This window comes from Nymphaea colorata, chromosome 9 (assembly GCF_008831285.2).
Source record: "Nymphaea colorata isolate Beijing-Zhang1983 chromosome 9, ASM883128v2, whole genome shotgun sequence".
Taxonomy (NCBI): domain Eukaryota; kingdom Viridiplantae; phylum Streptophyta; class Magnoliopsida; order Nymphaeales; family Nymphaeaceae; genus Nymphaea; species Nymphaea colorata.
Genome location: NC_045146.1, coordinates 10,310,917 through 10,383,005, shown reverse-complemented (window position 1 = coordinate 10,383,005; position 72,089 = coordinate 10,310,917). Strand labels below are relative to the sequence as shown.

General features: G+C 39.4%; 2 protein-coding genes across 5 annotated transcripts; one reads left to right on the top strand and one right to left on the bottom strand.

Moving 5' to 3' along the window:
* Positions 1–26,631: 26,631 nt before the first annotated feature.
* Positions 26,632–29,430, top strand: LOC116261386 (pentatricopeptide repeat-containing protein At5g48910-like). Its single transcript, XM_031640125.2, has one exon. The coding sequence runs from the start codon at positions 27,091–27,093 to the stop codon at positions 28,642–28,644; it is 1,554 nt and encodes a 517-aa protein (XP_031495985.1). The 5' UTR covers positions 26,632–27,090; the 3' UTR covers positions 28,645–29,430.
* A 9,703-nt stretch (positions 29,431–39,133) lies between these two features.
* On the bottom strand, positions 39,134–62,760 carry LOC116261484 (la-related protein 1A). 4 transcript variants are annotated; one of them, XM_031640259.2, is made up of 15 exons: positions 62,577–62,759; positions 61,955–62,478; positions 55,560–56,118; positions 55,154–55,352; positions 54,906–54,996; positions 54,670–54,741; positions 53,876–54,567; positions 45,322–45,391; positions 43,939–44,043; positions 43,458–43,798; positions 43,200–43,358; positions 43,018–43,081; positions 40,985–41,130; positions 40,697–40,801; positions 39,134–39,598 (listed from the first exon to the last, which is right to left on the bottom strand). In XM_031640259.2, exons 2-15 carry the CDS (start codon positions 62,318–62,320, stop codon positions 39,370–39,372), a joined length of 3,198 nt encoding a protein of 1,065 aa, XP_031496119.1. In that variant the 5' UTR covers positions 62,321–62,478; positions 62,577–62,759; the 3' UTR covers positions 39,134–39,369. The 4 variants fall into 4 exon arrangements, 3 of the variants coding, with proteins under 3 accessions (XP_031496119.1, XP_031496120.1, XP_031496121.1); XM_031640260.2 differs by having other exon boundaries at positions 62,681–62,758; XM_031640261.2 differs by having other exon boundaries at positions 55,656–56,118; positions 61,955–62,760.
* Between the last annotated feature and the right edge of the window lie 9,329 nt (positions 62,761–72,089).

Here is a 72,089-nt window from a genome sequence, read left to right as displayed (position 1 = left end):
TCACTTATTTATCATATGTTAGAAGGTGAAAAGAATATGGAGTAAGTTGCGTAAGGCATTTGGATGTAGCCATTTTCTGGCCAACAAAGTGCTACGGGGTCTAGTTTGGTGTTGTATAGGAGGTTTTAAGATAAAACTCTTGATAAATGTTGGACAAGCATTTTTCACATTGCTGTTTTATGCACTTGGAAGATGGGGAATATCCTAAAACAAACAACAAGCAATAGGCTCATTAGGGTGAGCAAATGGCATGAAATAGCTATGAAGAGCATATGCAAAACAACAAAAAATGTTGGAAATGAGTGGAAAGCATTAAGGTCTAGAACTGGCTTAAATCCGTTGTATGTTTACATGCAAATTTTTTCAATCTTACATAAAGACTATAACTCATAGAAAATTATAACTATACTTGCCTCTATTAGATTACACAAAAATCTACATAAGAGAGGACTCGACTTGCTGGTACAAGGTTTAACCGTTCCTAGCACCTCACCATCTTAGCATCATTTCGTTTAAGTTTTGGTTTTTTTTTTTTTTGTTGAAATTTTCTTGCACATGGTGACCCACAAAGACTGCATTTTCATTGTTACTCACATCATGTTCAACCTCATAAAGTGTGCTCCTAAACTTCTCCTTAGATTTCTCTGTCATGAGCAGAGAACAAAGAAACATAGGGAAGGGAGATCATGCAATGTCGATGTTTGACTATGTAATTGCTCATAGTCATTCCCTAAACCAGCCAAGATCTCTAAAATGCACCCTTTCTCTTTCTTTTTTCTTTTTTTTTGGCTTTCACAAAATCGATTGTCAAGGAAGCTTAGCTCTCCATTTCATCCCAAATGCCTTCAAAAGTACCGAGGTACTCACTAATGGGTAGGGATTCCTTTTTTAAGCTTCCCATTTTTTGAGATAATTGATGCATATGTGCAGTGTTATACTACTAGCTATAGAGATTCTTGGCAGCAAGCCGTATCTATTTGGCAGTGTCAAGGAACTAAAATCCAGTAGCAATCCTGGGTTCCATAGAGTTGATGAGCCAAGATGTCGTTATGTGATTAGTGAAACACCACTTCTTAAACCTAGAATCATCATTGCGGGCCATTTTTTAGAGCCATCTATATGTTCTAACTTTGATTTTCCACTTAGAAAAAGAGTCACTGCCTTGGGCCATGATAAATAGTTTAGACCATTGATAAAAATATTGGCAATCTTGAGGTTATGATTACCTTGTTCATGAATGACGATTTTGTGGGTAGACCCATCAGTGGTTTCAATGATGGTCTGATCTTTGTCTTCACTTGTCCCATCATTTTGCTCCATGGTGATCTACCAAGATGATGCCCATATCCATAATTCAGAAATCAAAATTGCTGCTCTGACACCATGAAGGAATATGGCGTAACAAGAGTAACAGAAAAGAAAAAAATTTAGATAGCCATTTACTTGGCCTGGCAACCACCTTCATCCATCCACAAGAAAGGAGATTATACTTTTCATTAGCATTTCAACATCACATGACAAGCTTTCAAACAAGAGCTGACACAGTGATGACTTCACATAGGATATATATTGACATGAACTTGAACGGCACACAACGACTACTGTCCTCAATGAACTAGCATTAAAGGAAAAATGAATTTAGGAAATAATCTCCTTCACTAAAAATATTGCCGCATTAATAACAAGTGTTCGTTGGAGCACAAAAATAGGAACCGTGATTCCTTGTTTGAAAACTGGTCTAGGTTTCAGAATTAAGCTTTTGTTCAAGCAGGTTTCGAAAGGATTAAAAGCTGTTTTTTTTTAGAAAAAATTACAAATAGCGGCTCATGTATTGCATCCATAACAAGGTAGTCCTCAAGTTTTGAAGTCAAACAATGAAGCCCTTATCTTTTCGCCAATACTCACAAATGACCACCCATACTTACGGAGTCAGATAAACGGTGGCTTTTTTTATTTATTTTAATGATGAGAATACCCTGATAAAAGGTATGAAAAGGAAAACAATATAAGCCAGACAAACAAAAGCAGTTTTTTTTTCCAACCAACAACTATATCATGCACAAAAAGTATCGATCACTGCAATTTATTATTCCTTGAACATTTGAAATTTTTGTCGGCATTGCTTCACAAACATACATCTTACATTACATGAATTGAGAACTCATACCCAATGTCCACTTGATAGTGTCTTTCTTGCATGGTATTCAATGCATTGTTCTAGTATATACGTGCATTGGAGGGCCTCTTTGCTTTGGTAATTCATTTTTTGCAATTCTATGTTTTTAGATAGTGAAGACTTTTTTGGAAGGATCCATAAAACCTGTCATATGTAATTTCTTCATTCACACTTTTTTACAAGAGAAAACCTTTCTCTTGGGATGAGATGTATATAGTTAATCCTATAGTCAGTATAAAGCTCTTTAATTGAAAACCACTTTAATTTTTTCCCAAGTGAGCATGGCAAGGCTCTAACTCACATGAGGTTGGTTCTTCTCATGACTTACTTGTTCATAGATTCTAATGGACGAGAAAGAGAACTAAAGTCCATCTCCATTCATACTACCATTCCATTTTTTTAGCTCCACATTTTGAAAAAACTAAAGAGAAAAAGAAAAATGGATCACATTAAGGACATTCCATATCACCATGATTGTGTAGTTGTGTTTGAGAAGTTGTAACTTGTTTAGACTTATCTAAAAAAAATCACATTTGTAAACTTCCAAAAAAATAATATAATGTATCATAATCCCACCCAAAAAATCACATTTACAATGCAAACTCACAAAAGAATAATAGATTCTATTAGCCAATCCAAATAATCAAAATTACAATGCAATCTCCTAAAAAAACATCTCATTATAGTTCAGCTCCAAAAACTCTTCACATTTATTGTTGTTTCTTGATCACAAAGCCTTGCTCCAAAAAACCATCACCACATTTCAACTCATAGTGTTAGGGTTGCAATGCTTGGGTGCCATAAGATCTACCTTGCCTTCTACTTGTTGATCGGACTGCCTTACCACCCCTTTGTATAGGTAATTTTGTGTGGCATGTCATTGTATTTGAGCTACTAGTCACAACTGGGAAAAAAAACTAGCATTAGCACAATTATGCATAGCAAAAGTGAAAGACACTATCTACTACCTTGAGATACTAATTCAAAACCATGATGTGAAATGATGTTTTCAACTGATAACATATGAATTGGTGATGTAGGGCCATGACCTAGCAATGATGATTGATTGTATGGTTCTTGTAAACTTGAACAGATTTGGCGCTTGTAAGACCACTAGATTGCAAATTTTGTTTTAGATGATCTGATCTTGATACACTGCCTTTTGCATATTGAAGAGTATTGTTTAAAGGCTCTTTGCATGTTCTTGAGTTATGTCCAAGATTATCACATCTTACACCTAACACTATCTAGGTGAACATGACCTTTCTTGAATTGTCTTCGCCTTTTGATTTTGTTCTTCTTTTCTTAGGTCACCCAACACTTTGTCATGTTTCAAGAGGTAAAACCAAGAAATTTTCTTGTGGTCAAACTAGTCTGTCAGGTAGAACATGTATTACCCCTGCATATGCCTTTTTCTATGTTGCAATTGAGAAACATTCGTCTACATATGCTTTAGGATCCCCACCAAAATCTCCAATAACACGTAGATCATGCTTGCAAGGTATTCCACTAAGTTGCCAAGTATAACATGTACACTCATGCTCCCTCCATTGCACCTGTATTCCTAAGATCATTTTCTACCACTTCATATTCATTATGATTTGCACATGTGCACATAATGTGTAACGCTTTTTGTTTTTGCAGGTTGGGCTGGAGCGGGTCCAGACCCGGACACGCAACTCACCTCGTAACAGCCCAACGAGGGCTGTTCTCCCTCATCTTCCTCTCGCTCTCCCCTTCGTTGCCTCTCTTGTCGCAAGGGAACTCTACGCAGAGAAGAAGTGGGCGGTCGAGGCTTACAGCGACGACGCTCGGGCCAGCAGAGGAAGGGCGGTGGCAGCGCTGCTCTGGTAAGCCCTTTTGACCCCTCTCTCTGCCTCTTCTCCTCTCTTCCATCTTCTTCTTCCCCCTTTCGCTGCTCCATGTTGTTTCCCCTTTTTGTCCCGACCGCTCTCTATCGAATCTCTCTCACTACAGTAGCTCTCTCTCGCCACTCTCCTTCCCCTTCCCACCAGCTCTCACCCGCACGGTCCCTCTCCTCTGCTGCCCTCTTGTCTCCCTCTCCCTCTCTTGTGTTTCCTATTTGTCTCTCCCCCTGCCTGCACTCTCCCCTCTATGTCGGTGCTCTCTCTCTGCTCGAGTTCTCTCCCCGACCCTCCTATCTCCTCCACTCTTTCTTCCGCATGACCTCATTCTTGCGCAACCTTCTCTCATTTCTCTGTCTGTTTCCTTCCCTTATCGCCAATCTTGCACTGTCACTGTTTTTCCCCCCTCTTCCTTAGTTGAATCTCATCCTCATGGCTGACTGCCTTTTTCTAGTGGTAGACCCTTATTTTGACCTCTCCTTTGCTAAATCTTACCCTATTTATCGTTGTTTGATCGGATTTCAGTTGGGGACCCTTTTTTTCCCCCATAACAGTGGCTAGTCAGCATTGGTGGTGGTGGCATTGAAAGATTTTAGCTGCTTGAGGATCAGTCAAACTCGCGAGGTGGCTGCCAGGAGGACTGCAACAGCTAAGTCTTTATAATTGGGTTGAGCAAGGCCTAATCGAGCCTAGATTGTTATATATTTTTTGTTAGAGCACGTATAATTATTGATTGAGCATGCTACAATTAAGAATTAATTATTTAGGATATATGTTAGCGACTTTGCTTTTTGGAGAAAGTCTAGGATTATTTTGGAGAGGCGATGACCCATGCTTATAATGACCTTTTTAGCATGCTAAGTTGATTCTTGAAGCTATTTGGAAACATGGTAGAGATTTGATGGGGTTAAAAAGATTTAGAATCATTTTAGTGAACACGTGGCACATGCGATTGTCGATTGGCATATTGCATTGTTAGGTGGGAGAGAGTAGGTAAGTTGGGTTTAATTATTGGGAAGACGCCTCAACTATGAAAGCAAGGGAGAAACATGTTAGTAATTGGTTCAATCGAAAGCGCAAAGCTTAAATCATTTGGTGACAACCTAAAGGAGTTGAGAAGAAGCCTATTGGAGGGCTTTGTGGGTCAACACCCTCTTGAGGCAATGACATGCCTCAATGATTGTATTTTAAGATTTGTATTAATTGTAAAGCAATACGAATAGAGAACTTATCGTTTGACTGTGTTTGCAGGTACACCGGACACGTCAAGTAGACCTTGAGCAATGCGGTTTGAAGCTCGAGGTGTTTTGAAGTGTTTTGTGGATGCGCAACAGGTATGGCGACATTCATGGTGAATCCCTGCCTAGGGTCAAATGGTGAATGTGTGCTTTCAGGATCATGGGATCCTATGATTGTGATGTGATTGGATTGATTGTATTGTGAGTAAATGTATATATGTATGTGAATGATTTGTTATGTGATAAGTTTGTTTTGGAAAGCCATTAGAAGTTTGTTTTAAAAATTACTACGCAATTGCATGTACATGCTAGAAGTGAACTGTTTAGGACAGATGAGGTGGGGTATCGAGTCGAGAATCTCCTCGACCCCGATTATGCATTAGTGAGCATCATAGAATAATAATTGTATAGGACAGCTATGAGTCAACAGATCGAGATTACTCTTTGAGATTTGACTAAGTTTTGAAAGATGTAATCGATGTACTTGATAAATGTGAATTTGGATAATGTGAACATTATGATGTGTTGCACATGCGTTGTTGTGGGCATGAATACAAATGAATGAAATTGAAGGGTAGTTATACCCGTATTGTTGTGACAGCTAGCTAAGAATGTTAATGATATGTGTAGCCCTCGTATAGGGGCAATTGGAGGTGTGGGTGCACTCGTGAAGTGAACTAACCTCATGAGCTAGTCAGTATTTTTTGAATGTGCAATTATAATGATAAGAAAGAAAGAATAAGAAATGAGAGGTCAGTGGGTTGTGGCAATATGTTTGGGAGTTGTCCTGTCTTGGCCACTGGTCTCACCTTTTTGGAGTGCAGGCGGTGCATGGCCTCAGGGTATTGTTGTGTGATGTGCTTGGAGCGTTTGCTCCCGCCTTCCCAAACTGGGTGTCCTAGGAAAGGCTGAGTATCTCTCCTTAGAATTCACACATCCATGGACGAGTGCTCTACCGCTGCAGTGGGAATGGATCCATACTGTTTCGGGCCAGCACATGGGTTGTCTCTCGGCTGTAGGCTGCCCGCGGTGTGCACGTGTCTGTGTTTGCACCCACAGGAACTGTCAATTCACTAAAGTTAGTGTGAATAAAAGGAATGAGAATGATATGTTTATGCATACCTTGCATGTGAAAATGAATTGTGTTATCGTGGCCATTGAGTGGCCTTTACATGTCGTGGTCTATGTGAGGGGCCTTCTTGTCAAGCCATGTGACTATGTCCTGTCACGACATGATAATGATTTGCTTTTATCATTGTGATTTTCTCAAATTTGAACCCTACCTAAGAGGGTTAGAGATTTTCTTGGCTTGTTGCCATACTGCGGTTTTGGCAGACCCGGGGCAACAGGTTAATCAGATGGTTGAACTCACATCTTACTGGGGAGGTTTTGGTTCTTTTGTAGTGTCAGTGCGTCACGATTTGGTCTCTTTGATGTCTTCTTTTTGTTAAGCATCAAAGTTGTGGTTTGAGGCATTTTTGTCATATGTGCTAACGTGATTTTTGTATGAATGAAATTGATTATATAATGGAAAGTTGCCCCATTATTTTGAATTGCATGGTTCTTTTTTTTTTTTGAATTGTCATGTCGTCGCTCTCAATGTTTTATGTTTAGAAAAAGTTTTTATTGGAGGGTCAAAAGGTTGGGGGGTGACATAATGATACAATATTATTTCAAAAGAAAATAGCTATTTAAGTCAATACTAGTTAAGAAATAATAAAATTTAATGGTTACCAACCAGTAGTATAACATATTATAGTTTCACAAATGATAATGTCACTCACTAATTTTGCTTTACTTCTAGCACAGCTCTACCTTCCCTTGTACTTGCTTTTGATCTCCTTCTCGCCACCATCATCATGTGGTATATCCTAATTTGGTCCTTCATTTCTACAATTGAAGTGATCTATATTTTCTCATCACATTATTGAAAGATTCACTGACCTTATTAGTATTAACGTTAGTGCAGTCACCCTTGCGAAAATAGCTCTTGGCCAAAAAATGTCTCTCTATATTGTCCAACCAAATGCATGCATGAACATTGATTCTTTTTATATTGTCCATTGCTTGATCATGTGCTACTTTTTTTTTTGAGGTATTTGCTGTAATTTTTAGAAGTTTATATAGTTGAACACCAGAGAATTCACTTTTAAAATTTCTAAACAAATGAAGGACACAAAAGCTATACATAGAGTTCCTTTGTTAGTTGTCAATACAAGCCATACATCTATGCAAATTAATAATAACTTTCAAATACTCAACACCTACTATAACAATTTGTTATCCAAATAAAAAACTAAAAAAATAATACCTTTGTTGTACAAGTGGAAGAACTTCATCTATAGTAGGCAACAAACCCTTTTGACAATCACTCATAATAATAGTGTCTTCATTATTTATTTGGCATGCTACATCTAAAAGTTAGAAAAACCATATCCATCATTCACGTGTTTTAGCCCCCACGGCACCATATGCCATTGGAAAACTACCTCCATTTCCATCTTGAGCAACAACCACCAACAGTTGACCCCTATATTTTCTAGATAAGAAGCATCCATCTACATAAATAAACTTTCATAGAGCATCTATGTATCCCTGAATGAATCCTCCATAACACACAAGCATATTCTTCCATTTGTTGTTGGTCTTAATTTTGTTCCACATGATGAAATGACACTATTTGGATTGATTTCATATAAATCTCTACAAAAAATTTGGCACCCACTTGAAAGATTCATCATAATCACCTAGAACCTGAGTCAATGCTTGAAGTCTTGCTCTCCATGCTTTCATACGTTGCACTTCAACACCATGTTTACATAGAAGCTCACTGCTAATACGATTGACCTTCACATCATTCTCTTTAACTTGATCTAAAAAAAGTTCAGCAATAAATTCTTCAGAAATCACGTGATTGCATGATACAGGATAACAAGAGTGGTGGCTCACCTATTTTTTTTTTTTACTTCAAATGTACGTCCATCTTTACAAACATGAGTATGAATTCGTTAGTTGCAAACATGATTTTTCCCAAGAATAGGCTTACACCTTACAGTAATTTGTGTTTTGTTGTCATCTAAAACATGAATAAATGACCAAATAAAAGGTGTTAATAAGTTTTTCATATATTACATTAGCACAAACTATTGAAAATAAACAACAAAAAAAGAACCATCCAAAATATAATATTTTCAAATTGGAGAAATTGAGTAAAACCATAATTGTCAGACTACCATACTAGTCAACCAACTGGTACTAAATGACTAGATCATTAAGAAAAAAAATAGTCTGTTGTGGGAAAGCCACTAAGACCTAAAGAAGAACTAGTCAGTCAACAACTAGTCAATTGAAAACGCCAATCATCTCTTTTTTTAAATTTATTCACTATTTTCCCTAATATATCATCCATTTTTTGGAAATTCATTCACTTCCAAGCCTTATTCATGGTTCTATGCTAGAATATTATTAGGAAGCTAGGAGGAGGAGACTTAACAGGAAGTTCTGTAACTAAAAGGAATCCTAATAGAGTTGTGAAGTCATTAGAAGTTCAACTAACTCTTGAACATAAATTCAAAATATTTATAATTTTGTAGCCAAGTATGAGAAATGTGAGCTACACTTGTGGCATATTAAATGAAGCAGCTTATTGATTGATTATTTATTTTGAGATTTTTAACTTGTCAATTTGGAAAATGTAATTTCATCTTTGTTGAATTTCTTGTCTCCAGCAACATCAAAATGTTGTCATTACAGGCCCCAACGAAGGACGAAAAAACCATTAGTTTTAAAACCATCGAAACTAGTTTGCTATATTGAATGTTCTTGAGGGAATTTGAACAAAACATGGGAGGCATTCAAAAGAAATAGTTATAAGACACCATACTTAAAAAATATTAACTCAATATTCACTTCAACATGAACGTGATATGATGGAATACATCAGTAAATGTTCAAAAATTATGAAAACAACTCCCTTCATAAGGAAAAATGGATGAAGAATAGCAAAAGAGAATATGGCTGGGGAGAGAGAGAGAGAGAGAGAGAGAGAAAGAGAGACAGAGAAAGAGAGAGAGAGAGAGAGAGAGAGAGAGAAGAGAGACAGAGAAAGAGAAAGAGAGAGAGAGAGAGAGAGAAGAGAGAGAGAGATGGTTACCTGAAAAGGTTTGGAAAACGCTGCTAGAAAATAAAGCGTTGAGAACTTGTGAACAGGAGAATGAGGGTGGTAAACCATTGTTGAGAAGATTGGTAACTCACAAACATGAGAATGAGGGAAACAAATTTGGTTTTCACTTATAGTTAGGTTAAGGGACTTTTAGGATGTCGTTTGGTTGTTGCCCATTGAGACAGGACAGACAAGACGTCCTGTTTATCACACTACTGCCCTGTCCTTATGGACAATGATGTTCTTTGTCCACTGTTTGATGATTTTAGGAACATAACACTATGTTTCTCTTGTCCAGCGTTTGTTTTGCATATGTCTGTTCTGTCTATTTTGTCCATCCTATTCGGTATTTGTTTCTATATTGTCTCATCTATCTGTTCTGTTCGATGTTTTCATGGTCAGTTTTGTCAGTTCTATCTGTCATGTCTGATGTTTGTTATATGTATACGTACATGCATCTTCATATATATATATATTTTACCTGATCACGTGAAAGATAATAAGTTTCACATAATTTAAAAAACTGCATGGTTGATTTCACATGTCAAGTTTGACATCATTTGTGTTTAATTATCAATCGGGTTGACCAAAGAGAACTCATTCCAAATTCTTAAAATCATTTGCCTCAATTTTTGAGTTTTATTTTTTTCGGCTGAAAACAACTTTATGGTGGTAGGATCACATCATCATAACTTGGCCTGTGTGTGTGTGTGTGTGTGTGTATGGTCAGTTTCAATCAGGCCAATGCGAATCATTAGCAAATGAGATAGTTCAAATTTTTATCAAGTATATAGTTCAAATTTTATTAAAGTATAGCATATTTAATGGGGTTCACTGAAACATGTGCATGCTTTTCAGTACATATGTATCTGAAACATATACCTGTTTTCACCTTGTCCATTGATCATTACACTCAATTTTGAAGTTGCAATATAAGAAAAGATCATGTCTACAAATTTTCAGCCTGAGATGTCATATTAAATTGTAGTCTTCACAAATTGCAGTAGAATAAGTGGAGAGATCCGAAGCATTTTAAATAATAACATTTTGAAACATTTCATGCATCGAAAGACACTTTCATTCCAGTTTGTATCAATGTATGAGACGAATGAAGACCTTGTTAGGCAACCATTTACTGATGCAGCTCAACCATCCTTAGAAAGATACTGAGAATATAAGAGACAACAAGAAGGACATTGAGAATAAACTTGGACATTTAGAATCTCATATTACAATTATGAAAGAGAAGGCTGAAGCAGATGCAAAAATATTGGTGAAAAAGTTGAAAGCATTCAGTGCAAGTTTAGAAAAAGTCCATGGAGAACTAGCTGAAATGACCAAGAAGTATATGCTTGCAACTGAAGCAGGAAAAAGCCTTTTGCAGGAGAAAACAAAGCTCTTGGAGTAGCTTTCAGGCCTAAAGGTGGAGATGCAATCTGTTTTCAAGGAAAAGAACATCCTTGCACAGAAAGTATCGAGTTCGGAAAGTGCTGCTGAGGAACTTAATCAGAGTAAGGTAATTCTTAATGATTGTATTTTAGAAAACAAGGTAGATGACACACCTATTTTGCAGTCTGGGGTCACTAATGACTTTGGTTGCAATACCATGTTTTTTGCTACAAGAAGACTCAATATTCTGACTTGGCTCACCAGAGGAATTATGAGAATGAGCTTCTGCACAAAGAAAGGCCGTTTCCTTTTTTGTTAATACTTGTCGAACATTTAAATCTTTCAGACTGACATGTTTGAGTAATTCCTGACTTCTGTGAACAGTTGCCTGAACCCAGAAAATCCCTAACCTGATCAGAACTCATTGTACAGGCAGATGATGAATTTCCCATAGTGGCAGGGCAACTAGAATCATCAGCATTGACGTTTTCATTGGCAGATACCTTTTCCTTATTAAGGTCCAGAAGATTGTCAACCTGAGGTATATGCATGACTGCAACAGCTTTGTCTTCATTTGAATGACAACCTAAACCCTAGCTGGAAGCAAGTTCATCAAAAGCAAAAGGCAATTCCAATCTCTTCACGTCATCACGATATCCAGCAGAATACCCTGATCCTTTAAACATTTGATTCAAAGACATTGAATGAACTTCTGTTTTCTCAAAAATTTCCTCAACCTCATAATTTTGTCATTTGATTGCTCGGTTTCGAATGTTCCACTGTTCCCCACCTCATTACTTATGTCAGATCTAACAGCTTATGACGGTAGAGGGTTCATCCCATGTTTCCATAGAAGTATTCAAATCCTAGTGGAACCTATTTCCCTCGATTGTGTGCAAGATAGGTCGTCACTACCTTCTATTTCAGCATCTTCTGCAAGAACGTGTTGACTTCTTTGACCTAGAATACAGTGGAAATCATCTTTAGCTTTGATGTTTTCTTCTCTACCATTAATAGCACTGCTAAAGTCCATGGATCCAGCAGAAACTATAGAAGAACCAGCAATGCTAAGGTAACTTGTATTTTCACGTATAAATGGATGTTATCAATATCTCCCACATGAAGATGTGGACAAAAATAAACCCATAGAACTGTATTGGACCATATATCATCATACTAAACTTCAAAGGACAAATGGATACATTAAAAAAGGTAGGGTTCATCCTATACCCAAAACATCACGCGTTCTCCCACAAAGAATTCCCTAGTATTCCTAGGTCCTCTACTGGAATTAAACATAGTAAACATAGTCAAATCAATAGAAGCAAACGTTAAAAGGCCAATCAGTTATAGTACCATGAGAATGACTCAGTTTAAACAACAATAAGAAGGAAACAAGAAGCATCACCAAGTACACTTTCTATTCTATACATACAACAGGCAAGAGAACCTTCAGAAGTGGCAAAAAAGGCAAGTAATAGTAAAGAATGACTTGAAGTGTTGACTACAGAACAGTAACCTAAAAGAAACAGATATAGAGAGATAAAAATAGAACAAAATATTACATGTATCACTAAAAAAAATGTAGCAGGGAAAGAAGTCAGTATTCATTTTTTTTAACTTAATTATATATATAAATTGGTCATTTGAACTATTAATTTAGTTTTTTTTTTTTAATAAAAAGAAGTTAACGGAGAAATGGTGAAAAAAGATGACTACCTGTTTGATGTTTATAAAAGGATGTGCTGATGAGATGCCAAGTTCTCCTTGACATTTTCTGATTATTAACATTTGCAGATTTCATATGAGATTACAAATTTGATATACTACGTATTAGTAAAGATTATCCATGACTGGAGCTAACAAGCTGGAACTCACCCTTGTTCCTATACCCATCACAAGCTTGCCACTTACTTAATTTGCAGCTACTATCTAACTTCATCAACAACATTAGGCAGTTTTATACAAGTGGCATTCTGACTGTAAACCATACACCAGTAATGGATTGCTCCATTTGCATTGTGTTAACAATAGCCACTAATGGCTATCATTTATGAGATAGAATGTGCAAGAGTAAAGAATACAAATGCACATATACCTATGTATGTCATTGACCAATCTTTTGATGGATTGATGATAATGTAATTTAGTGTATGTAATTGTTTTGTTTTGTTTTGTTCGTCAGTGTTGTTTACCAATAAAACTGATGCACAAATTCTGTTTACAACATTGAAAATGAAGGATATTCTTAACAACATACTAGAAGTTGTGGCTGATCTTTCTTAATAGACGATAGAGGCAGTTGAATCAAGCTTCCATTTCATGGTAAAAGGATTAGTTAATTTAGTCCAACGTAAAATATGGTAAATGTGTTTTCTCAGTTTTAGTGATGACCCCGTCAGATCTCATTAGCGATCTCGCATCTGCAGATCTTTTTAACTTACGTATCACTAAAAGAAGACAAAGGAGTACATTAATTATTAATAGCAACGAATGTACAAAATTTTCGATTCTTTATCATGCCTGTTTCAAGCGTCACAATAAACCAAAAACATAACACCAACAAGAAAAAAAAAATCCATAGAAAAAAATTTCGTTTGGTATGTCATCTTTGAAAACGTAAATTTACAAAAAAAATCTTCAACATATCGTGAGAAAAGAGCCTGTAAAATCACGTTATCTTTATTCTATCAGACATATGGAACTGTCTTGGACTTGTAGAGAGGGAAAGAAAAGTAACACAATTATCATACCGGGAAGGGAAGAGCAGAAAGTTCATGAAGAGAATGGGTGTTAGCTTACCACTGGTGAAGCCCATGAGGAAGCTGGGAAACCGTAAAGAAAACCGAGTACAACAAAATTGAACGGGTGCTTTTGCTGACATATGTGCAAAGAGATCAAAGCTGAACCAACCAAAAAGAAAGAACAAAATCAATTCAATCAGTAAATTTCTTAGAAATAAAAAACTAGCAGCAGATTCAAGCAATAATACATTTAGTGACGGCAAGATTATCCACGACCAAGAAGTTAAAAGTTAGAAAGGAAGGCACAAAAAACAACAAAAATCGTTAGGAATATGAGAAAAGTTGAAAAATAAGAAATGGGGGAAAGGTGTTCCAAATGATTGAGAGAGCCGCAATAGGAAGAGACGGAAAGTGAGAAATCCTTGCAAGAAACACAAGAAGGAAATGAGAGTAGTACTCACTGATGAAAGGCAAAACACAGTTGACAATGGCGATGGTGAGTCCAGGGGTTGTCGTGACTAAGAAGTCAGCAATTGGATGAACGACACTACGATAGCACAGACCGTGACGGTGAGCAGGATCTGCATGGTGAGAATGGAATAGATCTTTCGGATGAGAAAGACAAAGACAAAGACAAAGACAAAGGGGGAGGGCAGCTCGGATGGAGGACAATGAGAGAAAGAGAAAGGGCGAGGGCAGCTCGGAGGTGGAAATGGAGGAGAAGGAGAGAAAGAGAAAGGGCTAGGGCAACTCGGGGGTGAAGACAGAGGAGAAGGGGCAGCTTCGGGGTGGAGATAAAAGAGAAGGAGAGAGGGCAACTGATACGGGTCAGCCTAGGAGCCCGCCGAGAGATGAGGCCGACGATGCCAAGAGACGGCGAGCCACATCGGCCAAGCGCTGAGGGAGTGAAGTGACTCGCCCTTTGCTGCCCAAAGGCCGAGCGAGGCTAGCAGAGGAGACGGCCACCCCAGGCATATCGCACCCCGCAGCGCCAGATAGTGATGAGAGGGAACGTGGGTCATCGACTAGGGCTGGCAGTGCCAACGTCGAGGGACGCCGAAGGTGGCCTTTATTGGCCGAAGGCGGTGTCGAGAGACGTAGGCCAGTAGATGCCGAGGGGGCGTTGAGCGTGGAAGGCGCTGGGTTTACGCACTGCGCAAGGAAGGAGCCCATTGTCGAGGCTGGTATTATTTTAAGTGAGGCTAAACCTTCTTGCAGTCGGGCGAGTGAGGAGCCAAGGACGAGTGGTACCAAGGAGTTGAGCATCCAATCGGTCATGGGACAGAGACAAATGGAGGATGCCCAGCTCACCGAGACGCATGAGGCAAAGACCACACTGGCCGAGACGGGGTAAAGGGGTTTGCACCATAGCCGAGCTTCAGGGCGGACACTCAGCTCAAGCAATGAGCGTGGTTTTGACTTTGTTGACTGACCGACCCGGTGAGGTTTGTTATTTGTATATGTCATTCTTTTGTGTATTTTGTTGTTATATACTGTATCAGTACGGGTTGGAACCGTCCCGGGTCACTCAAGATTATAAGCTTGAGCTCCTGTGCATGAACACTATCTATCGAATGTTTTATGATATGAGAACACCTTTCTCATTCTATCTCTTCCACCTGTGAGGGTTTCTTCCTCTTCTTCTTCTTGTACTTCTACTACTTCTTCTTCTTCTTCTTCTTCTTCCTCTACTTCTTCTTCCTCCTGTTGTCCCTTCCCTTGACGCCATCCAAACCTCATCTGAACTGAGACAGCTTAGAGACTCGAGGGATGGCACCGATTGCCATCACCGGTTCCCAAGCTACGGTTCCCTCTCTCAAACCGTTAGAGACGAGGTCTGTGTGAGGCCTTCACCCACAGGAGGTCTGAGGGGCAGTCCCCACCCACCGGAGGTGCAGCTAAGGTAGTTCCCATGGACTGCAGTGAGGGGCTTCGCTGCTGCACAATGGAGACACCAGGAGGAGACTGCTCAGGGTGGTTTCGAGTGACTCCAGACCACCATTCACGTAGTTTTCTATCATCCAAGTCTTATAGAACTTCGACCAAGGTGTCCACGATGACTTCTCACCAGCTGGGTTGCTGCCGTCAAACCGATCGAGAGGATCACGTCGGCTTGCAGGATCTCACGCTATGGGTGCTGACGAGCGATGTGGGCAGAAGAACTGAGTACGATTCTACTTCCCCCTAAGCTTAGATCGATCAAACGCGCATAGGATCTTGAATCCCTCGTCGTGGAGAGCTCAAGCAATGAATTTCCCTAGTTCCACATGAGATTATGAGTCTTTTGGGGGCAAATTTAATCGTGAAGCTGCCGTGAAACCCCTCCCCCCCTGTCGCAAAACCCCCATTTACCGCCAATATGTCTCACCTTGCGCCAACTTGAGGAAGTGAATCAGCAATCGGACTCCACAGTCGTCCTCCCCACTTCCTGGCGATGCTCTGGACCAACTGGAGGAGGATCCAACGGCGGACGACTGAGAAAATCGCCCTTGTCGAAATCTGGCGCACAGTGGTGGCGATTTCCTGTTTAATCCGCCAAATCGGTGGCAGCGACCCCAATCTTCGTCTGAAAATTGGGGAAAACCCCACCAACAGTGATCTGACTTTCCTTAACCTTTCTTTGTGTTGATTTTGATCTCTCCTAGCTGTTTTGAACTGGATTTACCCTTGCTTCCGGCTGAGATTGTGAGAAGGAGCTCAAGATGGCCCTGCTCTGCGGGTGACAGTCCATCCCCTTCTCTCCACAACGACTGGCATTTAGGGAGCTCCAATTGATTCCATATTTTGGGCGTCCCTTCCTAATCATCCCAGCCAGCTTTAGTCCAAAATTCAGCTCAATTCGAGCTCTGGGTGAGCTTTGGCAGATTTTTGAAGATTCAGCCCGACTGCCTTGCCCTGTTTTGAGCTGCCTGTGACCGTTGGCAGTTCAGCCTCTTCCCTCTACAACGACTAGACCTTAAGGAGCTCTTTTGGATCCCATCTGTTGGGCGTTCTTTCATAATCATTCCAGCAAGCTTCAGTCCAAAATTCAGCTCAATCCGAGCTCTGTGTAATTTTTGGTGAATTTTTTAATGTTCAGCCTCCTCTGTCCTGCGGCAGAACCTGAATCTTGCCCAGCGCATGTATCAGTTAGGCACCTTCACTAGAGCTTCAACTTAGATAGAGGACTCCTTAGAAGCTCATATTTGGGGCGTCTATTCATAACCATATGGAGGAGCCATGGCCCAAATTTCAGCTCGTTTGGAGTCCTCCACGAATCTTAGTGATTTTTAGAGTGCGTAGTGCCCCTGTGAAATAGGGAGCTCCTCTGTGATGGAGAGAAGGAGAATCTTGGAGCATTAGCTGCTCTGTAGCGCACGTGCCTCGCCGTTAATCGGTGCTTGCCACACCCCACTGACGTCTGCTCCTAGGGTTAGCCTGTTTATCCGGTGACGCTTCTCCACCTGGGAGATTTATATACTTTTCTCTCTGCTTATTTGGTAACTGCCCTATTTATTGGTGTTGAGGAATCACCGAAGGCGCGTAACGCGACGAGGAGGAGAATTCTGGAGTATTAGCCTTAATCGGTGCTTGCCTCACCCCAAACACGTCTGCTCCTGGGGATATCCTGATTCTCTGGTGACGCTTCTCCACTTGGGCAATTTATACATTTTGCCCTTTGCTTTATCGGTGATTGCTATGTTTGTTTGTGTTGAGGGAGCATTGAAGGTGCGTGAGACGACGCAGAGAAGGTTGGCACATTCCCTTACACAACAGAAGTGCTGGATACCGAGGACCTGGGTTTTCTTTCCTCAATAGTGAGGGCTGGACTTGCTCCAACGAGGTTTGCCTCACTACCCCCTATAGAACGTGGGCGGGTTTTACTGCTTTAAGCCTTGCCAGACCAGTTTGCAGCTGACGGGATTCCCTCTCAGCATCTTGGCTGAGGACACAAACCCGAGCTGTGATCCATCCTATTGGTGTGGGGGTTGGTTTGCATGGCTCCTATGCATGAATGGCATGGTTTGTTGAGTGAGGCTTAAGGGTTGAAATTGTACGCTGCGTTTGTAAGGCATGTAACTATCCTGTTGTAGTAGGTCCAGACCTAGTGTAGCTTGGGGGAAAAACCCTTACTTGTACCGTTTCCCTTAGGGATTTTGCTGGGTCTGTTTCCAACAGGGTAGAGCTCTTACTCAGTACTACCAAAGCATCCTTGAAGAGATCTTGGGAGGTCGGGGCGGCAGTACAGGCAATGACTTCGGCAGCAGATTGCAACGCCTTAGGGACCATTCCCACCAGTAGGTATCAGAGCGACTTCAGGGATCAGATTCTCAGAGTATGACCACCTTGTTTGGGTCAGTGTTTTAGATATGGCCCCCCGTAAGGATAAACAGTCAGCTAAGGAGTCGGAGGCAGCTGAGGCAACAGAAGGTGTGACAGACATTTTTGTGGCTGAAACCGTTGAAGAAGGCACATCGGTTAGCTTGAGTGCCATCATGGCCATGCTAGCTAGGATAGAGGCAGAAATGAAAGAGACCAAAAGGGATATGAAGGAGATGAAAGGCAAGAACCGAAGGGTTGTTGAGCGCCTAAACAATCTTGGGAGGATGTCCATTAGTGCTTCTATCCAAGGGCCACACTTTGGTCAAACATCAGCGGGTTTTAATGTCCCTAGCACTTCATACCAGCAGCCGCGTAGGGTTACTGAGTCCTCTTTATAGCAGGTGCTTGACAAAATGCAACAGGTCATAGTGCAAGCTGGTATGAAGTGCCTTATAAGGGGGAATGACCGAATGCCGACATTGAGAGTTGAATGTCCCATGTTTAATGGCACACATACAAGGGATTGGATTTTCAAGGTTGAGAGGTACTTCCAATGCTTAGGAGTACCACCCGAGCACAAGGTTACATATGTCATGCTTCTTTTTGAGGGGTATGCACTCCAATGGTTCCGTTATGCTTCTTTTTGAGGGGCATGCACTCCAATGGTTCCGTTGGCTCAGCAATAGGAACCCCAATATTGGATGGGAAGAACTCCGAGCTGCCATGATGCGTAGGTTTGAGGATTTCAGATTTGCAAACTTTAACGTCTAGCTCAAAACCTTGACGCAAACCGAATCGGTAATTGACTACCAGCATTAGTTTGAGAGTCTCTCATGTTTAGTGACCGGTTGGGAGGATGAAGCCTTAGTAGGGGTTTTCATTGGTGGGCTTCAACCCGAGATTCAGCTAGCCGTCTTAGGCCAACCATCGCGAGAACTTCAAGAATGTATGCGGGTTGCTAGGCACAAGGAAGAAAAGATAATGAGAAAACAAGCCCTCTTAAGGTCTTACAAAGAAGTTCCTAAGGAAAAGAGGAACTTTGGGAAACCGCCCTCACCCAAGGCCATCAAACCGAGTTCGGGCAAGCCTTATGAAGGCAGGCCAGCCTTCCGTGATAGGGTTCCCGTGAGGTACATCACAAAGGACGAAAGGGAGGATATGATAAAGAGATGCCTATGCATCAAGTGCAAGGAGAAATGGGACCCAAGGCATATTTGTAGAACCTTCCAGCTTGTCGTCGTTGAGGAGGTAGGCAAGAGCCATATCAGGGTTACGTCAAGTGGCGAGGTTGAGGTGGACACCACCTCGGAGAAGCCAAAATCACCCAGTAGTGAGTACCATGCCATTGCTGACCCGCATCACCCGAAGGCTATGAAAGTGATCGGTAACATTCAGTCTAAAGAGGTGAACCATCCTTCTTCATTCCGGGGCCACACATAATTATATGAGGACGGAAGTTGCTCATACCTTGGGATGCACATTGACACCACACTGACCTCTTACTATTGTAGTCGGGAATGGATCTCGAATTAATTGCAAGCATATTTGCAAGGCAATGGAGTTAATGATGCAAGAAGAGTCTTTCACCGTCGACCTTTTGGTCTTGCCCATTGAAGGGGCCGATATAGTCCTAGGGGTTCAGTGGCTGGAAACCCTTGGGGTTATTACTTGGGATTTTGCGATGATGAAAGAGTTTTCAGAAAGAAAAATGGAGTAAGCGCATCACTCTTTAGGGCATTGAGTCCTCGGTTACACCCAAGGCAGCACTCAAGCGGATTGCTGCTCAACACTCAGCTTGTTGGGTGATTTCAGTAGCCACCGATATACCTCCTGCAGCGAAAAATGATGATGAACAAGTGCCATCTGAGATCTAGCGAATCCTGAGTCAGTATGATGATGTCTTTGAGGAGGCCGTCCTACTAGTTGATCGCCTGATGAAATGCAGCCACTTCGCACTTTTGGCCAGACAATATCATGGACCTCTTGTGGTGGATGTCCACCCAGATTTTCATGTAACCCGCTTCATGCCACACGTCGGGCAGCTTCCAGCACAGATTGAGCACATTCCCGAGCAGCAGCCTCGACCCTATTGGATTTTACAACATCGCTATGTACAGCGCCAATGGCGCACTAGGGATGAGGTCTTGGTCGAGTGGGAAGGACCCGACCAAGGTACATCGTGGAAGGAGTTTGAGCAGATCGCCCACCGATTTTCGTATGCACGTACTTGGGAACAAGCTCAAAGTAAGGGGGGTGGATCTGATACGGAACAGCCTAGGATCCCGCCGAGAGACGAGACCGACGATGCCCAAAGACGGTGAGCCACACCGGCCAAGTGCCGAGGGAGTGAAGTGACTCGCCCTTTGTTGCCCAAAGGCCGAGCTAGGCTAGCAGAGGAGACGACCACCCTAGGCATATCGCACCCCACAGCGCCAGATAGTGATGAGAGGGGCCATGGGTCGTCGACCAGGGCAGGCAATGCCAGCATCGAGGGACGCCGAAGGTGGCCTTTATTGGCCGAAGGCGGTGTTGAGAGACGTAGGCCAATAGACGCCGAGGGGGCATAAAGCGTGGAAGGCGCCGGCCGGGTTTATGCGCCGCACAGGGAAGGAGCCCATTATCGAGGCTAGTATTATTTTTTGTGAGGCTAACCCTTCTTGCAGCCGGGCGAGTGAAGAGCCAGAGATGAGTGGTACCAAGGAGTTGAGCATCCAATCGGTCATGGGACAGAGACAAATGAAGGATGCCCAGCTCACCGAGACGCATGAGGCAAAGACCACACTGGCCGAGACAGGGTAAAGGGGTTTGCACCATAGACGAGCTTCAGGGCGGACACTCAGCCCAAGCAGTGAGCGTGGTTTTGACTTTGTTGACTGACCGACCCGGTCAGGTTTGTTATTTGTATATGTCATTCTTTTGTGTATTTTGTTGTTATATATTGTATCAGTACGGGTTGGAACCATCCCGAGTCACTCAAGATTATAAGCTTGAGCTCCGGCGCATGAACACTATCTATCAAATGTTTTACGATATGAGAACACCTTTCTCATTCTCTCTCTTCCACCTGTGAGGGTTTCTTCCTCTTCTTCTCCTTCTACTTCTTCTACTTCTTCCAGTTGTCCCTTCCCTTGATGCCATCCAAACCTCATCTGAACTGAGACAACTTAGAGACTCGAGGGATGGCACCGACGGCCATCACCGGTTCCCAAGCTACGGTTCCCTCCCTCAAACCGATATAGACGAGGTTTGTGCGAGGCCTTCACCCATAGGAGGTCTGAGAGGCAGTCCCTACCCACGGGAGGCGCAGCTAAGGTAGTTCCCACGGACTGCAGTGAGGGGCTTCACTGCTGCACAAAGGAGACAACTGGAGGAGACTGCCCGGGGTGGTGTCGAGTGACTCCAGACCACCATCCACGTATTTTTCTATCATCCAAGTCGTATAGGACTTCGACCAGGGTGTCCACGATGACTTCCCACCAGCTGGGTTGCTGCCGTGAAACCGATCGAGAGGATCCCGTCGGCTTGCTGGATCTCACGCTATGGGTGCTGACGAGCGATGTGGGCAGAAGAACTGAGTACGATTCTACTTCCCCTTAAGCTTAGATAGATCAGACGCGCATAGGATCTCGAATCCCTCGTCGTCGTGGAGAGCTCAAGCAATGAATTTCCCTAGTTCCACATGAGATGAAGAGTCTTTTGGGGGCAAATTCGATCGTGAAGCTGCTGTGAAACCCCCCTCCCCCCCTTGTCGCAAAACCCCCATTTACCGCCAATATGTCTCACCTTGCGCCAACTTGAAGAAGTGAATCAGCAATCGGACTCCACAGTCGTCCTCCCCACTTCCTGGCGACGCTCTGGACCAACCTGGAGGAGGATCCAACGGCGGATGACTGAGAAAATTGCCCTTGTCGGAATCTGGCGCACAGTGGCGGCGATTTCCTGTTTAATCCGCCAAATTGGCGATAGCGACCACAATCTTCGTCTGAAAATTGAGGAAAACCCTACCAACGGTTATCTGACTTTCCTTAACCTCTTCTTTGTGTTGATTTTGATCTCTCCTAGCTGTTTTGAACTGGATTTACCCTTGTTTCCGGCTGAGATCGTGAGGAGGAGCTCGAAATCGCCTTGCTCTGTTTTGGAGCTACCTACGGCGGGTGACAGTCCAGCCCCTTCTCTCCACAACGACTGGCACTTAGGGAGTTCCAATTAATTCAATCTTTTGGGCGTCTCTTCCTAAACATCCCAGCCAGCTTTAGCCCAAAATTTAGCTCAATTAGAGCTCTGGGTGAGTTTTGGCGGATTTTTGAAGATTCAGCCCGACTGCCCTGCCCTGTTTTGAGCTGCCTGTGACCGCTGGCAGTCCAGCCTCTTCCCTCTATAACGACTGGACCTTAAGGAGCTCTTTTGGATCCCATCTTTTGAACGTCCTTTCATAATCATTCCAGCAAGCTTCAGTCCAAAATTCAGCTCGATCCGAGCTCTGGGTAATTTTTGGTGAATTTTTTAATGTTCAGCCTCCCTTGTCCTACGACAGAACCTGAATCTCGCCCAACGCCTGTATCAGCCAAGCACTTTCACCAGAGCTTCGACTTTGATAGAAGACTCCTTAAAAGCTTAGATTTGGCTGTTCATAACCATTTAGATGAGCCCTGGCCCAAATTTCAGCTCGTTCAGAGTCCTCCACGAATCTTGGTGATTTTTAGAGTGCGGAGTGGCCCTGTGAATGCCTGTGAAACAGGGAGCTCCTCTGTGATGGAGAGAAGGAGAATCTTGGAGCATTAGCTGCTCTGTAGCGCACGTGCCTCGCCGTTAATCGGTGCTTGCCACACCCCACTGATGTCTGCTCCTAGGATTAGCCTGTTTATCCGGTGACGCTTCTCCACCTGAGAGATTTATATACTTTTCTCTCTGCTTATTTGGTAACTACCCTATTTATTGGTGTTGAGAAATCATCGAAGGTGCGTAAGGCGACGAGGAGGAGAAGCCTGGAGCATTTGCTGCCTAGCAACGCGCGTGCACCGGCGTTAATCGATGCTTGCCTCACCCCAAACATGTCTGCTCCTGGGGTTATCCTGATTCTCTTGTGACGCTTCTCCACTTGGGTGATTTATACCTTTTGCTCTTTGCTTTATCGGTGAATGTCCTGTTTGTTTGTGTTGAGGGTAAGGCTGGGCATCGGGCTAGGCCGACCTGTTAAAAATGAAAAAATCAAAGCCCAGCTTTCAAAACGGGCCGGGCCGGGCCCATGTAATATTGGGCCTCGGGCTTCGGCTTATGCCCAAGGCCCGGCCCGGCCCGGCCCGGCCCAATTATTAACGGGCTGGGCCTGGCTTTGAGGCAGGTTGCTACTTGCTAGCCTCTAGCTCACTCAAAAAATGAGCACAAACGTAAACCATGTGCACTTAATAGAATAACAAAAACAAGAACAACACCAACTAGTAGAAAGTAGTCCTCTGGAGGAGAAGCACTCGATGCAACCGACGATGAAGCAAGTAGAGCAGTTGTGCGATGGCGGCGACCGACGGGAGGACAGGAGGAGGCAGCCAAGGGGCGACGGCCGATGAGGAAGACTGGAGGAGGCAGTCTCGAGCTCGCGGCAATGAAATTTCTTAATGAAACGAAAAGAGGAAAAGAAAACCTAACCCATAACCCTAAGTTCCTAATTCTCTAAGTTTATTTTTTTTAAAGAAAAAAAAAACTCATGTCGGGCTTATCGGGCTGCCACCGATCACAGTGGCAGGCCCGGGCCGGGCCAAGCCCGATAAATTTGGCCCAAAAACCTTTTTGTCAAGGCCCGGACCCGTGGCGGGCCGGGTACCGGGTACCCGGCGGCGGCCCGGCCCGGTGCCCAGGCTTAGTTGAGGGACCATTTAAGGCGTGTGAGACGACGTGGAGAAGGTTGGTGCCTTCCCTTATACAACAGAAGTGCTGGATGCCAAGGACATGGGTTTTCTGTCATCGGTAGCAAGGGCTGGACTTGTTCCAGCCAGGTTTGCCTCACTACCCCCTGTAGAACGTGGGCCGGTTTTACTGCTTTAAGCCTTGCCAAACCGGTTTGTGGCCGACGGGGTTCCCTCCCAGCACCTTGGCTGAGGGCAGGAACCCGAGCTGTGATCCATCCTATTGGTGTGGGGGTTGGTTTGGATGGCTCCTAGGCATGAATGGCATGGTTTGTTGAGTGAGGCTTGTGGGTTGAAATTGTACGCTGCGTTTGTAATGCCTGTAACCATCCTGTTGTAGTAGGTTCAGACCTAGTGTAGCTTGGGGGAAAAGCCCTTACTGGTACCACTTCCCTTGAGGAATTTGCTGGGTCTGTTTCCAGTAAGGTAGAGCTCTTACTCAGTACTACCAAAGCATCCTTGAAGAGATCTTGGGAGGTCGGGGCGGCAATACAGGCAGTGACTTCGGTGGCTGATTGCTGCAGCGCCTTAGGGACCGTCCCCACCAGCAACTCAGGGTCGGGGGAGAGATTGGGGGGAGAGTATTCTTCGAGACGTTGTTCTGTGGTAAACGATGGAACACATTGGAACACCTCGGCATTTTATACACATTGTTCTCTATATTGCGTGTCTCAATCGTTCTCTATCTCACGTTTGCGTCGACTTCGCCTAGGGGCCGTTTGATGGCCTGGAAAAATACTGTTCACCCGAAAAAAAATTCAAAATTTCAAAATTTTTCCTGCGTAACAAACACGGAAAAAAATAGACCGTTGAGGTCGATTCCGGATATTTTTTTCCGAAAAAAAATTTCCAGCTGGAGAGGCGGAAATATTTTTCAGGAAATTTTTTACTGCCCGTTGGGCACTCTCGCTCTCCCGAGCACCTCTTCCTTCCGTCTCGTGCGAGAGCTTCTTCCTCGCTTCCTGGTTTCGTCCGACGGTGGCTTCCACCGCTTCTTCAGCAACCCAAAAACTAGGGAGACCTCCGCTTCTCCAACGAGGTCGGACCGTTAGGGCACGGTCTTCGTCCTCACGCATGAAGACTCTGTAGCTTCGCGTCTCCTCGCACAACGCATCCTCCTCGTCCTCATGCGTGAAGGCCCTGTAGCTTCGCGGCTGGTGGTAAGCTCCTCCTTTTGCAGCCAAATAGCTTCTTCCCATCTCAGGTACGTTTCAAACATCGTCGGGCTGGGTGGTGTCTCTTTCTGTCCCTGTTCCGACCTTGATGTCATCGGATAGGGGGTTTCTTCCACCCATTTATGTCCTCAGGAATGGGGTTCTTTTCCTATCAACGCCAAATAGCTGTTGATGTAAGCCGCAAAGGGGTTCTCTTCAGTCTCTTTGATGTCATTCAGAAGGGGGTTTTCTTCTGGCCAACGGCAAGCAGCGGTCGATGTCGTCAAGAAGGGGGTTTGTGAACCTCCATGAACGGACGGCGGAAATCAGGAATTTCACACTCCCTACCTCCGCTCCGAAAGCCGAAGGTGCCCATGATGCCCCAGAGACTTCTCCGTCGAGCGACTCGGATGATGATGTATCTATTGTTCGTTCCTTCCATCTCTTGCTTTGCCATTTATTGTCTCTGCTTTCCTTGAAGTTCCATGAGCAATATTGCTGATGTTCTTGTTATCTGTCTATTGTTGAATTGTCTATGTTAAATGCCATGTTTCTTATGTAATATTAGACTGTTTGGTTTGTCAATTGCATTGGGTGAAGCACGATCAAATCACTAATGCTGGTTCCTGATGGCGATCAGATCATGAGCTTCCACGAAGCGATCATCAAATGGCTCGCCTCTCCCTTGTGAGAATGGCAAAATACCAAGCATAGGCATCATGGGAAGTCCTGAGAGAAATTCACTTCTTGATGAGGCACAATATGATGGTAAATATCATGCTATTCACACGGTTTAGCTTTTTTATTCATGATTCAGAGTCCCTCTCATGTATTTACAGATGCAGTCCTTTCAAATTCTACTGGTGTGGAATCTAAAAATTCTGGTGAGAGGTCCCAAGTTGTAAATTATACTATATCCTGGCCAATTGTTACCATTGTGCAACTGTTCATACATGTGCACAGTTAAATTACTATTTATTAATCCAAAGAGGTCAATAACAATCTTTTGCATTCTATTTTTCAATTACCTGAGAGAACACTTGAAGCTTGCGGCAATGATTTGGATTCAGCAATCAGGAGCTTGAATAAACTCTGTTTACGAGAGTGCAGTGCAGCTTCTGCTGGAACTTAGGCTGATGCGAAGGCAGGAGCAGTTGAGCGGGAGATGGATTCACAGCAGCCTGAACCAGTGAGCTACATCTGTGGAGGTAAACTCCGGCAAAATCCTCTTGAACTGAGAATTTTCTATATACTTGTTATTGGTATTTTTTTCATTCCATTTTGCCATACCATCAAACTCAGAAATATAGAATTGGAAATATATTTCTAAGTTATCACACACACACCAAAATTGGAATTGGAAATACTTTTCTCATTTCATTTTTCAATTTTCTATATTTCCAGAAATATATTTCCAGGCCATCAACGGCCCCCTAAAGAAAACACGTCCATTCTATTCCATTCCATGGTGTTCTAATGCATTGAAACGACCTCTTAGTGTTTTTAGGCGTCGAGGACTCTTTAGCACATTTTGTAGTTGAATAATTTTTTTCATCAACCAGCGTCACGTGGTGGTTTGTGACTAATGAGCAAAAGTTGAGGGCCATTTTCCCAAGCGTTAAAAGTTAGTGCCATTTTGCCAAGCGTTAAAAGTTGAGGATGAATTTGTTATATGCTCAAAACATGGGTTGCCTGTTTGTAGTTTTTTCTTTGTTTTACCTTTGATTCGATGAGTTCTGAATTCCGCCCCTTTGTTCCTGTGCTTTCATCTGTTTGAGCACGATTCTTTGGCAGATTTTTCTGTCAGGATCTACTGGATGGAAGGCTTGGATCAAGCCTTGCCTCCAGATCCGAGTCCATGCTCGTCGGTTGGCTGCGCAAATATCCGAGAAGGGTCCTTGTTGAGGATTTGTTTTGGGGTGTGTTTTCCGGCATCCCACAGTGGGGTGGAACCGTGGAAGGTTCTGATTTTGAGAATTTTCTTTTAGTTTTGTCTTGTGTTCACTCAGAATCACCTTCTTCCGATAGGGTTTAATCATCGGTTCCCCGCGCTTCCTGCTGTCGGTGAAGCTTCGTCTTCGCTGATGTCTTCCGCTGCTATTAGTGAGCGCCTCACCCACTGCCTCGGAAGCTGCTGGCGTCGATTCCAGTGCAGAGTCTATGAATTTAGAGGAGCGTCTCGTTGCCCTTCTCGGTGCATGCCCATCGATGAGGGTCGTCCTTCAAATCCATGCCCAAGTCATCACAAACGGCCTCTCCAAGCAGCCCAACTTCTTAACCAGCCGATTCATAGCCTTTTGCTCGTCGTCTCCTCTCGGCGACGTCAGATACGCGCGTGCTGTCTTCGACCGAGTCGTGCGCCCTAGCGTCTTCATGTGGAACTCGATGATCAGGGGTTGCTCGATCACGGGAAATCTGGCTGCCAACGATGGCTTTTCACTATACAAGAGGATGCATTCCGAGAATGAGGCGAAACCCAACAGCTTTACATTCAACTTTGTGCTAAAGTCGTGCGCGGCGGCTGTAGCGGTTGAGGAAGGGAAGGAGGTGCATGCCCATGTCGCGAAGAGCGGCTGTTTTTGGAGTCCTCACATCAGGACGACGATGGTGAGCATGTACGTGAAGTGCGGAGAAGTCTCAGATGCGCAGCAAGCGTTTGACGAAATGACCGAGAGGAGTCTGGTGGCTTGGAGCGCTCTGGTGAGTGGGTATGCCAGCGCTGGGATGACTACAAAGGCGCTTGACCTGTTTCGTGACATGCAATTGGCCGGGGTGACGCCGGACGAAGTGACGCTGGTCGGCGTGATTTCTGCGTGTGCACAGGCGGGGGCCTTGAAAATGGGAAGGTGGGTTCATGCCTACGTGGAGAAGCGCACGGTACAGTTGGACGTGGTGCTGGGGACTGCCCTCGTCGATATGTATTCTAAGTGTGGGTGCATCGAGACAGCTCGCCAGCTGTTTGTTGAAATGCCTCGGAGGGATACCATGTTGTGGACTTGCATGATAATGGGGTTGGCTGCTCATGGCCTTGCATGCGATGCGTTGGAAGTCTTTTCTCAGATGAAGTTGGAGAATGTGAGACAAGACGCCGTTACGTTCATCGCCGTGCTCTCAGCGTGTGCCCATGGAGGGCTTGTGGCCGAGGGCAAGTCCTGTTTTGACTTGATGATTAAGAATGGAATTTCACCGCAGGTGGAGCATTATGCATGCATGGTCGATCTTCTTTGCCGTGCTGGGCAAGTAGATGAGGCCTATGAATTTGTAAGAGACATGCCGCTGAAGCCTAATGCGGTTATGTGGAGGACATTGTTGGTCGCCTGCAGGAATAGTGGTAACGTTACTATGGGGGAGGCAATTGGTAAATGTCTTTTAGAGGCGGAACCATTCAGTGGAGAAAATTATGTCTTGTTTTCCAATCTTTATGCTGCTTGTTCGAGATGGGAGGAGGTTGGTATCGTGCGGAAAATGATGAAACAAAGAAGGGTCAAGGCAAACCCCGGATGCAGTTCAGTCGAGATTGACGGTGTGGTTCTTGAATTTCTCAAGTGGGATGAGTCGTATCCACGGGCGAAGGAGCTATATTCTGTATTGCACCATCTCATGTTAGCCGTCAGGAATGGGGGGTATGATGAGTTTAGGACATCCGCGGTTCTGCGTGATATTGGAGACGAGGGGGATTTTCTCTCAGAGCGGACAGCCAAACGTTGCTTCTGATATTTGGATTAATGGAGACAGTCGCTCGCAGTTATTGAGATTGCGAAGAACCTGTTGGCTACTGTCGTGGAGTTTTAAGATCATTGGCGAGGTTTGTGATCTAGAAAAAAACTATCGTTGGATTTTGAATTGGGTTCCATCACTTTGCTTGGTGGGATGTACTCATGTAACGGATGCTGGTGAAGTGCTCCTTCTCCCCTGGCTGGAAATAGATGACACTGTTGCGTCTAAGCCCCGCCCGACGCCGGAGATAGAAATTACGGGCTGAAGAGGCATTAAGAAAATTGGAAACCCTTGGGGCACCAAATGAGCAAATAGTTGAGAGCGTTTTGCAGCACCCTGTGGGTAAATGCCCCACATATGCCTACATGTGGCTCGGCCACTGGTCTAGCCTGCCTCTCTCCAACAAATGGAAGCTCCCTTCAACAAATGAAACTCTTGGATGCGCATTCCTTTTTGCCTTCGTCTGCGCATAGCCTATCTCTTTCTCTCCAACAAAGGTGTATGCTTTTCATCGTAGTCTCTGTATAGTTGCGAGCATTTTGCAGCACCCTGTGGGTAACTGCCGCACATCTGCCTACATGTGGCTCGGCCACTGGTATAGCCTGCCTCTCTCCAACAAATGGAAGTTCCGTCCAACAAATGAAACTCTTTGATGCGCATTCCTTTTTGCCGTCATCTGCGCATAGCCGAGCGCTTTCTCTCCAACAAAGTTGTATGTTTTTCATTCTAGTCTCTGTATTCTTCAATTGAAGAATGAATTATAAATATAAAGGCAAACGAGAAGTCTGTGTCTGGGTACTTGGATAGTGTGAAATCCTTGAATGACTTGTTAAAGGCTATTGGCGTTCAGATAACTGACGATGACGTAGTCCAATATACATTGAACGATCTGCCATCTACATATGAGAGCTTTGTCATTGCAGTAGCCACAATGAAATGAAATAGGTGTCATTGTTTATTGAACTATATGACATGTTGATAAAACAAGAAAAATGTCTTCAAATTATTTCATCGAAGAGTCGGAAACCAAATGCATGTACTGTTTTCTGTGGCCAACGATGAGGATGAGGTCGTGGTGTTTTTCATATAGAGGATTCGGTGGGTCCAATTGTGGTGGTCGTATAGCAGTGGAGGTCGAGGAAGTGGCACCAATCAAAACCTTGGAGATGAAAGACAATCAGTGACTGGAGGACATACTGCCCGACGGCTTTTGCAGCCATGGCTATTCAGTTGATGTTAGACAATAGTTGATGCAACATTGTAAAGGTTGTGCTGTAATGCGTATTAGTCAGGCTGACCTAATTTATTACATATTCTGTCCTAATTTATTTCTGTAATTCATAAAAAATAAAAAAATATGCAAAACAAAATATTGCAGAAAAAATCAAGAAAAATGTTTTCTATATAAAACAACTTGTCACAATGCAACAAACAAAATAAACATTCATAATTTGTCTTCCATACACATAATACGACACGAAGCATGTAAGTTTAAAGACTTGAAGTCTTTTACAGTAAAAAGTTTTATTGTTTTACAACATATCATCAAAGACTTAAAACATATAATCTATCTATTCATCTTTTTTATTTTTATCCTCATTTTTCTGTGCTTTCATCCCCTTCAAGTGGAATGATCTCACCAGCATATGCGGGCTGTCTTTTTTCATGACTCTCGTCATCATCAAGAAGGATGACTGGTCCTTCAAGCCAAGAATCTAACACATTTGTATACTCTAGGCTAATGGGATCAAATTGGGTATGATGCTTGCTAATTGCCTAAATTTTAAAAGCAACAGAGGAAAAGTTAACAAATTGTTAAAAGTATACATTGCAAAAGAAGTGTATTTACTATTTACTTTTGTTCTAACTTCATGTTGTATCGAACAAAGACAAAGTCATTCAACCTTTTGTGTTCCAACCTATTTCTTTCTTTGCTATAGATGTACGGAACAACCTATTTCTTTCTTTGCTATAGATGTACGGAATGATCTCACCAGCATATGCAGGCTGTCTTTTGTGCAACGACAAGTGAACAACATCTTGTTCTTCATGATATGTAAGTATTACATCAACACAGTCTAACAAACCATGCTAGACTTCTCTATCCAATTTAAATATAGGAAGAAACTTAATGGTAAGATTTAGTTAGTAAGCAACTGATGAAGTTGTCATGAACACCTCTTATCTATAATCCTCCATATAGGCATATATAAGCTCTTATTTCCATTGAGGTTGTCTCAAATGGTCTCATTTTCTCACTTCATAGCTTCATACAAATATTCTCTAGAAGACTTAGCTTCAATGTCAATCAGTACCAAAACTTTCTCCTGAGGTACGCAAATCTTCAATAGATTGATGCATGATTCTCAAAATTCAAAGCTGAATATAATATCCACAACTACCCTGGCATTTTTTTTATAGGCATGTGGATATATAGCTTCATCATTACTAAGCCCATTTGCCTAAGATGATTCCTTGCATGACTACATTTTGTATAGTCAAAACATTTGTGACAAACTCTGTATGTGAAGGTCAAACCAATTCAGCCCCTTTTGTGACCTTTTCATCAAATTCAAAACATAGGAATGACTATAAATGAACTTTGTGATTTGTTGTTTTCTTGCTATAGTTGTTTTCATATTTTATCTTTCACCAAGATCATGAAGCATCAGATTTACACAATAAGTAGCACATGGGCTCAATAGAATAACAAACACCTTACAATTTGTAGCATTATTGGTAATAAACTAGAGGATATTTTCAAACCCAACTTTACATACAACTTCGTCAAATTTTCCATATATAGCATCCACAATGTTAGGCCCATTTGATAAATCAATAGATTTTTAAAACATAGTACACATGGGCCCAGCCTACGAGAAATGTTACCAACATTTTGTTCTTTATATCTTTTTATCTATTTGCCATCATGTTGAGACGTGTCCTATTAGCGATCGCTTAAATGATCACAATATGCCTTCACATCTCTAGCTGCATTATCAAGAATTTTACCTCCCAACTTGTGATAAAATGGCATTTTATACCCACTTATAATAACAGAACATTTTATATTCACAACCTACAGAAGTGATTTAATCTACGATATGTTGAAAATAAAAGAATTAGTTGCATTAAAGAAAATGCATGCATCATAAAACCATCTTCCCACTAAATTATCTACCCACTCAATAATTTTATTTGAAATTTTAGCTGTACATATCTCAGATTGAGTACTTACAGTACCACAAGCATGGAAAAAATTCTTGATCAAGGAACTCAACCTTCCACTAGGTACTCTGCCACCACTACTACGGTCAAGGGACCTCCCATGACTACATCCCGTTGCAACTACACCTATTCTCTTTCTACTTGAAGAAGTGTCTTTTCCTTTACATTATGTGGTTCTCAAACTAACATTAGCATCCTCTTCTTCTTCTTCTTTTTTTCCAACTCATAGTTTTAGTTTACACTTTCAATCTCCTCATCATTCTCAAACTAACATTAGCATCCTCTTCTTCTTTTTCCAACTCATAGTTTTCGTTTCCACTTTCAATCTCCTCATCAACCCCGTAGGGCTCTACATATACTATCTCAACATCATGAAATTCTTTTTTCAGTCCTATTTTCTGCTAGTTAATCATTTCTAAGTACTAATATCTACATATGGTGGCAATGGTTCTCTTTGAAACAGTTGCACTATGACACATTATTGCTTGTTCCAACTAAATGATGCTTAAAATGAGATATTCCTCATGATATGATTTATTTACAAAAATTGTATGTAATCCTCAACCAGTCAGTCAGATCTCCCCTACTGTCCATTGCCATGTAAGATTGGTTACTCGTATCTTCAATAAATAAGTAAAAAATGACAAACCTACGGTAAATTTTTAAAAGGCAATAGAAGTGAAAACTTGAAAATAAAAGATGATATACCTTTTGTAGAAGATAAAACACAAAAACCTCTTTCCAAAGTGAATGAGTTTCCCACAAACAAGAAATGATTATTAAAAAGCATCATCTAGAGAAGGACATGTTTATTACTTTCTTATTGTTGATGATTTTAGTTGCTTTTGTTTGTTTTTCTCCCAAAAAAGAAAATTGAGACCCTCTTCTATTTCAAAATTTTTAAAAATGGGTTCAAAAACAATAGAAGAGACCATCAAAGTATTCCATAACAACAAACTTTTGTGTGAAAATGGAACACAACAATGGATTTCTTGTTTATGCACACATCAACAAAACATAATCATTGAAAGGCAACATTGACATCTATCTTAAAGTGGTCTCTGCGTGATGCCTTTGTGAGTGTCAGTTTTTGGGTTGATGCATTTAAGCTTGCAGCCTACATCATTAATCAACTTCCAAATGCCAATGCAAATCATGTCTCTCCTTTGAAGTTTCTTTTAAAAGAAACCTTTCCATGGAATTCATTAGAGATTTTGGAAGCATATGCAATCCTTATTTGGTTCCCTATAATAAAAACAAACTTGAATGGAAGTCCCAAGTGTGTGTCTATCTTGGAGTAGAAGCAAATTATAAAGGTGTTTTATGTTATCATTGCATGACTAATACATTTCCAAGCGTATTCATTACATGGAAGGGACCTTCCTTTATGCTTAATGTCACATCCCTATTATTAGCGAGCAAGTTGGACAATGGCTGAAAAAAGCGCATACTAATGACTTTCTATGTTGCCACTCAACTCTAGAAAGTTAGAGGGAGAAATATGGTAATGGTGATGGTCTTTTTTATTGCCCATGATCACCATCAAGCACAACAATGAAAATCAATGTGGAGGCCTTGTTTATACTCAACATGATATTGGTGACCTGACTTTGAATCAGATGATAAGTAAGATCAATAATGGTGGTGAATATGACTTGTGAGCAAGTAACCTCACCTCTAATGCTTTGTTTGCTGAGCTGTCTTTGGGAGGCCATGACCCTATACCTGTTGTTAGTCACATCCCATGATCACTAGATTGCAGGATGGTGCTAGGCAACCAAAAGTTTTTCTCTTGTTACCTTAGTATTTGAATATTGCTAGTTTGCTTAGTGACTAATGATGGAACCCCCCCGCTATCTCAACCAAAATGTCACTATGCCATGAAAGAAAATTTTGGTGCTTTGGCACAAAGCCCTTGTGGTTGCTAGGAGCTTTAGTTAACATGAGGGAGCAGATTATTTTGAGACCTTATTAAATTGTCACTATCGAAATGGTTTTACCTATTGCCGTTAGAAAAGGTTGGGCAATTTATCAACTAAATGTTAATAACATGTTCTTGCATGAAAATTTTCATGAAGAAGATTTTATGCAACAACCATTAGGCTTTGAAGATAAGATAAAATTATATTTGTAAGCTTAAAAGAGCATTATACAATTTAAGATGAGCTCGAAGGGCTTGGTTTGAGTGGTTCAAATAGTATCATGAGGAGCAACACTTTATAGAATCCAAGGGAGGCACATTATTATTTTATAAAGTAAAAACTCAAAATCAAAATTTTCATGCTTGTATATGCTGATGATATCGTGGTGACAGGTAGCTCAACAAAGGTTATCCACTATCTTGTTAAAGGCTTTGGGACAAGAAGCAATTAAAGATCTTGGACAACTAAGCTGCTTACTTGTTTTTTAGATCAACTTAGATTTTAAAACATGCACAAGTTCAAATTAGGGTGTTTGTTTTAGACAACATTTAGACTTTGGAATTAGTACATCTAGTCTAGTCGTTGGTCTAATTACCCATGGTAAAGGTGCCACAAATTACAAGTAACCAAGTTTCATTTGTATGGTTTGCATGTAATGAAAAAATTTACAACTTCTCCACCCACACAAGCAATAGGTAGTCTTCTCCCCTCCCTTTTTTTTTTCTGTTGTTGAACAGAGTGTACTCGGCTATCTCCCATCGGAGGGTTGGAGGCAGTCTGCTATGCCTATGTCCAAACCTCCTTCCTGTGCCATTTCACTATATTTCTCCCATTCTGTTGTGTTACAAAATTCAATAGACATCGGCTTAGAAGCAAACAAGAAGACCGACCATACCAGCACATAGAGTGCAGATGCGTCAGCAAAAAGGAAGAAAAAAATAGATTTGTCCTTTTTCTTCAAGCACACAACTGGCCAAGGGAAGTTTCCACTCCTAATCTTATTTTGTTCAGTCTAGATGTTGACTTTTTTCTATGTTTGTCCTTTGATGAGTGTCATCATCATATGATTTTCTCTTCCTCTTCTATTGAACGTCCTCAAAGTTCTTGTCCCTTTTTTATTGTTTTTGTAAGCATAATGGCCTTCTATCATGTGGAGGGACTGCAACAATTGCTCTAATCTCATATCATGATTTAAGCAGACCTTGCTATTGGATGGTAGAGGGGTTCCTTATGGTTTTCCTCACTTTATTTGTGTACTTTGTTTTATGGGCTATAAATGTAAGCAGTTCTATGATGAAAACTTTTGGCTCACAAAAAAAACTGATGGAGTCTATGCTCAGTTCAAAGACACTAAATATCACATAGTTGTGAAAAAATATGTGCACAACTTTCGGTATAGACATGCATGCTCAGACAAACTGTAGGAGATATCTATTTAATCTAACTTTGAGTAGACGAAAGAAAATACTGTTATTTTAACATCATTGTGTATAAAAAGGTTTATATACTATTGATCAATGAACAAGAAACCCTAATAGATGAGTATCATCATTGATTTCTTATCCATGTGACACTATAATAGGGTATGCATGCACATAGTATGACAGTTACCAAAAAAGCTGTGTCTAATAAACTTGCATGCAGTATGCAGCATTTATCCAAAATGGCAAGCATACATTCAAGCATCCAAAACCATCATATATGAGTATTCTAGCTGGCATTAGACATTCAAGTAAGCCCATCTTCCTTTCTTGTTTGCTTTGATCTCAAGCATGCAAATAGTATATCGATATTTAGAACTTCTATTCTAGCCTGGTATCAATAGGGTTTGGAATTAAGTCTGTAGTTTGCGGTGAGATAGAACCTACTAGCTCCCATACCATTGTTGGGTTTTCAGCACCCGATGATGCATGTGAGCCCTTCAACCTCCTTAGCAGGATAGTGGAGTCTCTAAGTTTGTTGTGCACCAAATGGCAGATGAACTCCAACGGCGTAGCAAAGAGAAATAATAACAAGAGAGAAAATATGGTGGGTGTTTTAGGGTTTGCTTCTATGAGGCCAATAATAGGGTAAGTGGATGATTAACCCTCAAATAAAAGGCGTTGAGCGATTTAAAGCCTACTTCATAGGATTCCCTATAAGCCCAACTTGCAGTTATGGCTAGTGAGAGAAATAAAGAAACATATTTATAAATCAAATATCTTTTGAGGAAAATTATTTATTTTGAAGTATAGTTCACAAAGGCTTATATTATAACTGCAAGTGGCCCCAGTCACAGTTACAAGTGGAAAAGTATAGGGCTCATGGTCACTATCCAAAAATGGCACCCCCCTTGTTGCTTTCAATTTCGGTTTTGACCATTACCATTGGTCAGAGCATATTTGTTTGGGAAATATCCTCTATAGTTTTGCTGTATTTGATCTATGGTTTTAAATTTAATTTATTGCTTTGTTATTTATTCTGGATGAGAGTTTTAGGCATCATCTTAGGCTACAGTCCATGGTTACAGAATATTGACTAGTGCTCCATTGAGCACTGCCTGTCCTCTCTATTTGGTCGGATTTGACGATGTTGGCCACCGGATTTTTGTGATTTGTAATTTATTACACGTCATGGTTATTTTTCTTTTGGTGATATGTCTTAAAATTTGAATCTAGTAATGCATTTTAGATGCCCTCTAGGAAATATGTTCAAATGCTTTTAAACAACAAATTAATGTTTCATGTACATATAGCATATGCCATTATTAGACTAGATCATAAATTTAAGTTTCATTTGTCAAGTGTGAGGTTTTGATATATTCAACATCTAGTTTAGGTAGAATGTTACTTTTAACTAGTAAGGTTGAGTTTTCTACATAAATGTGAGTTTTAGCTTGGTTCTTCAACTCAAGAAGCAACTCTCAATGATATCTCAATCAAGGTCCCAAATTCTAAGGTTAGATTTTCATTGAACATTATTTTCAAAAACTATGCTATGTTTGCTTTATTCTTGGATTGGGATCAGGATTACACTTACATGCTTAATAGTATAAGGGTAAAGTTTAGTCATTGGCTTGATTATCCCTAGTAAAGGCCCCAGAAATGGTCAAGCTTCGTACAAACAGGTCTGATATAATCTCCCTGGAGATTCTGCACAAGTCAAACAAATGCAAATTAAATGTTAAATGGTCGACACATGGAGCAAACCAAATTTGCATCTGAACAGTAGGTCATTTCATGTGTGTTCTTACATACTGCCTTGTGGCTTCTGAAAACTTAGTGTGCGATGATTAAATCTGGGAGTATGTAATTGAATTATGTAAGTTGATTCAACCATAGCTTAAATTTAATTTTGTGATTGTATTGTGCATCCGCTCTCGTCTTGATATAATTTGCTTAAATTATGCAAAACCAGAATTCAACACCATTTGGCGATTGAGAATTGGAAGGACAACTGACTTGATTTTTAAATGAAAATTCCATTTGTCGACAGCCTATTGACCAATCCTTGTAAAGTTTGAATCTTATTTAATATACTTTTTTATTACTGTTTGGCCCGCTGGTTTCCATAAAATGATGAAACCAAACTTTTAACTGTCGTTTGTATTAAAATGCTCATATGTTTTTAAATATAACAGATTTTTGGGTTCTATAATTGGGTTGGATTCTTTCAAGTGTTAGCTTTTGATTGATGTCTTCCACTTGAACTCTTGACACTTCTAACCCTCTATCTTAAGCACAATAAAGAAGTCTATCCTGAATTGCATAATAAGGGTGTTTTCATCATTTTCATTAGGTGCTTCATATTTCTGTCAGGTAGACCAGAGAGTTACTGCTCCGACGTGAGAGTCCTATGTTCAGTATATTTGTGTCAATTATAGATGTGTGTCTCTCTGGTAATGTTTCTTGTTATGCAGTTTAAGTGATTTTATGGTTTCACATGTTCTTAATTAGGGAGGCATGTTTGAGTAAGTATAGAGTCTATTTCTTTAATTTGAAGTACTAATGTTCGTTTTGCCTTGTCCTCCAGTTCTATTGTGGTTCAGTGCTCTGATTTTGCAAGTTGAAGCCTTGCCTGGGATTTGAGCTTGAAGAATAGTTAACAATACCTTAGGAATTCGGGTCTTTTTTTTTTCTTTTGTAGCTTTTAAGTGTTTGGACTTGTGTATTGAGAGGTAGCATTGATTTCATTCCGTACTCTACAAACATTCAATCTTGTTGATTAATAGTCATATTCTTGGTATTTTGGGAGTTCATTCAAATCTTGTACTCATTCCCTGTGGGTTCGATCATTGCCCAGGTATGCTGACAGTCAAGGAAATTGTTTGTTGGCGTGTGCTCTAATTAGATTTCCATCAATAAATCTATTATGAAAAGGTATTCATAGAAATGCACATCAACAGTTTCTTAAAATAGGGCAAAAAGAAAATGAAAGGGTGTGTTGACTTAACTTTATATAGTCAATAGTTGGTGTAGAAGCCATTAATGCCCAAATCCAAGAGAGGCTTTTCCAAAAGAATCCGATTGTTGCATGATCCAAACTCATTAGCTGGCTCCAATTTCAAGTATCCTCGGTCACTTCAAGGAAAAATGGCATTTTGGCTATTCAACTCAAAATCAAAGAAGGAACATAATGGAGCATGCTGGTTCTCAAGCGTTTACAGAGCTGATAAAAATGGCTGGGGTGAAATCTTATTTTCCAGAAAATTCATCCTTCAAGTACAATAGTTTTGGAGATTCTAAAACAGATATGGAAATCAAAGTCTGGAGGGCAGAGATTGGAGAAATATAATGCCTCAATGTTTTATAATGGTATGAGACATTGTAGTTATGCCTAGGAGCTGTAGTTTACCTTGATTATAATTAATGCAAGTTGCCAGCAATCTCAGCAGGCAGGTGCTGTCAAGATTGTCTGTCAAGATACTGTAAAATTCTTAAATATTTTGTAATCAATGCGCTAATGTAGTTTCCACGAAAAGAAAGAAGTTAAGTTCATTCTTTTGTTCTTTTAAATACTTTAATTCTATAGTGAACTGACATCACATGCTTCAATTCTAGTTTAATTTTAGCATTATTTATGCCTCCTCAATGCCGAAGCCCTATCAGACCCACCTTTTGCAATTAATGCATACAAGCCAGAAACGTTACCGGATACCCATAGATAAGCCTCATGTCTAATGTGCACAATGCTAACTACGAGTGGTGAGTCGATCCACGGATTATCGTCAGCCCCAACCCAATATGTCGACGCACAGCTGAATTTCAAGCTTTGAGAACTGTGAAAATACAGAAAATAGTAACATCAAGAAACAAACCAACGGTAACCAGCATACAAGCAAAACAAAAACACCTTCAAAAATGAAACAGATTTAATTTTAATCTGTTATTAATCAATTTTGATAATTCATTCCATGATTATTCTTATGTACAATGAAGCCGAGGTGAACCAAGAACTCCAAAGCAAAAAAAATTTCAGAGCCACCCATTCAACTCAAATCATCGTCATCATCAGAGGACTTATAGAAAAGAATTGGATAAAAACATCACAGCAGTCCAAAATTAAGCCCCCCCATCCTCCTCAACTTCCTTCACTATCCCAACTTCAACAAACTGGTAGCAGCAGCAGCTTCAGCTAAAGCTGGAGACTCACTGCTGTCTGTCTCATCCTTGGAAGCACCATTAGCACTATAATTACAATCTTTCGTTGCTTTTGACTTGGCTCTGAAATCGTCCAGGGAGCGAAACTCTTCTTTGAGCAACTTCTCCAGCTCGGGATGCAGCTTCAGAGGTCTTTTGTCCTTTCTATAGAAATGATATGCCCTGAAATTTCATTCAGAAATGTCTTGATCAAAATCTACAGCTTACAATGATAAAATGAAAAAAAAAACATTAAACTAATAGTTCACTCTTACAATCTCAATGTCATAATAAAGCATAACAAATTAACAACTTAAAATATCTATGGTTTTCAGCTGATATAAATGTGAAACCAGCGAAAGCAAGGTCGTGTCATTCCAAGAGTGAAAACAACATTGAAAAGCCAAAGCAGAAAAATCGTAAAGAGTTGTAAAAATCTGTTCTTCTTATCCAAATAATCATAAAGAGCTGATACTGTTTTCTGTAAGAGGAGACAGCCATACACACTCAAAGAGAACATCCCCAAATCGGCAAATCCAAAAAAAAAACCATCCATAGCATTGAAGAAGAGTTAAGGATCAAGATTGACGGATTAACTGTAAAATCTTCAAACAATAACATCCCCAAATCAGCAAATCCAAAAAAGAACAATCCCAAATCAAGAACATGAAACCCAAACTTTTAATAGCGAAAAGAACAAAAAAAACCACTTATGTCGCCAGCTGCCACCGGACACCACCGGACGTCGCCGTGGGTCGCCGGACGTCGTAGCCATCGCCCTCCATAGCTGCAGAACTTCTTTGCTGGGTAATCGTCGTCGGTGAAGTGAGAGCTCGTCGGTGAAGTAGGAGAGCACGACATAAAGTCGGGTGTTTTTTTGGGTTCGGATCGGGTCTAGCCCAGACCCAATCCAAAACGTATCCGGGGTGTATCCCGTATCCGTTTTCCCGTGTCGGCGTATAGACACAGGTACGTGAGCTAAACCCATGTATCCGTGTGTCGTAGCCTACCACCAAAGTTTAACTAGTCAACCAGTGTCAGATTGGACCTACAGCAGAACACAAGCAAATTGATGTCATGAGGCCCACAAACAGCTGGTTGGACAATAGTTTCTCACAGCAAAAACTAAGAACAAATTGCCTGGTGTCAACTGTCAAGTCATTGCTAATGATGTTCACTGGCCATCAAGGCTGCCTGCAGGAATGTTGCATTCAGGACGGTAGGAAAAACAAAGAAAAGCATTTGTCGTCTACATTATAAAGTTGAGTTAATGGCAATTACCAATACTTTTCAAGGCCATACAAATTTCCCTTGTGGTAGAACTCCAAAGTTAGTTTTTCAAAATCTTCATACAGGCATGCTCTAAACTTCTTTTCCAATCCATAACTGAAAATAAACAAAGAACTATGGTCAATTCCAGAATAAATAATCAACAAAATAGATTGAGGTATAAGTTCTTAAATGTCTCAGAGTCTGTGACTAATCAGAAGTGATGGCAAAGTTGAAGTGAAAAATTTAATAATGTTAACCAGAGAAATACGTAAATGAAGAGAGAAACCATCAAAATACCTATAAAACCTGAAAAGGCACTCTACTCCATAATTATAATTAGCAGCTGCATCTTCCAGTGCTAATTTCCGGAATTCATTATACATAGAGCGATTAAAATGATCACGGAGGAAATATGACCAGAATCGGTATAGGGTATTCATTTCCTGTATGCATCAATAACAGATCAAATTTATGACAATCCATTGACACTCCAGAAACATCCACAGTATGAAGAAATAAACTGCAGAGACGATCCATTGTGCAACAGAACAGCATAAATACCATATGCATGCCCACATTGTCCATGCTTTTATCAGTATCCTGACAGAAGCTTTAAGAACTTAAAACTAGTAACTCTAACAATATTATTCAGAAGCATGACGACCACAGTAAAGTAACATGATTAAAATTTTAAATTAGTTTGCTATGCACGCATTGAACATTTAGTTTCATCAAAAGTATCAGAAAAAAAAAACTTTAATAACTGGAGGTACAGAAAGACTCTTTTCCTGCAGTCTTTGCATCTCATGAATGATCTGCTTTGCCAATTCACCAACAAATGAGCAAAAAGACTATTAGGCAGACGTGCCAGCAAAAAGACTATCAAGCAGACAGTGTCAAGCACCTAATAGACAATTCCGCTAGTTTCTAGAGTATAAACAGATGCCACCTCTTGCTTAGTGAGCAAACCTTCTTTGTTGACAAGCAAAAGAAATCCATTATCTTCGCGAAAACAAGAAAGCCTTGAGGCAAACGAAATGCAATTTCTACATTCACCCTTACAAACATGTCCACAAGTTTTTCTGATAAGGTCACTTCCAAACATGACCACTTGTCCAGGACTGTTTTCACGGCTTATGAAGATCATAGCTCACCTTCACAGGTGTAAGTATACTCAATCTACCAACCAGATCCTAACCTTCCACATCATGCACTAAAATAACAGCAATTCGCAAAAAAATCCCATGTATCGTGAGGAATTCTTTCTCTTCTCAATCTCCATGATGGTCACTGCCGATAAATCCCACATAAATTCGAGACACACACCTTGCTTCCGTGAATCTGATTCCTCTCTCTTTAGTTAGAGAATACTATGCTTATGTTTACTAGTGTTATCCCGAGTCAACATATGCATATCCCACTGGTCATTCTTACCACACAAATAGACTTCATTTTGTTGTCACTTAGACAAGAAAATCACCTGTTTAAGATATGCTACTATAAAAAATGAGAAAAGTGTAACAAATGAGTTCATTTATTGGAAAAGGTAAGTCACAGCAAGTTACACAACCATGACATATAATATCTGATTTCCAGGGCCTCCGATCATGCGACAGTTCTAAGCTCCCTATTGAACAGAATATCTAGCTTGGCTAACAGAAGCACCTAAAAGAAGCATGTGTTTCTGAACCCTACATTCCAAGCATATCCACCACAAAAAATGTACTTAGATATAGTGCATTCATGGAAAAATGTCAAGAAACATACTGTGCATACAAAACAAAAATAAAGTTCCTTCTCTCAAGGATCTCAAATTGATAACTGAAACACTGAAGCTTAACAAGACCTAATTCCTAGTAATGCATCTATCTTCCTGTCTCCCTTGGCACCAAACCAACTGGCTGTCTAAGAAACTAATGCACCATAAGATGCACACTTAAAAGAATTCCAGAAGCTTCTTTAAAATCTCAGGCAGAAAAGGATGACAATGCCAATCTATGTCTTCATTCCTTTCAAAAAGCAAACTCCACTTGTACCAAGCGACCTGCGTATTTATTCAGTGTCACAGCCAGTATCCCCAGATAACACGTGATGAACATCTGTCTTTTTGGCATTATGCCTTCATTCCCCAGATAACACGTGAACATACTGCTCAAAAGAAAAAGTTGTGGGTTGCATAAACAAAAAACACTATGCCTTAGGTTAGAATTGCCACGAGGTGTGCGTTTCAGAGACATTACTTAAACACATCGCCAGATTTGAACTAGAGTCACTGGATAATATGAACAGAAACAGAACATCTTAGAAAAATAACAGAAAACATGACTAACCTCACTGCAACCAACCCCCATTCTCTTACGATCATTTAGAGAACCCTTGTAGTATTTCAAATACCTAAAAGAAACAGCCATCACAAACGAGTGGCATATGTAACCAAAGAATCAAGTATCAAGAAACCCTCTCATGCCACTTTTCTGATACCGATGCACACTTAATCCACAAAATAACTTACTTTTGCTGCTTGAAACCATTTGCTTCCAAAAGCTGGTGACTAGGATGCTGAAATGGAGGGAAAGACTTTGGTGCAGAACCAACAGGTGGGCTGCTTCCAGAAACTACACTGCTTACTGGAGAGCTACTGTAAGCATTATTTAACTTTGATGATGCCAGGCTGAGAACAGAATATGGTTGAAAGTGTTTTAGGATTATAAGTATGATAAACAAAAATGTATGTGTTGCTACATAATGAATGCAACAGAAGAGAACTCACCAAAAGTTTTCAGGTGGCGTGGATCCAAAGAAAAAGCCAACTGAGTTACTCGGTGGGCTTTCAGACACAACACCATACACGTTGCGACCCACATTGTGGACTTTAAAATTACCAGGAAACAAGCGCGGACTTTGTTGGGAATGAGACTTGTTATTGACTTTATTAGTCCTCCTTCGAGCATTAGAATGCCTGTCTTCATTGGTAGTGGTCCCACCAGAGGCAGCATTGGGCCTTGATGACAGAAATCCAGGAGTAAGACCACAAGACTTAGCATCCCCATGTTTCACATCAAAACCAGAGAGACACTTTTGTGCACTCTCAGACTGTTTGGCATGCAATTCCTGCATGCAAAAAAAAATCAAAGTTCTTCATTAAACTGTTCAATAACCTAAAATAGCATCAAATTCCACAGATACTAAGCAAGGACTACCCCAACCGAGAATTCAAAAAGGTTCATCCACTAGAAGATTCATGGGTCAACCTGCTCATAGAAATAAAGGCCATCATTGATCGTAGTCACAAGCTCACTTGCAATGGCCTTTGCTTCCCTTTCCTGAATTTTGTTGCCTTCCCCAGTTTTGAAGCTCTGAGGCAAACAGCAAAGCAACTTAGAAACATGATGCATGGTTATGCCTAGCTGGGATAGCACAACCCACACAAATACGCACTGACATGAAAAACTGCACTATATACATGACAAGCCACATTAAGAGTAAAAATTACATATAATGTGAACACCTTAAAGAATAGTAATTGCTTTTCTACCCATAAACTTCATACAACCCTTGCATTTAACTAATGGGGATGACACTTGAAAAAGCACCGGCTAACACAACATAAATTCGAACTTTGTGTTTGTTTGCAAAGATGCCGCATGTAATGGGGAAACTGATTGCAGAGAAGCAGCAAAAGTTCATGATATCATTCTGTTTATATATACATACATATAAACATACATGCATCCATGAATACATACATAGATATGTATGTATGTATGTATGTGTGTGTGTGTGTGTGTGTGTGTGTGTGGGGGGGGGGGGTGTGGTGTGGTTGGGTCTGTATGCTTATCTGTGTATGTTTTCTGTGTGTGGGAGGAAGGGAGGGAGAGAGACGGAACTCTTTGTCAAGTTCCCCTTCCCATGATTAACTAATCCTAGAGTTGAGAGACTGATTTTGGAGGGGAAACAAGAGGGGAAAGATAAATTATGTGAGAAAATGAGAGACAGAAAAGGAACCAAAGAAACCAGCCCCATAAACCACACTTCTGCCCAGAACTGCAAGCTGAGCTTCAATGTCAACCCGGAACTTTTATTCATACAGTGTTTCGGAAACAACTGGATAAGTATGCAACAGAAACCATAACCCAATTGCGATCCCCATTTGCATTTTAAGACTACAGGCCCCTATGGATTATGAAAAGTAAGCATTGACATGAAAAAAATTCACAAATGAAAGCAGCATTGGTTATTTTAGCACCTCCCACAACCTTTCCAGGAAACTAACTACAAAGAAGCTGCAACCAATTACTTCATGGGGGAAAATACGTATGCCACGAATTCATTAGGCCAATATAAACATATTCCCAGTTTCTAAACTTTAAACCAAACCAAGTAACCGAATAACACAAGAAATGAAACAGTTTAACCGCATTTGTTTTTAAAGGACAATATAGCAAAAATAAATTTCCAGCAATTTCTTTTTGCCATTATTTGTCTATGGCCTTTCCCTTACAATAGTTACAAGGCTGTCCAAGCAGTATATCACAAGAAAAAGCATTACAAGAAGATCTATGCAAAATTGAACTTCGAAGTCATTATTCATGTCCTATCCTCATAAGAATGGCAGGAAGTATGAACACCCAGACCTGAGTTACAATTACAAGTCGCTGCACATCATGGTCATTAACATCCATATCATCATCATCTTCCTCATTCCTATAAAAAGAGAAACAATGACTATTTGTTCAAAACTAGGAGCAGGGAAACATGACATACGCTGAACCAAATATAGTATTAATCATCATCATGGTGTCAGTCACTGGTATCTGCAATATTTCACACGGCTATTTTCAGGAGGCATAGGCATATAAACATGTACGGAAAAATCTGGAAATACAGGTTGTTAAATCAAGTACTTTTTGTTATTAATGCTTCAAGAAATCTTACAAACAAAAAATATTAAAGAAAATATTAATAAAAATTAAAATAGTTCACAGATGCTGAATTATTTCTCCAGAATCTCTTGTGTATCCCATTCTCTCCTTTTTTTTTGTGTCTTGTGTGTGTGCAATTAAAGGGAGAGAAATCTTCCAGAATCCCAGAGGCCTACAAAACATAGTTGCACATTTTTTTACTTAAATCCTATGTCACATGGGTGCGGGTACGGACTACTTTCAAAAAACTTGGGTACGGGGGTACGGCCGTACACACACACACACACACACACACACACACACACACATATATATATATATATATATATATATATATATATATCAAAAAATATATATTCGGACCGGTATAACATATTCACACACATATATATATATAAGATCCAACTCGTTTGGTGCTCTTATCTAAAAATATATCTGAGATCTGGTTTTTAGACAATGATACTCGAGTTTCAGGCCAAGATTGGATCTATTGTTAAAATCTGAAGTTGCCTTAATATGACTTCATTTAGATAGCATGCTCCGATCTGTTCTATGTTTGTGAGTCCGACTCTTATTAGATCCAGAACTCAATCCATTAAAATCTGAGTTCTAATTACTTATATTCAAAGGCCCATTTGGGCCCGGCGGGCAAAAGACCCAAATCTCTCTTGAAAACCCTAACTCTTCCCTCCCTTTCCCTCTTTCTTTTTCGAAGAGTAGCAGCAGCAGACCGGCGGCAGCTAGATGCCCTAGCTCTTCCCTTCCTTTCCCTCTTTCTTTCTTGGAGAGTAACAGCGGCAGACCGGCAGCGGCAAGATGCCCTAGCTCTTCCCTCCCTTTCCCTCTTTCTTTCTGGAATAGTAGCAGCGGCAGACCGGCGGCGGCAAGATGGGGCGAGTGATGGAAAACAGCGACGATGGAAGGCTCAGCCAAGAAAAGCACCGTTTGTCGGCCACGCACGACCACCGTGTTTCAGAAACTCGACAGAAATGGAGAAAACGATGAAAAAAAAGCTAATACCGTCGCCGGACACCACTTGCCTTCGCCGTCACTTGCCGTTCGTCGGGTGAAGATGGAAGTGGAACGACAAAAATGAAACGTAAAAGATAGGGTTCGAACAAATTAACGTTAAATTCGTTCTTTAAAAGTTAAAATGGAAAAAACGTTTTAATTAAAATCGGACAACTATAGACTCGGTCAACTTTGACCGTATCCAAAAACGGACAGATATGGCCTTCGGTACATTGACCGTACCGCACCCGTACCGGTACCAGACGGGTACTCCACCCTCAGAGCCGTACCCGTGTATCATAGCTTAAATCCAACAATCCAGATGTAATATTTACAATTTATATAGTGGACAGCATGCATCAGACTTGGCCTTGTTTATAATTTTATATGTTTTATGAGTGGTTCATGTAATACTAACAGGTCCAATACCTTGACCAAACAAATCATGATTTCTGTAGACATTTTTCCAAACCAAAAATGTGGTTTGTAACTTTGTAGTAAATAATGAATAAGCAATGCAACTTCATGTTCAAATTAACTAAGAAAAGATGCAGTCAAGAAATGCACCTAGGCTGCCAGGTATGAAACTAAAGGTGGCCTTAGTAGTTTCCTATGTAGGAAACACCCAATTTTTTCTTTAGATGGCTTCCATATGAAACTAAAAAGGGGTCATCAAATCCTTTTAGTTGCACAACTATTTTTGTCATTTTGTCCACTTTAAAAGTAACACTTGAAATGCTTAAGTTCGGTTTTGAACCTCTTTTTGGGTCCCAACTAGCCTTGATTTGTCCCACTTGGAAACCAAGTAGTCCATCAAGGGTGTTAGAGTATCACTCCTGAAACACCAGGAAGGGAACTCATGCCGCAGATTATTGCACTGTGTATTTGCATGGAGGGAACAGGCACAACCCCAGTTTACACTGGGTGTGTCAGCTCCGATACCATGATCCACTAGATTTGGAAGACAAGGAATGTGCATAGTCCATGCAGTTTGCTTCCATTGCATTGATGTGGGCCCCAACCTTAATGGGTCACTGCATTCTGTGGATGCAGCCTCCCGCCAAAGCAAGTGTCTAAATGGGTAAGTGACCAACTCAAGCAAAGAGTAAAAATAGGAAAGAGTTAAATGGTCGGGTCAGTAGATCAAGCAAGTAGGTCGGGGAAAAGCAGTCAAGTGAAAGATGAAAGAAAGCAAGCAGGCAAGAAGGGAAGGAAGAAGGCTAGGATACAAAATGGGGAGCAAATCAGGAAGGTAGCAAGCAAGTGGAGAAGAAAAAGGCCCCAAATGCTATTAAAAATTATAAATATTGCTGACATATATATATATGGTATAAATAATATAATACTATGGCACAAAGTAGGCTATACATGAACCTAAGGGTATATTTACAATCTTTTCATGTACTCTGGATCTTTTCCTCCAGTTAGATGTGAACAAACCAACAAAATGTGGACCTCTTTCAGACTTCACAGCAGATACAAAGCTATGTCACATGGATGCAGAGTGTGGGTGAGAGTGCAGGGTGTCGCAAATTTCAGAAAAACATGGGCGCGGGTGCGGGGTAGTTAGTCTGTGTGTGTGTAGCATAGTCACAAAAAATGTGATATTTTCGAGAGAAAAAAAATGTGAGATTCTGATTTCCCGAAAAAACACCAAAAATGCGTTTTTTTTTTTCAAAAAAATGGTAGAAACGAGAAAAAACACGAAAAAAACATTTAAGCGCATTGTTTTTGTGTTTTTTTTATGCTTTTTTTGGGGTGGATATGGCCTCATTTGTAATTAAAAAAAAATTAATGGTGGATGTGGAATAAACTTAATAAAACTTAGAAGTTAGAAAGTTAAAAAACCTTCATCGACACGAGGAAATCAGTCAGACGAAGAAATGGGGAAAACTCATCGTCATTTTAGGCTTTGTAAATTACTGACTTCCGACAAGCCTTTCCGACCAAAAAAAGAAAAAAACTCACAGGCATTTCTCCCTTGGGCGTTTTGCTGTGAGCGGCAGCCACAACAGTGGTACTTGCCGATGGAAGGGTGTGTTTTCCAGCAACCAGCAGGCCTCCGACTGGTGAGCAGCAGCCACTGCGGTAGGGTTTGATTACAAACGATGGATTTTTTTCAGTCTATTTGCATTGGATTTTTCAGTCTATTTGTGTTGGATTTTTCAGTTTATTGTGTGTTGGCTTTTTGTTGGTTGTTTTGGTTCTTTTAGCTGTGCATTATGTCCGTCAAAAACGCCGTCCGTTAGAAGCTGAGATATGCATTCTGTCCATCAGAAACTCTTTGGTTTTTGTTTTTGGACTATCTATGCCTTGGAATAATTAATGCATTATGTCTTTTTTTTTATTTCTATGGAACCATATTTTGTGCATAGCTCTTCGGCTGAATACTGATTTTTAGTTAGATGTTTTGATTCTATAGAAGGGATTAATATAGTATAACACTTTAACTTAATAATAGTTAATATTTCATACTTTATAAACGTGTGATTCAATGTTTGGAGAAGTGAGAATAAATATTATGCTGCTGTGCATAGCTATTCAGATAAGGCCTTACTTTCAGTTGTCTTTGTTTCTCTTATAATTTTATCAGTTATGAATTATGATTTTTTTTTAAAATGAAATGAGATTATGATGTTAAGTACTTTTTTAATGATATCTTATTAGCTTCTCATTTCTTTTGTTTTTTTCCTAATTCTCAGGATTTTTAAAAAAAAAATAAATTTTTTTAAAGTTTACCGTATTATTCCCTTTTTTCCCCGTTTCTTTCAAGTTGGCCGTATTACACCTGAGAAAAACCTCGCTATTTAAAACTCTGAAACATTATTTGTGACTACAATATAAAGTGACATCCTAGATTCCAAAATCTGCAACATTTTATTTCTTCCATATAATATACATACTCTGGAGTCTAATTTCAAATTTTACATTGTTACCCATAAAATAAGCAAGCATTAAAGTAATTACATATCTAGTATTATAAATTTATAACTATACAAATATAAAGAATATACATATATAAGACCGACTAACAAATAATACGTGTAGAACTTATCAACGCTATATATATCTATATATGAATATATGGCATATGCAATATATAAAGTTGAGAGCAGCACGCAATACCTAGTATTAAAACAGCAAAAGTATGAAGTAAAATACTAAAAACAATATAACAAATGCAGCAAAACAGAAACATCATTTCTAAAAAATTAAAAATGACAACAATGACCTCAACTTGGATGCTTTGCTGTTTTAGTAAGTCCATGTAACATAGACAGAAAATATCATAAATCTCATCCACGCAAACAGTTGCTGATATATAATATATATATATATATGTGTGTGTGTGTGTGTGTGTGTGTGTGTGTGTGTGTGTGTCAAAAATCAGACCCATTCAAATTAATTACTAAAATATTTTTTTATAATCTAACCTTATAGATGTGATCTTAAGAGCTATGTTACATAGGTACGGATATGGAGCATTTTCAAGAAACTTGGGTATAGAGGTACAGCCATATATGACTAGTTAATGTTTTTTTTCTAGTATCTTGATTTTTACTTGCTTAGTTGTTTATAGTTTATGAAAAAATTAGTTTTTTTTATGAAAGTTTTATTTAGAAGTTATATTGAAGTTATTTACAAATCAAAATACAGACATTTTCCATTAGATCCCCTCATTAATACAGTTTCTATATAGTAGGTTCATAAACTGGGCTGTCTCTCTCTCTCTCTCTCTCTCTCTCTCTCTCTCTCCTTTTTCACGTTTCTTTTTAGGTCTATCCCTCTCTCTCTCTCTCTCCCCCCCCCCCTCTTTATCACATCTCTTTTTATTTAATCTTCATTATTATAAAATTAACATTCATTATTATAGTATCTTCATTATTACAGCATTAAGTATAGAGTTAACCTTCATTGTTACTGTATTAAATAGTATTAAAAAACCCTAAATTCCAGACAAAAACAAACTCAGTCAACTTTGACCAAGACTTAAAATGGATACGGTGTTGGGTACATTGACCCTACCCAGTACTATTTTGACTGTACTCAGTACTGTACCAGTATGGGTACCTGTACCGTACCAAGTTGGTATGAATACTGCACCATTTGAGCAGTACCCGTCAGACATAGCTTAAAAGTTAAAGAGTGATTTCGTAGAGAAACATATATTAAGTTAGTTAGTTTTTAATCTACTAATGTTTTTTAATAATCGAGAAATGAATGGCTCTTATGACATCAAAATTTTTATAGTAAAAAAATCAATATTTTTTACAAAAATAACTGACACCAAAAATGTTTGTTTGAAACATTTTTTTAGCACAAATTCAAGAGGACAGGTTTTTATCCCTTACCCCTTTTCGTTCATATATATGGACAATATTTTCAAAACAAACCACACAGTATACTGCAGGCCAGGCCAACATTATCGACAAAATTTTTTCACATTTCCAAAATATTTCAGAAAGCATATATCGCAATATCATTGTCATAACAATTTTTTCCCCTTTTCAGAAAGTACTACATTTGGAATGTGTACTACTGTACTTTCTCTTTTTCCTTTTATAACTTAAAAAAAAATATGAATGTTATTCAATGTTTTTCTACTAAAAATAGTATAAATTTCATGTTTGTGTGCCTGTGTGTTGTTGTTGTTGTTGTTACGTGTCTGTGTGTATAACTGTCATCACAAATATACTTATCAGGCCTTACAATGCAAGGTTCTTTTTTGGTGAGGATTTTTCTTTAGGAAAATCTTAGGAATTTCCAAACAGAAAAGGAAAAAACTTGAAAATAGGGAATAATAAATTAAATGAAAAGCTCAATTAAGTGAAAAGCTAAAATGGAAAATAAAAAAAGTAAAGATAAAAAGACCAGATGAGTCAGAACTTGATAATTAAGTAACATGCTAGACGTATAACAAATAAACAGTTGACTAAGAAATAAAATTCAACACATAACAACAATGAAAATTAAACATAAGCAACATAAATTAGGCATACATATAAACACACACACACACACATATATATATATACAAATACTATGATATTTTTGAAAATATAGTGATACCAAGAAAAATGACAAGAATGAGAAAAGCTCAAAAAGGCGTATCCTTTTGAAAAGAACGTGAAAAATAGCTTTTTTCTTTTTTGCTTTCTCTTGTTTGAGATTAGTGGCATCATGAATTCACCTTTTACTCAAACTACATTATTTATATCATTCTAGTGGTATCATGGATTCACCTTTAAACCATAGCCACAAATATCATTCTCAGGTTTTTATTGCCAAGGTTTTTCTTGGGCATTTTCCTGCAAAGTTGTTTTCTCGGGAAAATTTCAGAGTTTTTACAAAAATAAAAAATCAAAATATTAAGTAAAAATACAAGAAATGAAAAAACTAATATATATTGTATTGCATTTAGTAGGTCATATTAAATGCCTAAAAGAAGAAGAAATAAAACAATCAAACAAAAGTCAATACAATAAAAACAGAAAATGAAATAAAAAATAAATGAAAAAATCGCAATAAAGTTGCGTTAAAAATGTGATAAATTGATTTTTAATGATTTTTTCAAAATATCGCGATATTTTTCCTTTTTCTGTTTTCTTCATTTTTTGTTAATTATTTTCGAAAATATCACGGTATTTGTAGCTATGCGTATTAAACTTAAACGAAATTGTTTATTATCGTTTTTATCACTATTATTATTTCAAACAGTTTTTTAGTTTCTTTTAGTGTCTTCTTATTAGTTTCTTATTAGCTTTATTTTACCTGATTTTTAAAATTCTTGTCATTTTTAAAAAATTTATGGAGATCTTAATATTTTACCGACTTTGCGAAGAAACACCCAAGAAAAACCTTACCATTAAAAACCCAAGGACGACATTTGTGGCTATGATATATGTATAAATAAATATATATATATATACATATATATTTATTGATTTATTTAATTATATTGCCACCTCATCCATAGCTTTTTTGAAAAATGTTACAGCTGCATTTGCACATTTTATCACAGATATCCTGCTCAGGTTTTAATGGTGAGGCTTTCTCCATATTAATCGGATAACATTTTTTGCTTGGGAAAACATCAAGAATTAAAGAATATATATATTAAAAATAAAAGATAAAACATTAGTTCCTATTTTTCTACAAAGAATATTCATAAAAATTCAAAATAGTTGGAAGAATCTCCGAAATTTTAAATATATTAAATGCATTTTTCCTTTCAAAAATGTGCAAAAGAAAGAGAAAAGAACGTGACATTCTCATTCGGGTGTTTATTTCAAAATATCATGAATTTTTCATTTTTTTTATTTTGTTTATTCTCCTGGATTTTCCTTTTTTTGGGAAAAAAAACGGCAATACTCGTGAAAATAATATAATAAAGACCATGTGACAACACGTTCAATTTACCTACCAAACTTGAGTAGCAAATTTTAGATTCATGCGTATGAACTTACAGCGTAAACAAATGCAGTAAAGTAGAAGAGAATAAGATTCCAAGAATCAATGCCTCATTTAATTAAATAGATACTAGCCTGTTTGGACGTGGGTTCTCCTATATTCAGCTCATTTTTTGCATCAATGTCTCAGTCAATAACAATGAGGATGCTTAGCAGAAAAAATTGCTGTCTTTAAGGGCATATCTTTGATGTCATCACGCCTTGGTCTTTTAGACACTGAAAACTTACAAATACATGCTCAACTTTTGGTATAACCAAGACACGCTTAAATTTGATCCTTGTTTTAACCTTTAATATGCAAAATTGCAAATCAAGCCGACAAACGTAACATATAAACCTTGCATGTTTTCATTAAATGTTCAAAAGTCAAACATGTGTGTGTAGTTTTATTTAAGCATATGAAAGTGATATATACAGAAAGGAAGAAAGGGTGGTGAACCACTGAAGGACCGGAAGAGAAGTTCTTAAACATAATATCCACCAAGGGTTATGGATAATTTGCAAGTAAACACTTCAATTTCTGCATAGGTAAAGTGAACGTGCATGTCCCATACAGAATTCCATATGAAGCTTTGAAAAAAATTTATGCACTAAGAAGAGTTTATCGTTGTCTTATTAACATGAAAACATAATTCAGAGCATGGAAAGCCTTTAGCGACACAGAAGTACTATGTTGAAAATTGGCAAGCCAAAAAGTAAGGTTCCACCACTTTGAGCCTCCTGCACTTCTACTTGCAGAATTAAACAAATATGAGGCATCCAGAAAATGAAGAAAATAGGATTACCTTCTACCAGACGATAGATGATCCCTTCTGCTCGTTGGCTCCAATTCAAGCTCTTCATCAAGAAGGAAGGTGCTCTGATCCCCTTTATACATAGACGGACCATCTACAAGAGAATCATTTACTACCACTTCCGACCTACCCAAGGAACTGGTAGATGAAGATACAGATGCTTCACAAAAACCTCTGCTACCAGGGTAATAACCTGGAATTTTACTACATTCACTGACATTAGACAGGACACTGCCATTACCTACTTCCACATTACTCTTGTTAGTCATTATCGCAGATGCCTTTTGTACATCAGTAGAGATGTCTTTCTCTTTTTTTTTCATGGAAGAGCTTGGAGATGCATTTTCAATTTCACAAGCATGTTGTGATAGCATACCTCTGCCCTCCTCTTCATTTTCTGAAGTTTCATGATGCAGTTCTTTTAACTGGTTATGAACATTGTTAGGCACTTCATGAAGAGTTTCTGCAACTACGTCAGCTTTAGCTGATGTCCCATTATCCACACTATCAGATGTTTCATGATGTTCAGCCAGCTCTTCAGCCTCTTGTGATTCATCTCCTACACCACTAGATTTTGTTATAGTAACATGGCTTTGTGCAGCATGTGAAGATGGTAACGGTGCATCATCGGGCAAGGGACCAAGAAACTTGTCCCAGTCTTTGCTTTTCCTCATCATATTCTCCTGTAACTTGCCAAACAATACAGACAAAGACATGATGAGAAAATGACACGTCAAAGTACATCAACAACTTCGACAGAAGTTAAGAACAGGTCAAAATGTTACCCGCAATTCTACTTCATTTGAGTCCTTTAATGCATCAATAACAAGCCCAATATCTTCCGTCATGGCTAGAACCTGAAAATCATGAGAAATTTTAAACCAGTAATGTGAAGAAAACATGGAAACATGTTCTACTGAGCAAAAAGAAATCAAACAAAAACTAAATTAAAGCTCCAAGTATGACTATGTGTTTGATATGAAAGAAAATCCATGCAACAATGCAAATTTGAGGGACCAACCCGTCTGAAGCCTGCAATTATGCTTATAGGAATCCAACCTTCTTGGTCAATCTTACTCCGCATAAACCTGTCCTTACACAAGTTCTCTGAGCTGAGCAACGAAATTGAATGTATGTTAGTTTGCAGGCCAATACAGAAAAGTCAGAAAGAGAAAGAGCATGCTATGTTCTGAAACAAAGCAATGTACTGATATCAATATATCAATTGGACAAGACATAAACACAAAACATGCACAGAAAAATAATTACCTGAAATAATATTCTATCTGCTTGACTATCCGACTCCTCAAATCATGTTGATCAGATGACTGGGTGCCAACATCTGAAGCTGGAGGAGGAGGAGGAGGAACTGCCAAAGAAGGGATAGGAAGAGGTGGTGGAGGAGGAGGAGGATAATATGGAACACTTGTGTGTTGATAAGGTGTTGGTGCAGCATGAAACATCGGAGCTGCATTGAGTGATTTGTGACCACCAATTAAAAATAAAAACAAATAAAATAAAAAGAGAAGAAAGGAAGCTAAATCAACAGATAATGCCATCAGCTGAACTATTCTTTGGGTTCAACTTAAGCAATGACATTAACCATAAATGCAAAAATAGCTCAGAGGGTACAAATAACAAGCAATTCAATTCATGAAATACATTTTCCTCATACCAGCTGGTGGTCCATTTATAAAAGGTTGAGGTGGACCATAAAAAGGAGGATGTTGGGCTGGAAAAGGGGGTGGGCCAGCATGAGGAGGAACATTACTAGGGATGAACGCCCTTTGTTGATGCCATGGATGATTGTAGCGACCAATAGACTCCTGGGATGTATTTCTTCTATTCTCAAAATGTCCAGCGTATGCATTTGGGTCGCCCCGCATTGGTGCTTGGAAGTTCCTATAGGTGTCAACACCCATTCCTGCTGGAGGTCGATTAAAAGGTCTGACAGCCATATCATATCCAGGCCTAACAAAATGAGCTTCTGAAGGGATCAACTGAGCAGGTTCAGCAGGAAAAGGATAGTCTTGAACAGGAGCATGTTGAGGATTCATAGGCATCGGATAAACAGCTTGCATGTGAGGAGGAGGGTAATGCATGGGAGGAACGAACGAAGCAACACCATTTGCAGCATAATTACGCTTTGAACTTTGTTTATAATGCATATGTGAGTGCCTATGAGGACGATTTCCACCACTATAACCATTTGACCTTGGTGTGCGCACTGGTCCCTGGAAAAGAAAAAACACAATATCACGCCATATGTGGCATTGGGATTAGCCTAGGCAAAAAAGCATCATTATCATTATTGTCATCATTAATGACCTATGTTGGATGGACGTGGACATGAGCATTGGTATTAGACACTTATTATAAGTGTCTGATACACAAAATTAAAAACTAAAAAGTTGAATACTTGCTTAGAAGTTGAAAGCACTAGGCAGGCCTAGGCAGTAGAAATTCAAAAAGGCCTAGGTGGCGCCTAGACAGGCCAAAAACAGTAAATGAGAAAAAAAAGAAAAGCAAGAAGAAGAGAAGAAGAAGAAAAAGAAGAACATCAAGAGAAAGGGAAGAAACCAGAAAAAAATGAGTAAGAAAGGTAAAAGTAGAAGAAAAAAGATTATAACTTTTTCACTTGGGGTGTCTATGTGCACAACCTAGTCGAAAAAGGTGGCAGGCTGGCAGCTAGGCCTAAACACATTCTTTAATACCAAGGACACTTCAATCGCAGCAAGTCCAAAAGGTAGGAAGGAGGGGCAGCACCTCATCCCCTACCTTTGTGCTTTTACATTTGATATAAAAGGCATCTCTGTTAGAAAAAGAAAAGGAGAAAAAAAGAAGAAGAAGAAGAAGAAGGCACATCCATTAGAAGGAGCATCCGTATCTAAAGTGTTGTTGGAAACTGACATAAAGTGACTGCATACATAGTTATTCACAAAACTAGTGCATTTCTCCTAGATGTAATATAGTATCCAGTACCCACAGGCCCTTATAGTAACCAGAGGAATATGCTGCAATGCCAAGGTTTTATCACCATTTTTTCACCTAAAACAGAAATCTTCCTACCTAAGAAGGTACTAATATAGAGGTCAATTTACCACGCCTACCAATTGCATTTTGCTTGACTGTTGACATAGACAAGCTACAAAAAATTGTATGCCCACATTAATGTTTTTGCTTCAATAATCTATGTTGCATAGACACTTCAAAGAACATGAAAAGTCAGACAGGAACATTTCTAGACACTGATGTGTCGACACACCGTTTTTTCCAATATGAATTGTCCAGAAAAGACATGCATCTCTTTGCAAAAAAGAAAAACTTATTTCTAAACACAAACGCACCTCACACCTGAGAACCTCATGTGACATCTCTCTTTGTTTCCAGCAAGCAACGACAAAAGCAATGGCACCTGCACTCTATTGTTTCCCCTCCATCTCTTTCCTTTCTCCCCTCTCTCTCTCTCTTTTTCCCTTTCTCTTTTCTTTCCTCTCCACCCTTCCCCTCCCACCCCCACCTCCCCAAAAAAACAAAACACACCCAAACATTCTCTTTTTTCCGGTCATCCCTAACAGCCCGCACACCCACCCACCCTTTTCCCCCCTCCCACCGTTTGTCTTGTGTCTTATTTTTAAAGGGTGACTAGGGTCCTTCTTTAAAACCAAACTTTTTTAACTTTATTTTTATGTAATGATATTTCAAATTAGACTCAAGTAATCTTACTATAAAAAACATTTACAAACATAGACAAATAAAGCAATTAAACAGTAAATTAATTAAGTATATAATAGGTTTAGAATTTGTTATGTCACTTTTCTCTATAAAATTACATATAAACACACACACACACGCACACAAAACATACATACCTACATCTATATATGTATGTGTGTGTGTGTGTGTGTGTGTGTCCAAGTGTTCAATTCTTTTAGGCTCGCCGTGTCTAACATCGACATTCGTGTCCATGTGCATGCAACATAGTTTATGACAACGCTTAAATGTGGAAATTAATACCACCATTGACCAGTAAAGGGTCACCAACAAAGTTGAAGGCATTAGATTCTTGATTTTATTCATGAATTTAAATTCATCAGTTATGCTTAGTGCAGTCATTCAGGTCAGCATGGTATTTTAAGCTATAGCACAGAGGTTTACTCACAATTTTTTATGCATGAATGCTGGTGGGATGCGGGTCCACCATTTTCTCAAGAAAAATTTGGGTACAAGTGTGACAAGACTATAATATATTCTGTATATACATAAGCATATATACAAATTTGAATTGGAGCAAAAAGTATGACAACCATGAATTTTTAACAGCTGGACCCATAGTGCACGTGGATACTCAACTCATGTGCAGCAGCCAATTTGCTGCACCCATCAAGGTTCAAACATATGAGCTAGACATGAGCAGGAGGAAAAAGATTCTTTACCATAATCAAATATATCCTCATGCAATATTCTAGATACAAGCTTGTGGCATCAAGTGCAAACTGCCAAGCAATAACTGATGGAATAAACCCAACAAAGTAAGCAACAGCTATAAGAGACTCAACAAAGTAGAGAAAAGAGGAGATGTATCACATTTGAATTGTGCTTAATGCACATGCCCATGCAGCTATATAGTGAAAAGCACTAAGCAGACCCAATGTTGTAAAAAGAGTATCGTAAGGCGTATCGGTTGGGCTTTAAGATACGCCGTATCGTAACGTATCGTAACCGTATCGTAAATTTTAAAAAAATGATAATAATAAATCAGAAAAAATTTAAAAAAATCAAAAAATTCATAAAAAATCAGAAAAAATTAAAAATAATAAATTCTTCATAGAAAACATGGTTTAGTCTTTTAGATAATGATAGACTTATTATTTTGCTAAATGCTATAAACTTATACGTTCACGGTTCATCATTCATACTTCATAGACATCAAAATTCATAACAATATCATTCTTTTTCATCTTTATCTTCATGGTTTAAAAAAAACCATTTCCTCTCAATGGGAATCAGCCACCCATGCACAAATCCATGGTTTAATAGATGATTTCACGGTGACAATCGATGATTTCACAATGGAAATCGATGATTTCACAATGGAAATCAATGATTTCCCTCTAAAACGGTACAATCTATAGATTAGAAATGAGGAAGGGGTGGGTTTTTATAAAAAAAAACTCGAAAAAATGGGGTTCAAGTCTCCTTTTTAGAAATCAGCCTGTATCGTACGATACGGGCCGTATCGTACGATACGGGGGCCCGTATCGCACGTATCATACGATACAGGTACGATACACCCCCATTTGCGATACAGGGGGTGTATCGTATCGTATTTTGCAAACGATACGATACGTATCGTACGATACAACCCCGTATCGTACGATACGTACAACACTGAGCAGACCTGTGTTCTATACCTTCAAAAATGGCTAAGCAGTGCCTAGACAAGCCAAATAATAGTAAAAGAATAAAAGAAGAAGAAAAACAGAAGGAAAATGTAGAAAAAGAAGGAAAACGTAGAAAAAGAACACAAAGCAAACTTTTAATTTTTAAGAGCTTTTACAAAATTGTGTGCCAGGCTACTACAACCTAATAAAAAAGGTGACAGACCAGGCCTAGGCAAGTGCATTGCAACAAGGGCAACGCCATCTATCCAGAAACCAGCCAATGGTTGCCCATGCCATGCTAAAAGACTAGCATTCAGACCATGGATTTGAATTATTTTATGTAAAAGAGACAGGTTAAATTTTTAAGCAGGTCCTGTGTATCCTTCAATAATAGTTGGCATCTGGGGTAACTAGCCAGTTGCATCAGCTATTGAGCAAACTATGTTTTAAACCAGCAACTAGTTGGTCAAATTAGTCCATTTGTCAGCCTAGACATTGTCAGCCAACTAATCTCTGACCTATAAGTATATGTGTGTTTGTGTGTCTGTGCACGCATGTGTGTACATTCCTTGTCTAGATCTATGTCACATAGGTACAAGGTGCAGGCTGCCAGGCGCCCTATTGCTTAAAAAGAAAACACGGTTACAGGTGCAGTGAGGATACATTTCTGATTGGACAGACCAGTCACTGCTAGTTTTTACTTTTTACGTATTTGATTTATTTGTTGTAAATCAACTGCATGGATGTGATTTTCGAAATCGAAACATGATAAAACAATATGAAAACGACATTTTTTAATCGTGTAACTGTAACTAAGATTTTGAAAAAGCTCAATAATCAATAATCAATAATCAACTTTATTTAACTTACAAAGTTCATCTTGTATGTCCAAAAGCTAAGATTTAAAGACCATACCTACATACTTAGCTTTTTGAAAGATGTGATTGAACAGAAAAGTTGACTAATCTTACTCATTGGGTGAAGCTGCTCTATTTTTCAAAACAAACATGGGTGCACGACTTGAGAGAGACAGAGGGAGAAGGAGAGAGGGCAAGAGTTTAAAGTTTAAAAGGTCAACCCTTTGACCCTTTTAAACACTTTTTTATATATTTGTAAACTTTCTTTACTTTACAGTTTACTCATATTTTGCCTATATTACGAAAATAGACTCAAACTTTAAATACTTACAAATCATACAAAAACAGCCTATATTTTTTTAATCATTTTCTAAAGGGGCAAAATGGGTTAAAAATTTGTCATTGATTAAACTTTAAACTTAAACTAAGTTATTTATCATCACTAAAAGCCTAAAACATCATTTTGTCATTTTATTTAGTTATTCTTTATGTCTTCATATTAGCTTCTAGCCTTCTATTTATTTTATATTTACCTAATTTTTAGAATTTTTTCATTTAAAAAAATTCCAAGCTTTAAAATACCTGGTAAAATATTTGTTGCTATGAGACAAACATACGTGTGTATATAAAGAATGCATACGCTTGTGTGTGTGTGTGTGTGTGTGTGTGTGTGTGTGTTGTATAGGTCACAAATTAGTCAATTTGACAACATAGGTCAAAAAATAGCAGGTTTGACAACATAGGTCAGTTGGCAACAGACTCATCGGACAGAATTTTGGATATTAAGATTAGAAACAACAACTTTCATAGCTAGCAGATAAAACAGCTAAAGAAATAATTAAAACTTCAAGATATAAATTCCCTAAGTAAACAACTAACATCATTGATCAAGCCATACTAGAATAAAACCGAAATGATTGATAATGTTTATGATAAATAGTAGATGTTCCTTGAAGACAAGTACCTTCCTATGTTCATTTTGCTTTAAAAGCATAAATGCCTGATGGACAAGTCACAAGAGATATACTTGAATTTGTATCTATGGACCTTACTTATCATGTCCTTGTACATACAAAGTTATTTCAATCTAAAAGAGAATAAAAATGTTCAGACCAACGGTCCTGAATCAATGTCCAAGTTGGGGTCCCGTCTGGGTCGACTGGGATGGACTGCTGAATCGACTCGCAAGGTGTGACGATGCTTTCAACCATAATCACTTTACAAGGAAACTTTTGCCATCGATCATCATTATTTAAAATAAACAAGTACGTAACCAGCAATTTTGTCAAATGTTTGTAAATCCAGGCTTCCAGAAAAATCATAAGGTTATACTTGTAAGAAATTAAATCATCATACTTGGATCCGTTTGAGAAAAAAAAGTAACATGCTTTAGACGACTAAGGCTTACAATACCAGACTTCCCAAAAGTTTTAGAGGTTCCACTTGCAAATACTGGACGCAGACGGCTAAGATTTTAAAATGTTCGACAAATGGGTGACACTTTTAGATGAAACTTTAAAGTTTAAACATGAGTTAGTGTTTATTAATTGTTGCTTTGACTGGGTTCAGTTCTCCGTTTATATGCTTACCACTATCATGAATCTGTGGAAACATCTTAAAGAGATTCAAGATCCAACTTATCCTTCAACATGAGAAGCATCGCCACAAAACGAAAAAGATCAGTCGGCAATGAACGATTCTTTCACAATAAAACCAAAAATGTTTTTGCTCGACAGCACGCTTAATCGTCCTTACTTTACCTATGAGCTAGAAAGAAACCAGGTCATTAAAAATAACAGGATACAGCCAAACAAGCGCAAAAGGAAAACCTGCACGGGGCGCCGTGGCGGGCCAAGCGGCGGCGGAGGAGGAGGAGGAGGAGGCGTAGGTGCAGCCTCACTGCTGCTTCCGCAACTGTGCGCTGCATCCGGATGATTAACTGCGAGGGGCGGCCACGACTCGGCACCCATTACCGGCCCAGCGGGACTCCCGTCTATCGCCTGTCGCCTCCACACATTGGGCCTCTCTCCCTCGCCCTCTGCAATACCAACACTCTCCGTCCTGTCACCTTCGCCAGCATCCCCGACTCTCACCGATGCCTCAAACTCCTCCGACAGTCGAACCTCCACAACAGCCCCATCAGGCGGGGACGGAGAGCAAGAAACAGCGGCCACGGCAACGGAGCCGCACTCCATCACCAAGAAAACCTAAATTCAAACCACTTACAGGGTCTACGCCTCACCAAAGCTTTGGCATCTATTGCTTCCGTCTCCCTCGTTTCGTCCCCAGCCGATAGCTTACGAACGATCAATACGAAAACGATCAAAGATCGTCCACCCTTCGCCGCGCATAACTGCTTCAAGAAAGCCGCAAAGAAGCAATGGTTACTGCTATGATTAGGGTTTCAGCAGAAAAGAGCAAGAAGCTGGATATGAGCAAAAGATCGACTACCAAATAAGACGGAGAGAGAGAAAGAAAGAGCTCAGAATGAAGAGCTCATTTACAGAGGGAGAGAGAGAGGGCACAGGAGCAGGAGGAGGAGGAGGAGGAGGAACCAGATGCAGCTCTGGACAGAAAGGAAGCGAGAGTTTTGTCTGGTGTCAGCGAGAGGCAGGAGAAGAGAGGAGACTAACGAAAGCGAGGGTTTTTATCTGGCCACACGTGCGAGAGCGTACGTGTCGAATGTCCCGGCTCAAGGAGGCAAGGCGATGCGAGGCCAGGGACGGGGAGGAGACGTATCGTGGAGGCCGCTCCCAGCTGTTTTTAGTGAAACGCGATCTGATAGTGCAGATTTACAAGTGGATGCTTCTTCAATGCAACGCCGTCAGGGATGGACGGAGGGGAATCACACGTCCCAGGGTTAGAGCGACGGATATGGAAAGCGCTGTTCGATATATCGCCTCCGTCTAAAGGGACGGGTCGGGTCGGGTCGGAACAACGCATTGGAGTCAAAACTCTCGCGCGGAGTTGTATTGCTTTAAACCGGATCCAGGGGTAGGGCAGTAGCAGAGACGTCAATGGATCGGGTTCCGACATGATACACGTATAACTAAATGCCATTAAACGAACAGTTGCATGTTAATATTCGAACCCGGGTATGGATTCACATTCGAATTAACAAACAAAAAAAAAAAATCAGACTACACCCAGTTCGATTCTTATATAATTACAGTTGATTCCGACCAAGAGCCAATTTTCATGTAGATCACATACATTTAAATTCGAGGCATTGACAGTGGAGTTGAGTTCCTATTTTATAGGTTGAATTGAGTATGTCTATTCAACAAATTAAGTTGAACAGCCAATGTGATATTCATTAATCGATTGATACTCTGCTGAAATCAAATGAATTTGTTTGGATTCCACTAAAATATAAGTCCAATTCCTTTTTTCTATTTGAACTTGAAAACCTGTCGGAAGGGGTATGCATCCCCGCTTTCATACATACATAGGAAAGTGTGCAACAATGAGAATGGACATCTTCTGACATCTCATGTTTCATTTATTGAACTAGTACAACTATGACTACGGCTATGTGTCCAACTAGTATATATATTGCTTGCATGCACTCTTAACCGTCAGTCACAATAGGGTTGCATTTGTGAGGTTGTACGCCTTGTTTCATCAGTCTTCCATACAACAAATTGTTTGTAGAGACAATTTTGAAATTTGATTATGCATGAAATTTGTCATTTTTATGTTATAATTCATGCATTTGCCAATGTTGGAAAGTTCACTCAATTCAGATACAAAATCAACAAATTAAAAGCCTTTTAGTGTTCTGTATGAATTTTCCAGGAAGATCCAGATCCAAGTCTGCTTCAATTGAAATCTAATTGATCTTAGATCAGACGTGAGCTCGAAATCTACTCCAAACCCAAATTTATCTAGCCCATTTTAGTGAAACTCCATACAATTCTTCGTATTTTAGAACCAGTATTTATGTTGTTTAAGGTGTTAAAAGGAGCCAGTGTTGGAAATTTCACTCAAATCAAAGACAAAACGAGCAAATTAAAGGCTTCTTAGTGTTTGTAGGAATGTTGGGGGAAGATTCAAATACAAGTCCGCTCCAGTTGAAATCTAATGAATCTTGGACCAGACGTGAGCTTCAAATGCACTCGAAACCAAAGTTTATATAGCCCATTTTAGTGAAGCTCCAAATAACTATTCGCATTTTACCCCCGTGTTTATGTTGCTTAAATTGTTAGAAGGAGCCAACGTTAGGACTTTCACTCAAATCGGAGACACAATGAGTAAACTAAAGACTTTTTTATTTGTTTGTAAGAATCTTGCAGGAAGATCCAGATCCAAGTACGCCCCAAAAGAAATTGAATGGATCTGGGCCTAGACATGAACTCTACCATGCACTCGAAACCCAAGTTTATATATCCCATTTTAGTGAAACTCCAAATATCTTTCCGTGTGGGACATCCATAACCTGAAAGTAATTATAGAGGGCTTTCGACTTTCTATGGAAAACATTTTCTAGAGGGACAAAAATTTCATGAAATGGGTCTTTCAAGCGGGACAAAAATTTCAACGAAATCATTTGCACCTTCCCTCTCTTGTCCATGCCAGCCATAGGGCTTCCCCTGTTTTTTTCCCTTGCTGAAACCCAACGGATCCTGCGCTGTTGGAACCCCACGAAGGCTGAGTGGCTCTCTCTCTTCCTCACTCCCCCCTCCATTCTTCTTCTTCTGCACTCATCCGTTCTTTTCCTTTTGCATATACCAAGGTGTCTCTTTGCCCATTTCTATTTTTTCTTCGCCACGAATCCATCAATGGTGCACAAGGTCCGTGTCTTTTTCTCTCTGTCTCTTGCCTTATTTTGATTGGGATTTTTCATTAGCTTTGATTTGGAATTTTTCCGTTTAATGTCAGATTTGGGCATTTTTTATTTGTGCCTTTTGTTTTCTTTGTTAGGCCATGTTTGGATGGATGGAAAGGAAAAGATTTTAATGGATAGAAAAAAAAAAAGAGAAAGAAAATGATGAGGAAGAAAAGAAAGGAAAGGGAAAAAAACTGTTATAAAAACTTGTTTCGATTAGAAATGAAAGGACATGTCAAAAATCATATTTGTTTAGTTGTATAAAGGAAATAACGAGAAAATATTTATTTATGTTTACATTAATGCCCTCAACATTCATTATCAGTTTTGTTTGTGAATGAACAAATCTTATTTAATTATTTATTACAATATTTAACAAAGATAAATAATAAATTAAAATGTTAAGAGGCGGCGGCCCATGGGAAGGAAATATGAGAGAGAGAAAGAAGAGAGAGAGAGAGAGGGGTGCCTACAGTGGGTGGGGATGGAGGGAGGAAGAGAGGGAGAGAGAAATGTGGAGAGGAGAGAGGGGGGAGAGAGAGAGACAGACGTGGAGAGGGGAGAGGAGAGAGGGAGAGGAGAGAGATATATCTGTGGAGACAATGAGAGAGAAATGTAGCCATAAAAGGCATATAAGTCATTTTTTTTCCTCTCATTTTCTTAGAGGCATTGAAAAATGAGTTAATTTTCTTTTCTCTTCCCTCCATTTCCCTTCTCCTTCCAACCAAAACATCTATGGAATTAAAACTTTCCTTCCCACCACCCTTTCCCTCCATCCAAACAACCTATCTCTTTATATTTTCATTTCTTTTCCACTCGTTTCCTTCCATCCAAACATTGCCTTAGGGCCTGTTTGGTTGGAGGGAAAGGGAAGGAAAGGGAGGGATTGAGCAATCCGTCCTTTGTTTGGTTGGCTAACTAAAGAGGAGGGAAAGGGGCAAAGTGTGTTTGGTTGGGAGGGGAGGGAAAGGGAATGGAGGGAAAGGAAAGGATTGTGTAGTATAAATGCAATCCCTCCCAAATCGGACGGATTGGGAAGGAAAGGAAAGGAAGAGAGGAACAAAGTGTTGACTGCCCATAATACCCCTTCCTTCACGTTCTTAATTTTTGAAACATTTTGACTGTTAAGGGTATTATTGTAAAGTATTAACCTTTCATTTCATTTCCTTTCTTTTGTATCCAAACAAGCTTTTTAATCACTTCTTTTCTTTCCATTCCATTCCATTCCTTTCCCTTCCCTTTCTCTTCCCTTCCTTTTCCTTTTCCTTTCCCTCCCTTTCCCTCCCTTCCTTTCCCTCCCTTTCCCTCCTACCAAACAGGCCCTTAATATAGGTAGCTATGGCGATAATGATTTTCTTCTTGTGAGTTGCCTTTCTTTCATTTGCTTAACAGCCATTGTGGGTGGGTGTCAATGATCAGGCTCAGGCTTCACTAGAGTAGAGGGATGGCTTCAGCAGAGGTTGGATTGCATCTCACATTTGGAGATAATTATCCAGAGAAGCCCCCTCATGTCAGATTCACATCGAAGGTCTTTCATTCAAATGGTTGGTTCTCTTCCCTACCTTTTCTCTGTTGAATTATATTTATTGTGCTCATTACCATGTGGTTTCATTTTATGTTTCTTGGCAGATCTTGGTACATAGTTTTACTAATTTCTAGTAAAGGATAGATCTGAAACAGTCACAGTGCTATCGATGGGGAAGGATTTTTTATACTGAAATAAAGAAAAACTACAGCCACAGTGCCTTTCGAATGCATATTTCGTTTATCTAATCTAGAAACTTGTTGCAGGTGACTTAGTTGTATGCCACCATCTTCAAATATGAGCATTACAATATTTTTGTGAGCAATTTGTTCAATTTCCTGAATTTAGATGAGACTTTTCTAGATCCTTTTCTCCTAATTTGTTGGTTAAAGTTTTAAACTAGCTTCTTGAAAATTTTAGAGCATGTTGTCTTGTTTGTCATTAGAGCATGTGCTGGCATTAATAAATTTGACTCTCTTTATAGATGATTTATTCCTGAGTCTTATGGGACCCTATTGCTTTAGGACATATACAAGTCTAATTTATGATAAGTTGAACCAGTTCTGTTTTCTAGTCAATTCTTTTTGGCAGTATTACATCTGTGTTTACGTGGATGGACCAAGTTACTGGATATTGAAAATTTTGAACATTATTAGTAACGGTGTGTTGTACCGAATCATTCTTAAGAAGAGAAGTAAGACATTCTTTTTCGGGCAAAGTTGTTGATGTTTGTTAACATGATGCATATATTATGTATGTCTATGTTGTAACATGTCATGGTTGCTAGAAGATCTCTTTGCATCTAACATCTTGTAAGTGATTCAAATCTGATTTGACATCTATGTCCTCTAGGACCCCATGTTCCCCATCATGAGTTGTAGTTACTAAAAGTATCTAAAGTAGCAAATATCAGTAATGGACTCTCATATATAATAGCTGAATGCTCTCTCCTTATGGAAGAATAAGCCAATTAGTGTTGCCTCAAGGCAATCTGGTTTCTCATATGTGACCAACAGCAGAGCATGCAGGTCACGTTGCCATGTTGTATAACTAGAAGCTTGGGTGCAAGGGAAAGCTTCACTTTTATGGACAAATATTAAAAACAATTAAATGGATAATTTTATTAAAATTTAAATGGACAGTGAAAAAATAACCAAATCTCCTATGAGTATTTGGAAGATAGCACAAGAAAAAGAAAAATGGCTTGTGTGTCATGTATTTTAAGACTGAGACATCTCTTAAATAGTTTGTACAATAAACACAAGTATATTAATTTGACATGTAAGGGCTCATATTTTATAATTTATCAGTTTTCCTAGTGTTTGATTGTTTAACCATTTCCTTCCAGATTGGGGACCCCTATTGGTTAACATGTTTATTTAACAAGGTAGAGGAAACCATTTTTTTGACTTCAAGTAGAGCAATAATGTGCAATCATCCATCAAAAAATAAGTACCTGTGGTTTGTTTAGAAAAACAAGACCATTGTAGTGATCACAAACCATTACATTTGGACCTAGATGTTGTCAAAGTTCACCCACAAATGGATAAAACTTTGATGTCAATGTCACACTCTGACATTTAACTCATCCCCCGCCAACCAACCTTTTTCTCAACATAACACATCAAGGTATGACAACACAATAATCAAAATGGAGCTATGCAAATCAAAATAACATGGGGCGAGTAATTCATTTATATACCAAAACTGCTCATACAAAAATGACTTTGCATGATTATCAAAGACCCTCATTATAAAATTGCCTCCAAGATAAGACATTAATGTTTAAACAAAAACAAAACATCAATGAAAAAAAAACATGATACACTGACACAACTATACATCAAAATCTCTTCAGTAGTATGTGAGTAGTATGTGAGCTGAGTCATCTGACCAACCTAATGCCCCAGATCCAAAAAAATTAAAAAAGAGAACAACAAAAAGATGAACCGTTATTGTATGATGACAAACCAGATTCATCCCTAGCCTCTAAGTTAAGAACACAAATCTGTGAACCAAGCATACCAAAGAAACATAGTCACTTGTATATACTACGTGCATTCACATAACTTGTCATTGTAGTCCCTTAGATATTCCACAATATTTAGGGATTACTTAATAGACACAATCAATTCGCTTATTAGTTATATTTAATTCGTTCACATTTATTTCATTCGTATTTGATTCTTTCACATTCAATTCAGTTAATTGACAACTTTTGTGGGTGAAAAACACAAGCACATGTACACTACAAGCGACCTTCAATCAGGAGGCAACCACCATGGTGCTTGAAACAATAGAGAATCCATACACATTACAGGGATCGAGCAATCCACCAAGGAACTGTGTATTCCAAGAGGAGTTGCTCAGCCTTTCTTAGGACACCCAGGTTGGGAAATGGGAGCCCAATAATCCAAATACAACACACAACGATATCCTAGAGCCTTGCACCACCTACGCTCCAAGCAAGCAAGACCAATTGCGAAGGCATGATATATCTCAAAAGTATTGTTATAACCCACTGGCCTCCAATCAATTATTCTTTTTAAATTTATCATTATGAAAGCACTTTCATAATAGAACTGGCTAGCACACGAGGTTGATTCGCTTCATAAGTGCAATCATACCTCAAACCACCTTCATAAAAGGTCACACATTCAATCAATACTCTTGTCTAACCAAAGCACACTCTACAAATACCTCTACCGGTTAGTCCATTCAATCATGTCATTTCACCACGACAATATAGACAAAAATCTCATGACAATCAGATCAATCAAATCATAACAATCACTTCATACAAAAAACTTAGCCAAACTACGAAAAGTAGTCTCGGTCTGTGGAATGATTTATAGTTGTCCTAAGCAAATAGCATGTTAGGATTCTCATTAATGCATAATTGGAGTCAAGGAAGTACTTGACATGATATTTCACCTCAGTTGTCCTAAGCAATTATAATTCTAGCATGCATATGCCATGACATAATCATTCAAAAACAGTCAATTGGTCTCATACCTTTCATTCATTTGTCAAGAGACACGCCCTTTCACACATCATTCAAACAAAAACATATTCATAGGATCCAATGATCCTGAAAGTCTGCATTTGGAACACAAGACACACTCCATATTCGGCCCTAGACAAGGATTTGCCGAGAATGTTGTTATACATGTCACGCGTCTCTACCAATACCAAAATCACCTCGAACTCTAGATCCTGCCACTCATAGTATGCTTGATAAATCTATTCTACCTGCAGAAACTCAAAACAATAAGTTTTTCATATATTTCACTCTAAAAATCTATTGAATAGAAAAGAGGACTATTGAGTCAAAGGTTATCGATCCTAGAAAGTGTTGAGAGGTTAAATCAGCCCATAGAACCTTTTTTCAAGTTTTTTTTTATACTTACAAAGTTATAGAATGCCTTCACTCACCTTCTGTTTGCATGAGCTTTCCCCAAATCTTAATTCAACATAAATATTTCCCAAATCCATTGATTGGAAGTACACCCTCACATTATTATAAACCTCAATTTACATCTCTCTTTTGCTAGCCCGACGTCAGAGTCACATGATTGGAGTCACTTTTTGTTAATACTGAATTAAAAAATGCCTTTAGTAGGTGAGATTTTCAAAAACACGTGATCATCAATCTCAAAAGCTAACTTCATAGGTCGAATGTAAGCATAACTCTTCTGTCTACTCTGAGTTGTCAATAACTTCTTCTTTATCAACTACGCTTGACCAGTATAATGCTGCAAAACCAAAGGGTCTTCGATCTTACTATCATCCATTATCGTGCAACAAGTTGGTGATCTGTAAGGCCTTTCATACAACACCCCAAAAGGTGTTATCCTAATGCTAGAGTGGTGACTGTTATTACATACAAACTCGGCCAATTTCACATGTTTATCCCATTCTCCTTTCCAATCTAAAATACAAGCATGTAACATGTCTCCTATCTATATGGCCCTCTTAGATTACCCATCAGTTTGGTACCCAATGCCTTTTGCAATTGCTTCTAAAGCCTAGAGATAAAACGTGGATTTCGATATGCAATAATAAACTTTGACTCCCCATGCAGCCTCATTATCTCATCAATATATCTGTGGGACTTTTTAATAACCGATGAGTTTTAATTGACAGAAAATGAGCTGACTTTATAAGTCAATCAACAATCACCCATACGACATCATTTTGTCTCTTGGTGTGAGGCAAACCTACCACAAAATCTATATGATATCCTCTCATTCCCACACTCAAGTATCTATATTCTTTAACAAGCCTTCTGGCTGTTGATGTTCTACTTTGACCCGTCGACAAACTAGTCTTTTGCCACATATTCTACAATTTCACGCTTAATTCTAGGTCACCAATAATTCTATTTCATATCATGAAACATCTTTGTATTACCAATGTGTATAGAAAATTTAGACTTCTTCATCAAGAAGCTAACACTTCACCCCTTCATCTCTAAAGGTCTACAATATCTGTCGAAGCTACGAAGAACTTTCCTAATCCTAATACCAAGGGGTACCCGCCTTCTTACTTTCTTCCATATTTTAGACTTCTTCATCAAGAAGCTAACACTTCACCCCTTCATCTCTAAAGGTCTACAATATCTGTCGAAGCTACGAAGAACTTTCCTAATCCTAATACCAAGGGGTACCCGCCTTCTTACTTTCTTCCATATTTTTAGCAAAAATTAGGGTCTTCATTTTGCTTCAATATAAGCTCATCCAATAAGGGATATCAAATCAAGGCATTTATGTTTTATTATCATCTCATAAGTGAGGGTGTCATGCTATCACATCATACAACAATGCCCAAGAGTGATTCAACATGCTACATATCATTGCATCCTCTTGTCTACTTAAATTATCAGCTACCACATTAGTCTTCTAGTGGTGATATGATATTTTGAAAACATAATCTTTTAAGTACTCAACATCTTCATTGTCTCAAATTAAGATATTTTTGAAAGAATATATACTTCGACGACTTGTGGTTCGTAAACACCTCGAACACTGCCCATAGACATAATACCTCCATATTTTCAATGCAAACACTACCGCTCCTAATTCCAAATTATGAGTGGGATAATGCTTCTCATGATTCTTCAATTATCTTGATGCATACACCACTACATGACCATGTTTATCAACAAATAGCCATAACTGATTCTGGTGCATCAGTGTATACCACAAATCTCGAATTCCCTTATGAAAGCATCAAAGTAGGTGCAAAGAATGCCTTTAGAACTTGAAGACTCTTCTTGCACTCTGCATCCTATACAAACTTCACTCTCTTTCTTAATATCTAAGTCATAGGCATAACTATTTTTGAAAAGACCTGTATAAATATGTGATACTGTCCTGTGAATCTCAAGAAGCTTCAACCTTAGTTACATTGTGTGGCGTCCTCCACTCTTGTATTGGGGTCTTCAGAAACTCCATCTTTTGATATTACATAACCAAGGAAGTTTACTTTTCTCTAGCCAAAACTCACATCTTGAGTACTTGACATATAACTTATGTTTGCATAAAATCCCCAACACACTCCTTAGGTAGTCCTTGTGTTTTGCCTCTCTATTTGAATATACCAAAGTATC

What these genes read in the sequence shown, in the direction of transcription:
- LOC116261386 (XM_031640125.2), top strand. Translation starts at nt 27,091, where the DNA reads ATGAATTTAGAGGAGCGTCTCGTTGCCCTTCTCGGTGCATGCCCATCG.
- LOC116261484 (XM_031640259.2), bottom strand. Translation starts at nt 62,320, where the DNA reads ATGGAGTGCGGCTCCGTTGCCGTGGCCGCTGTTTCTTGCTCTCCGTCC. An exon ending in CATCTATCGTCTGGTAGAAG is followed by an intron (nt 45,392 to 53,875) that starts GTAATCCTATTT and finishes CTCTTTTTATAG; the next exon opens with GAATGAGGAAGATGATGATG. An exon ending in TGCCTTTTCAGGTTTTATAG is followed by an intron (nt 40,802 to 40,984) that starts GTATTTTGATGG and finishes GTTTATTTTCAG; the next exon opens with TTATGGATTGGAAAAGAAGT.